The following is a 71740-nucleotide window of genomic DNA, read 5'->3' as shown; positions in this document are numbered from 1 at the left end:
ATGCTGTGACACATTGCCCCAGACCATGACGGACTCTCCACCTCCAAATCGATCTCGCTCCAGAGTACAGGCCTCGGTGTAACACTCATTCCTTCGATGATAAACGCGAATCCGACCATCACCCCTGGTGAGACAAAACCACGACTTGTCAGTGAAGAGCACTTTTTGCCAGTCCTGTCTGGTCCAGCGACGGTGGGTTTGTGCCCATAGGCAACGTTGTTGCCGGTGATGTCTGGTGAGGACCTGCCTTACATACAACAGGCCTACAAGCCATCAGTCCAGCCTCTCTCAGCCTATTGAGGACAGTCTGAGCACTGATGGAGGGATTGTGAGTTCCTGGTGTAACTCGGGCAGTTGTTGTTGCCATCCTGTACTTGTCCCGCAGGTGTGATGTTCGGATGTACTGATCCTGTACTGGTGTTGTTACACGTGGTCTGCCACTGCGAGGACTAACAGCTGTCCGTCCTGTCTCCCTGTAGCGCTGTCTTAGGCGTCTCACAGTACGGACATTGCAATTTATTGCCCTGGCCACATCTGCAGTCCTCATGCCTCCTTGCAGCATGCCTAAGGCACGTTCACACAGATGAACAGGGACCCTGGGCATCTTTCTTTTGGTGTTCTTCAGAGTCAGTAGAAAGGCCTCTTTAGTGTCCTAGGTTTTCATAACTGTGACCTTAATTGCCTACCGTCTGTAAGCTGTTAGTGTCTTAATGACCGTGCATGTTCATTAATTGTTTATGGTTCATTGAACAAGCATGGGAAACAGTGTTTAAAACCTTGACAATGATTTTTACGAATTATATTTGAAAGACAGGGTCCTGAAAAAGGGATGTTTATGATCAGTAACATGTCCTATGTGTAAAATGATAAGTAACATCTATGTGTAACATGATCAGTAACATCTCCTTTATTTAATTTGATCAGTAACATCTCCTATGTGTAAAATGATAAGTAACATCTATGTGTAACATGATCAGTAACATCTCCTTTATTTAATTTGATCAGTAACATCTCCTATGTGTAATATGATCAGTAACATCTCCTTTATTTAAAATGATATGTAACATATTTTATGTGTAATATGAATAGTAACATATCTTAAGTGTAATATGAACAGTAACATATCTTATGTGTAATATGATCAATAACATCTCCTATGTATAATATGATCAGTAGCATCTCCTATGTGTAATATAATCAGTAACATCTCCTATGTGTAATATGATCAGTAACATATCCTATGTGTAATATGATCAGTAACATCTCCTATGTGTAATATGATCAGTAACATCTCCTATGTGTAATATGATCAGTAACATCTCCTATGTGTAATATGATCAGTAACATGTCTCCTCTCCCTGACCTTTGTGAGCCTCCTCCTCCTGGTTTAGGCTGATGAGGAGGTAGCGGGGGCTCTCTGGGCAGAAAGGCAACATGATGCTCTGCACCACAGCAGGGATGGCCGTCAGGGACAGCAGGAGGGGCCACAGGGAGTCTGACCCCAGCAGAAACTCCAGACCAAAGACCTACAGAGCAGAGAGAGGGACAACAGGATGGCCAGGGTTAAAGGTTACGGTAGTAGAAAAAGTAATTCTCAAACTAAAACAGATTTAACTGACTTGATTATACAGAAAAAGGAGATCGGTCAATTACATTCAGTGAAATGAACAGCATTTAAATCAGTTGACCCCAATAACATTAAGTTCAATTAATTACAATAAACTCAGTAGAGTTTGAACCAAAATAACCTAAATGAAAGTGAACCAGTGCCTGGTCCTCTCTGTGGTACCTGTGCCACCAGGATGCCAATGACCACTCCCAGCTGGTGGAGGGTGCCGAAGGCCCCCCTGAGGTGCGTGGGGGCCAGCTCTCCCACATACATGGGCGTCAGTCCCGTACACAGGCCACAGAACACGCCAATGACCAGCCTGCCAATGATGACCATCTCAAAGGACTTACACAGGCTGGACAGACCCATCAGAGTTCCACCCAGAAGGGCCAGCACGTTGGCCAGGAGCATGGACTTCCGCCTGGGGAGAGGGAGAGAGAGAGAGAGAGAGGAGGATAGGAAAAGGGGAAAGAAAAGAAAGAAAGTGGGAGGAAAAAGGTGTGATGTTAGAAAGATGGAGTGAAGCCATTTAGTCCAGTGCCCTGCCAGAGACCATGAATGGCCTGCTAAATAAAGAGTGATGAAGTGAGGTGAGATGAGGCCAGGTTAGGAGTAAAGGTCGACCGATTAATTGGAATGGCCGATTAATTAGGGCTGATTTCAAGTTTTCCTAACAATTGGTAATCGTCATTTTTGGACACCGATTATGGCCGATTACGTTGTACTCAGCGAGGAGACTGCGTGGCAGGCTGACTACCTGTTATGCGAGTGCAGCAAGGAGCCAAGGTAAGGTGCTAGCTAGCATAAAACTTATCTTATAAAAAACAATCAATCTTAACATAATCAGTAGTTAACTACACATGGTTGATGATATTACTAGTTTTTCTAGATTGTCCTGCATTGCATATAATCGATGCGGTGCCTGTTAATTTATCAATGAATCATAGCTTACTTCGCCAAACGGGTGATTTAACAAGCGCATTCACGAAAAAAGCACTGTCGTTGCACCAATGTGTACCTAACCATAAACAGCAATGCCTTTCTTAAAATCAATACACACAAGTATATATTTTAAACCTGCACATTTAGTTAATATTGCTGGCTAACATGAATTTCTTTTAACTAGGGAAATTGTGTCACTTCTCTTGCGTTCTGTGCAAGCAGAGTCAGGGTATTTGCAGCAGTTTGGGCCGCCTGGCTCGTTGCGAACTGTGTGAAGACCATTTCTTCCTAACTAATTAATTTGCCAGAATTGTACATAATTATGACATAATATTGAAAGTTGTGCAATGTAACAGCAATATTTAGACTTAGGGATGCCACCCATTAGATAAAATACGTAACGGTTCCGTATTTCACTGAAAGAATAAACGTCTTGTTTTCAAAATTATAGTTTCCGGATTTGACCATATTAATGATCTAAGGCTCTGGTTTCTGTGTGTTATTATATTATAATTAAGTCATGATTTGATAGAGCAGTCTTACTGAGTGGGGGTAGGCAGCAGCAGGCTCGTAAGCATTCATTCAAACAGCACTTTCCTGCATTTGCCAGCAGCTCTTCGCTGTGCCTCAAGCATTGCGCTGTTTATGACTTCAAGCCTATCAACTCCCGAGATTAGGCTGGCAATACTAAAGTACCTGTTAGAACAAACAATAGTCAAAGATATATGAAATACAAATGGTATAGAGAGAAATAGTCCTATAATAACTACAACCTAAAACTTCTTACCTGGGAATATTGAAGACTCATGTTAAAAGGAACCACCAGCTTTCATATGTTCTGAGCAAGGAACTTAAAAGTTAGCTTTTTTACATGGCACATATTGCACTTTTACTTTCTTCTCCAACACTGGGTTTTTGCATTATTTAAACCATTTATTTGAGACTAAATTGATTTTATTGAATCATTATTTTAAGTTGAAATAAGTGTTTATTCCGTATTGTTGTAATTGTCATTATTACAAATATATATATACAAATCGGACGATTAATCGGTATCGGCTTTTTTTGGTCCTCCAATATTCGGTATCGGTATCGGAGTTGAAAAATCATAATCGGTCGACCTCTAGTTAGGAGGTAAGACCGCAATGAACATTACAGCCTCAATTAACATTACAGCACAGAATCGACTAAAGGCCCTTGGCTCATCTTTGAGAGCAAATATTTACAAGCCGCACATTTCACATCTCATTGTGGTGCTGGGAATAAAATAAATAAAACAGTACAAAGTCATTACAGATACAAAACCACTTCCACACACACATTTACTGTACATCTGCATTTCTTTGTATCATTAGTCCTCAACTCACCTCCCAAACCTGTCCACCATGACCCCCACAGACAAGGACCCAACCATGCCCCCCACACTGAAGATGGCCACAGCGAAGCTCCAAACCATGGTGTTAGTCCCAGAGGAGAAGGGTTCTCCATAACGATCCATAGACACATTCTGGAAGAACCGTCGCAGTTTCTGAGAGTGGAGATGACAGAACCTTAGAACCTTCAGAGGTTAAAGGGTGGGAATATCACTGAGGATTTAGGCAAGTGGTCTAAAATCCTAGTCCTGGAGATGTACAGAGGGTGCAGGCATTTGTTCCAGCCCTGTTCCAGCCCTGACCGTTATAGTCAATACAGATGAGTACTGCCACTGACTGCCCACAAGGGGGAAACAAAGTTGAAAACAACAGCACATCCATTTAACTCTGTGTGTGTGTGTGTGTGTGTGTGTGTGTGTGTGTGTGTGTGTGTGTGTGTGTGCCAACTAGTATGACATAACACTAAGTTGATTATAAAAGGAGGTATCAATCCTTTTTGAACTAATAATACATTAATAATGATGACCATTATGACCACTCCCATATTACACACACACACACACACACACACACACACACACACACACACACACACACACACACACACACACACACACACACACACACACACACACACACACACACACACACACACCTGCTCAGGGGCATTGATGACTCCAGTGTTGTATCCGAACTGCAGGGAGCCAATGACGGCTGTAGTGATGCAGTAGAGGAGGTAACAGGTCACTCCCTTCTTCTTCTGGGGATGGAGGAGGGATAGAGGGAGGAAGAGAGAGGGGGAGGGAAAACCGGGAGAGAGAGGGAGTGATGGGGGGAGAGGGGTGTTAAAATAATAGAGAGAGAGAAACAGATAACAAGAAAGTGACAGAGAAAAGGATAGCGAGAGAGAGAGAGAGAGAGAGAGAGAGAGAGAGAGAGAGAGAGAGAGAGAGAGAGAGAGAGAGAGAGAGAGAGAGAGAGAGAGAGAGAGACAGAACATTTGATATCCACTGGTCTAAAGCATATGGATGGAGATGTAGTGTACAATAATTATGTCATTGTCATCATAGCCAGTGTCTTGGCCCACAAGGCTCTTGTTGTTCCCAGTGACAGTAGAACATACACAATGAACCATTCTGTTTGTGATTGTTCTCCCTCTCTTCTGCTTTCTCTCTGAGCATCCACAAGCTGTCACTGTCTACACTGCCACGCTAGCCTCGGTGTTACAAAACAGTGGAAATGGAACCATGTCTCGCAATCCTGATCGACCCGGAGTCTTGAGGATGAACTGTGAGAAGAATAGAGACTCTATGCTACTATGGATTTATGCTACTTTATTTTACTGTTGAGGCCTATTGTATTGGGTTTGGCTGTTATACCAGTCCAATATGCGTTAATATACTAATCCTAACTACTACTTAAACAAATACCAAGTGAATACATCTGGCATGAAGATGTTTTCTTTTTAGCTGTGGGTTTTTGATGAATGATAGTCAGTTGTGACATTTAAAGCTGGGCAACATAGCAGCACCAAGCTGAGCAACATAGCAGCACCAAGCTGATTGGTTATAATGAAAGTCTGCTATACAAAGCCCTGGGCCAGACCAGGGAAAGAAACCCTGTTTGATGTGGTCTCTTTTAAAGGACCAAAACCTACTCATCTCAAATACCACATCTCTTTTACAGAGAATGTAGGCTGTAGGAAAGTGACATAACAGTGTCAGTTATTATTACACAAAGGTAGGCTACTCTTTATGACACACACTATTACACATACAAGTAGATGGGCCGAAGACGAGTCATTTAAATTTGGTGTTCGAAGACCATTCATTTAACATAAAAAGAGAAATATGTATAAATATAATGTTAAATCACTCAACCCTTATTTTGACCTAGAAATATTTGTGTTGCAAACTATTCAATTAAGGGAGTTATTGAGCTCTAAAGTGTCAAAATGTCCTTCAGTGTAACTGTCCATGTTAAAATTCTAATGACAAAAGTGTTTTTAAAATTTAGAAATTCATCCTAAAAATACAAATGAACACTCATGGCATAATTGTGTGTGTTTGCAACAATATATAGACTAATGGGCAACATACTGAATCTAAAAAATCAATAAAAAACTTGAATAACTTTTGTCTGAACTTTTGCTCTTCATCAATGTAATTCAGTATCACAAAGGTAAAAAGCCATTTTAAAGGTAATCATGTGACAGTGTGTGACATCACAAAGAATACCCATTGAAGACCCTCTATCAATGTGATGAGGTGAGTAAATCTCTGATGATTTCACCTTTTCAACCTCTAGTAACCTTTATACCAAAAACGCATGTCCTTCAGTACAACACAGAAAACATACTTTTAATGTTATTATTTTATAAAAAGCTATATTAAATATGAAAAGTAAGGATATATTTTTAGGTCAAGGTCATTACTTTATATAGGTGGCCAAAGAACTGCCTGTTAAATATGTTTATGTATGAAATCCATCCTTCAGTATCACGCTTTTGTCCTTCAGCACAACAAAAGTTTAATGTTATACCACAATGTCACCCATTATGCTGAATGACATTAGCTTTGTTATCCCATGTTTTCACAAGTTTACAACATTTAATCATTTAATTTAATTCAGATTTAATTGTTGTATGAATACTAAATATTATAATTTAAAACTATTTTATGGCATTTTAAGGTATTTTCAAGGCACGTTATCTTTATACTGTAGATGCCGTTGTCTAATAAGGAGAAGGCTGCACGACACAGACAAAAGATTAACGCAGACCCAGTTACTAGGGAGAAAAGACTAGCCAGAAGAAAAGCAATATATTGATTTAATGATTTCATGCTACTGTCAGCAACAGAATAGGATATGATAGGATATAAAGCTGGGTGGATAACACTTAACATTAAGTTGCACTATTACACTCTAGTTCATGTTTTATTGCACTGCAGTCAATGTATAACTGATGGATTATATTAGTTAATATAATATTACACACACATACAGGTTAGTCGAGGTAATATGTACATAATTGAGGTCAATGCAAATAGTCAGGGTAGCCATTTGATTAGCTAGCTTAGTCTTATGGCTTGGGGGTAGAAGCTGTTAAGAGGCCTTTTGGACCTAGACTTGGCGCTCCGGTATCGCTTTCCTTGCTGTAGCAGAGAGAACAGTCTATGACTAGGGTGGCAGGAGTCTTAGGCCATTTTTAGGGCCTTCCTCTGACACCGCCTGATATAGAGGTCCTGGATGGCAGGAAGCTTGGCCCCAGTGATGTACTGGGCCATACGCACTACCCACTGTAGTGCCATGCAGTCAGAGGCCGAGAAGTTGACATACCAGGTGGTGATGCAACCAGTCAATGTGCTCTCGATGGTGCAGCAGTACAGTCTTGGCCAAAAGTTTTGAGAATGACACATGAATTTTCACAAAGTCTGCTGCCTCAGTTTGTATGATGGCAATTTGCATATACTCCAGAATGTTATGAAGAGTGATCAGAAGAATTTCAATTAATTGCAACGTCCCTCTTTGCCATGCAAATGAACTGAATCTCCAAAAAACATGTCCACTGCATTTCAGCCCTGCCACAAACGGACCAGCTGAAATAATGTCAATGATTTGTTAACACAGGTGTGAGTGTTGACGAGGACAAGGCTGGAGATCTGATTCAGGCTGATTCAGTTTGAATAACTGACTGATATTGCTGCCAGTACGATTGCACCTAAATCAACCATTTATCGGATCATCAAGAACTTCAAGGAGAGCGGTTCAATTGTTGTATTGTTCAATTGTTCAATTGAAGAAGGCTTCAGGGTGCCCAAGAAAGTCCAGCAAGCGCCAGGACCGTCTCCTAAAGTTGATTCAGCTGTGGGATCGTGGCACCACCAGTACAGAGCTTGCTCAGGAATGGCAGCAGGCAGGTGTGAGTGCATCTGCATGCACAGTGAGGCAAAGACTTTTGGAGGATGGCCTGGTGTCAAGAAGGGCAGCAAAGAAGCCACTTCTCTCTAGGAAAAACATCAGGGACAGACTGATATTCTGCAAAAGGTACAGGGATTGGACTGCTGAGGACTGGGGTAAAGTAATTTTCTCGGATTAATCCCCTTTCAGATTGTTTGGGGCATCCGGAAAAAAGCTTGTCCGGAGAAGACAAGGTGAGCGCTACCATCAGTCCTGTGTCATGCCAACAGTAAAGCATCCTGAGACAATTCATGTGTGGGGTTGCTTCTCAGCCAAGGGAGTGAGCTCACTCACAATGTTGCCTAAGAACACAGCCATGAATAAAGAATGGTACCAACACATCCTCCGAGAGCAACTTCTCCCAACCATCCACGAACAGTTTGCACCTTGCCATAAGGCAAAAGTGATAACTAAGTGGCTTGGGGAACAAAACATCAATATTTTGGGTCCATGGCCAGAAAACTCCCCAGAGTTTTGGGTGAACAAACAAAAACCAACAAATTCTGACAAACTTCAAGCATTGATTATGCTTATCAGTCAGGGTGTGGCCCAGAAGTTAATTAACAGCATGCCAGGGCGGATTGCAGAGGTCTTGAAAAAGAAGGGTCAACACGCAAATATTGACTCTTTGCATCAACTTCATGTAATTGTCAATAAAATATTTTGACACTTATGAAATGCTTGTAATTATACTTCAGTATTCCATAGTAACATCTGACAAAAATATCTAAAGACACTGAAGCAGCAAACTTTGTGGAAATTAATATTTGTGTCATTCTCAAAACTTTTGGCCACGACTGTAGAACTTTTTGAGGATCTGAGGACCCGTGCCAAATCTTTTCAGTCTCCTGAGGGGGAATAGGCGTTATTGTTGCTCTCTTCACGATTATCTTGGTGTGTTTGGACCATGATAGTTTGTTGGTGATGTGGACACCAAGCTCTCAACCGGCTCCACTACAGCCCTGTCTATGAGAATGCTCATCCCTCCTTTTTCTGTAGTCCACGATCATCTCCTTTGTCTTAATGTTTTGAGCTATAGGCTACGTGTGTACAGGAATGTAAAGGAAAACTGATCGTTAATTTATCATAACGATCCTAATATACAGTACCAGTCAAAAGTTTGGACACACCTCCTCAATCATGGGTTTTTCTTTATTTTTGCTATTTTCTACATTGCAGAATAATAGTGAAGACATCAAAACTATGAAATAACATATGGAATCATGTAGTAACCAAAAAACAAATCAAAATATATTTTATATTCTTCAAAGTAGCCACCGTTTGCCTTGATGACAGCTTTGCACAATCTTGACATTTTTTCAACCAGCTTCACCTGGAATGCTTTTCCAACAGTCTTGAAGTAGTTCCCACATTTGCAGAGCACTTTTTGGTGGCTTTTCTTTCACTTTGCGGTCCAACTCATCCCAAACCATCTCAATTGGGTTGAGGTCGGGTGATTGTGGAGACCAGGTCATCTGATGCAGCACTCCATCACTTTCCTTCTTGGTCAAGTAGCCCTTACACAGCCTGGAGGTGTGTTGGGTCATTGTCCCACTAAGTGCACACCAGATGGGATGGCGTAACGCTGCAGAAGTCTGTAGTAGCCATCCCAGTTAAGTCTGCCTTGAATTCTGAATAAATCACTGACAGTGTCACCAGCAAAGAACCCCCACACCATCACACCTCCTCCTCCATACTTCACAGTTGGAACCACACATGCGGAGATCATTCATTCACCTACTCTGCGTCTCACAAAGACACAGTGGTTGGAATCAAACATTTCAAATTTGGACTCATCAGACCCAAGGACAGATTTCCATTGGTCTAATGTCCATTGTTTCTTGGCCCAAGCAAGTCTCTTCTTATTATTGGTGTCCTTTAGTAGTGGTTTCTTTACAGGAATTTGACCATGAAGGCCTGATTCACGCAGTCTATTCTGAACAGTTGATGTTGCGATGTGTCTGTTACTTGAACTCTGTGAAGTATTTATTTGGGCTGCAATCCTGAGGTGCAGTTAGCTGTAATGAATTCATCCTCTGCGGCAGAGGTAACTCTGGGTCTTCCTTTCCTGTGGCGGTCATCATGAGAGCCAGTTTCATCAAAGCGCTTGATGGTTTTTGTGACTGCACTTGAAGAAACTTTAAAAGGTCTTGAAATTTTCCAGATTGACTAACCTTCATGTCTTAAAGTAATGATGGACTTCTCTTTGCTTATTTGAGCTGTTCCTACCATAATATTGACTTGATATTTTACCAACTAGGGATATGTTCTGTATACCACCCCTACCTTATCACAACACAACTGATTGGTTCAAATGCATTATTAAGGAAAGAAATTCCACAAATGAACTTTTACCAAGGCACACCTGTTAATAATTGAAATTCATTCCAGGTGACTGACTACCTCATGAAGCTGGTTGAGAGAATGCCAAGAGTGTGCAAAGCTGTCATCAAGGCAGAGGGTGGCTACTTTGAAGAATCTCAAATATAAAATATAATACACTTTTTTGGTTACTACATGATTACGTGTGTTATTTCATAGTTTTGATTATGAAAATAGTACAAAAAAATGTTTTTAACTGAATGAGTAGGTGTGTCCAAACTTTTGACTGGTACTGTATGTGTAGGAGGCATAATTAAGAGGCCTAGTTCTGGAACATAATTAAAATCAAAGACCAACTGACACAGAATGACTACATACTGGGCTAACACTAAAAACACAGACGCCGGTGCCATAAGAATAAAATGCTCTAAGGGTTTCATTACCCAAGTTACACTGATAACCCAACGTGGTACACTGTCGTTCCTGCAATGTCTGAGGAAAAAAATACAGTGTTCGTTGTTTCCAGTAACTTCTTTGTTGTTGTAATAGCCCAAACTGATGTGTCAGTTTGACCATTAAGGATTCCAGCTTTAATGTTGAGTAAGACAGCAAAAAAGAGTGTGTGAGCACATAATTTACTGTACTGAATACCGTCACAGTTCATAACATGACTAAATAAGGGAGTGGCTGAGTGAGTAAGGAGCACAGTGTGACAGTGCAGAATCCTACAGTATGTGTGTGTCTAATCAAATCAAATGTATTTGTCACATGCGCCGAATAGACCTTACCGTGAAACGCTTACTTACATGTCCTTAACCAACAATGGAGTTTTAAGAAAAAAAGAGTTAAGAAAATATTTACTAAATAAACTGAAGTAAAAAATAACAGAGCAACAATAAAATAACAGTAACAAGGCTATATACAGGGGGTACCGGTACCGAGTCAATGTGCGGGGGTATAAGTTAGTCGAGGTAATTGAGGTAATATGTACATGTAGGTAGGGGTAAAGTGACTCATAGATAATAAACAGTGAGGAGCATGGTTGAGTGTGTGTATACCACACATACTGTACTATACTAAAAAGCCTGTAAAGCTTGTTGACTAGCACAACTGTTTTACACAAACCTATATAGACGTGCATTTTTGTCAATGTGTGCCTGTGTGTGTGTGTGTGTGTGTGTGTGTCACATGACCGGAAAAGTGATTTCTGATGTATAATGAAGTCCTTCTGTTTCTCATCCTATTATCTGTCCATCTGATTCTCTGTCTCTCTATTCCTCATTTCATCTTTCTGCAAGTGCTGGATTTTCACCCACAGTGGCCAATCCACCATTCATTCTGATCTCAACTCCAACTCTCCAATGTCCACAGACTAACACTTCTTTCCCAGTATAATACCGTTTTGCTATTTCCTTTTGCAATACATCCCTCCATTTTACTGTGATGCCTTACGAGGGTCTTGAACCTCCCTATTTGTAACATTTCTCATTTCCCATCAGTGCTGTTGGTCAATATACACTAGAAATACAAAAGTATGTGGACACCCCTTCAAATTAGTATATTTGGCTATTTCAGCCACACTTGTTGCTGACAGGTGTATAAAATCGAGCACACCGCCATGCAATCTCCATAGACAAACATTGGCAGTAGAATTGCCTTACTGAAGAGGTCAGTGATATTCAACTTGGCACCGTCATAAGATGCCACCTTTCCAACTAGTCAGTTTGTCAAATTTCTGCCCTGCTAGAGCTGTCAACTGTAAGTGGTGTTATTGTGAAATGGAAACGTCTAGGAGCAACAAGGGCTCACCCGCAAAGTAGTAGGCAACACAAGCTCACAGAACGGGACCGCTGAGTGCTAAAGCTCCTAGAGTGAAAAAATGGTCTGTCCTCGGTTGCAACACTCACTACCAAGTTCCAAACTGCATCTGGAAGCAAAGTCAGCACAATAACTGGTCGTCAGGGGCTTCATGAAAAGGGTTTCCATGGCGGAGCAGTCACACACAAGCAGTCACACACATACAAGATCACCATGCGCAATGCCAAGTGTCAGCTGGAGTGGTGTAAAGCTCATTGCCATTGGACTCTGGAGCAGTGGAAATGATGGAGTGATGAATCACGCTTCACCATCTGCCAGTCCGTCAGATTAATCTGGGTTTGGCGCATGCCAGGAGAACGCTACCTGCCCGTATGCATAGTGCCAACTGTAAAGTTTGGTGGACAACGAATAATGATCTAGGCCTGTTTTCATGGTTCGGCTAGGTCCCTTAGTTCCAGTGAAGGGAAATCTTAACACTACAGCATACAATGACATTCTAGACGATTCTGTGCTTCCAACTTTGTGGCAACAGTTTGGGGAAGGCCCTTTCCTGTTCAGCATGACAATGCCACTGTGCACAAAGCGAAGTCCATACAGAAATGGTTTGTCGAGATTGGTGTGGAAGAACTTGACTGGCCTGCACAGAGGCCTGACCTCAACCCCATCGAACACCTTTGGAATGAATTGGAACACTGACTGCGAGCCAGGCCTAATCAACCCAACATCAGTGCCCGACCTCACTAATGCTCTTGTGGCTGAATGGAAGTCCCCGCAGCAATGTTCCAACATCTAGTGGAGAGCCTTCCCAGAAGAGTGGAGGCTGTTCTAGCAGCAAAGGGGGGGACAAACTCCATATTAATGCCCATGATTTAGGAATGAGATGTTCGACAAGCAGGTGTCCAAATACTTTTGGTCATGTAGTGTAACAACATGGTCAGTGAGTGACATGCTATTGGCAAGAAGCTCAATTTCACATCAACGGTTGGTAGGAAAGTCTCATTGCCTAAAAGCCACAAAGAAGAGAAAGACAACCAACAGTGTGCAACCTGTTTCAAAAGACAAGCCATGTTGTAGTTAGGCAACCATATGAAGAAGCATCTGGTAACAATAAGCATCTATATATCAGACTGGGGGGGGGGGGGGGGGGGGGGTCTGATGGCCAATCTAGGCCTCTACGGCTGACTCTTTCTACTCCTTTCTCTCACCTCAAACATAATTTCCTATACCCACCTCCCTTACTACATATCACTGTCTCTTCCCTCATTCTGTCTGTCTCTCCTAGTCCTACATGCAGGTACAGGCCAGAGAATAAAACAGACAGATCAAGTTCAGACACGCCACCTGTATCTGTAGCATCCGCCAATCCCCTTTCTCCTTCTCTACCCCCCCACTCTCTCTCACTCTCTCTCTTTCCTCTCCCACTTCCCCTCCACCCCAGCCCCTGTTCTTCTACATGCCAGAGAGGAGAAGTAGTGCTTACCCGTCTCCTTGTAAATACCATTCTCTGACTGACTCATTAAAGGTAGGGAGACAAAGACAGGGAGGGAAAAAAAAACATTGCTCTACTCTTCCTCAGGAAACAGTGCTGGTGGATGAGGATTGTTTATGAAATAGTCACCAGAGATAATGAATGTGTACTGTTCAAAGGGGTGGAGGAAAAGAGTAGTAGTATAAATACTGTTGCACAACTGGTGTGATGGTAGAGTAACTAATGTGGTTCAAATGGTGATGTATTTCAATTGCATTGTTGTGTTTTGGAAGGAAACATAAAAAACTGTAATTGCAACAACAACAAAAAAAAGCAACATGAATAAATTAATAAAATCAAATGATGTAATCAGCTCACCAGAGCCGAGTACCAGCACCTCAAAATTACTACTGCTTGAGTTCCTGCAACTTTTATAGAATATTATCGCAAAAGTATTGCGGAGTTCCTGCACCTAAATATAAATAGTACCAGCACCCAAAATGAGTACCAGCACCTATTTCAGTCCAAGTCAAGCACGGGAGAATACTAGATGTGAGAAGATGACAGACCTAATGGGTTGCTTACCTTCCCAGCTTCCATATTCTCCATCTTGAATTATGTTTCACTGTCTGACCTCCTCAGGAAAGATCAAATAACTCCAAGTTAAATAGTTTGTTTTAGTTTCTCCTTCCAAAACTAGGCTCTCATTTGCAAGGTGAACAATGTAGGCAGTCCAAACAGCAGTTTGCAGAGGAACCACCTGCAGAGAAAAATTAAAACAGAAGCATTTTAATACATTAGAAGTGATGAACTAAAACACCTGAAACACATCAAGCCTAGCAGCTGCACAGACAGCAGAGTATATTTTACCTGTGGATGCACAAATTCAACCTCTACTGTACAGTAGACTATCTGGCTTGAGCAACAAAATACACTATGATGTATTTTACGAAAGTGGTGATGATTCAGGTTTCATTTTCATGCATACATTACATTTCATCCTATTATATTCTATACACCACTAATTCTGATAGAGCGTCCTCCTGTTGACTACTATTGACTAAAGTCTATAAATACATCCCTTCTCATTCTAAATCAACAAATACAAACGTTTGCTAACTTCACAATAGTAAAACGATATAGGCTATTTTACCGTAATTCCTGTTTGGTGCCAAATAGGTTATCGTATCTCCCTTTAGTCCGTTATCTAGAACTGTATGCTGAGAAGAATGTCTAGCACTTGCTCCCCTCTCTCTCTCGTCACCGATTTATATACGATAGTGGCACAAGTCTGTCCGCACGTTTCCTAGCTTTGCCGACATCCTACGCATCCTGGTAGTCTGGTCATGCTTGCTCCTACACGTAAAAGCGCACGTTTTTTTATACCAAATAATTGCGCTCGTGGGGCATTTAAGCCCTGAACAGCGCCTGGTAGGCAGTCTGATCCTGTCAGAGAACGTTCGAGGAGAGTGTAGGCTGTTTGGGAGTTGTGCCACTGCTCATTCTCTCAAAATGTCGGGCCCTTTAAAGACACGTTTTCGAGTTGAGAAAGACAATTATGAGATGGAGTTACATCGGGATGCCACTGGGCTGCTAGCGAAGCCAGGAGGAGAAAAATATTGGGACAGGTACACGGAAAGGTGGATTTCGAAGGAGGCATGGAGGAGGAAAAAGAGGATGAAGAGGTCGAAGAGAATGAAGAAAGCAGAGGCTGAATTGGAATTTAATGAAGATGAAGATGGTGTGTAGAAGAAATCTGGGGTCAAGTACAAACAGGGTGCGCTGTCCACCAGACCGAGTTCTGGAAGTGAACTGGAAGGGAATGAGGGAGATTTAAGTGAGGTGGAAGGTGTGGTGAGGATCTCGCAAGCTGAGCCTTGCATTGATGGACATGGTTATGATAAAGATGATTTTTGCCCAGCGGGAGTTCAATTCTTGGAGAAAGTGGATCCAGGCCTTTTGCTGGACAAGTCTTTTTGCTCGAACTCGTTCTGCAGACATCCGCTAATACAGGACTATTAAAGGCCCAGTGCACTAATTTTTTTGTGGAACAAAAAAAAGTTACATTTGTATTTTATATTCTGCAGCACCCTCAGCACCCCTACTTCCAGTGGTATGCCTGTGAGTAGTAGATCTGTACCAGCACAGAGGAATAGGCCAAGGAGTGATATATGCTTCAGTAAGGTGGGCTTCTTAGCATTCATAGCAATGGTCATCAACTCTACCTCAGAAATGGAATGTCAATCACAGAAAATAGATGTTGTGTTGGCAGCTGCAGTACTTGGGTGTACGAGATTTGCCTTCTGAAGAGTTAGAGAGTGTGTTGAGAGGTGGTGTCCTGTCCTCCCAGACCATTGGCATGGTGCAGGAGCAGATAGGGTCAAAGTAGTGGAATTGGGTAGTCAGAAGGGTGTATTATTATAAACAAAATTGGGTATATATCTTTGGGGTATCACAAAGTATAATGGATTTATACTATAGTCCAGTTGGGAGCATTAATGCAACATATTAGATGCCTACAGCCGTTAACCCCCCCCTGAAGAAGATGAAGAAGAAGACATGCAGCACTGTCTCACAGGCTGCATGTCACCTCCAAGACCAGAACCAATCACATGCAGGGAACAATGAGTCATCAAAGCCACATTCAAACAGAGCCAGAAAGCTGAAGCCTAGAGAAAAAAGGTCATATAGCTAGCATCTTTCAAAATAAAGGCAACTTTATACTGATATATCACTTATATATCAGACTGGTTTGTTATAGTTTAGCAATATGTTTGTGTTTGTTAGCTAGCTTGCTAGAAGGGCTGCTTAGCAAGCTCACTTAGCTAAGTAGTCTTGTTAGCTAGCTAGCAAGCTAGCTAGTTATCTGTGCTGGTTGTTAGCTTGTATAACTGATATGTGTATAATTATAAGGGACACATCCTGTTTTGTGGATAATATAAAATGTACAGTGCTCCATTCCTGACAAGCTGATCAGATTAGCTTTCAGCCTCAGAGCTTGATCAGATTCAATAGCAGCCTCAGAGGCTGATAAATCAGGATGCTGCTTTGTAGGCTGTTTCATGAGCAATTCTCCTTGCAGGCATATTAGTGGTCAAGGTGCCTTATGATCTAGTGGGTGAGCTCTACTCCTACCAGGCTGATCAGATTCAATAGCAACCTCAGAGACTCAGGATGTCAGGCAGTAAGTACATCATTGGCTAATAAGACAAGATGGAGGAAATCTTAGGGATTCATCAGCAAGGAACGCTGTGATAAGAGGAATGGTGTCTCTGAAGCATTGCAGTGCAGTAAGTTACGCATATGATATTGTGTAACATAATATTGTTTAAACTTAATGGTGCACTCCATAGTCCTAATGGAAACATAAAAGGTAGCCCTGCCACATAATGCTGAAGAATGACGTAGGAGAAATGTTTACTCTCTCAAATTCATAGTCATAGTACCCTCTCATTACCATGTTGAACTCACGAGCTTCCACTCTGGTTCACTTGTGGATTCAAACTGTAGGCAGAACAGTGGAAGCTCTGGAGATTTCAGGATGGTCTCACAAGCCTATAGTTTTAAAGCAAGTTTGCTGCAGATCTACACATTTTGCCATGGGGCAGAGAGAAAGATTTTGCAATTTTATAACTAATTTCCTGCAATTCTACAAATTTTGCTATGAGGCAGAGAGGAACATTTGCAGTTTAACAGCTAATTTCCTGTAATTCTATACAATTTTTCCATAGGGTGGAGAGAAATGTCTTGTAGTTTTTTAAATTTGAAATCAATGGAGGCCCCCGGCTGGTAATACGACCATGTTAACAAGTTTAGATAACTGCCGCTAAACTAACTTAGCAATCAAAAAAATGTTAGCTGACATGGGCTATTTACTGAATATCAGTGACTGACATAACAAGAAAAACGGCTGATGAACAACCAAATGTCGAAATTGCACCTTGTGTATTCTACGATTCTAACTTGCAACAGTAAGTTGAGATCAGAGGCAGTAGGGATGACCAGGGATGTTCCCTTGATTGGACCATTGGACGATTTTCCTGTTCTGCTAAGTATTCAAAATGTAACGAGTACTTTTAGGTGTCAAGGAAAATGTATGGAGTAAAAAGTCCATTATTTTATTTACGAATGTAGTGAAGTAAAAGTAAACATTTAATTTTCCAAAATATAACTAGTAACGTACATATACCCCCTCTGTATGACTGGAAGGCTCCGCATGAACTGAGTCAGCCCCGCATGAACTGAGTCAGCCCCGCATGAACTGAGTCAGCCCCGCATGAACTGAGTCAGCCCCGCATGAGCTGAGTCAGCCCCGCATGAACTGAGTCAGCCCCGCATGAACTGAGTCAGCCCCGCATGAACTGAGTCAGCCCCGCATGAACTGAGTCAGCCCCGCATGAACTGAGTCAGCCCCGCATGAACTGAGTCAGCCCCGTATGAACTGAGTCAGCCCCGCATGAGCTGAGTCAGCCCCGCATGAACTGAGTCAGCCCCGCATGAACTGAGTCAGCCCCGCATGAACTGAGTCAGCCCCGCATGAACTGAGTCAGCCCCGCATGAGCTGAGTCAGCCCCGCATGAACTGAGTCAGCCCCGCATGAGCTGAGTCAGCCCCGAAGGAGCCTTAATGGTGCACTCTGATAGTGTGTTCTGATAGAAGCACTGTGGAGGCAATATTCAATTAGACCAGTGACAATAAATGCGCTGTTGAAGATGATTGCTTGTCTCGTCTTACTTTGTTCCTTATTAAGGACACGACAGACCAACACTAACATCGACCTTGCACAGCCTCAGACCACAGAATATTGTGATTTTTCTAAATGTTGAATGGCCACCGTTCATCGACACCCAGCAGGTGATCTAGTGCGCACGGCTGACGTTAGTGTTGGTCTGTTTTGTCATTTACACACTTGAGTCTTACCAGTTACAGTTAAGGGTGTTCTACATTACGTCTTTCAGTGGTGACTTCATATGCAGTACACAGAGCGCCAAAAGTATTGGGACAGTGACAGAATTTTTGTTGTTTTGACTCCGTACTCCAGCACTTTTCGATTTGAAATGATACAGCTTTCATTTGAGGGTATTTTCATTCATATCAGGTGAACCGTTTAGAAATGACAGAACTTTTTGCACATATTACCCCCATTTTAGGGGACCAAAAGTATTGGGAGAAATAATGCATTCAGAAAATACTCAGACCCCTAGACTTTTTCCACATTTTGTTAAGTTAAAGCCTTATCCTATAATGGATTTTTTTTTAAATTCCCTCATCATTCTACACACATTCCCCATAATGACTAAGCGAAAACTGTTTTTATTTTTTATATTTATTTTTGCTAATTATAAATCCTAAATATTTTTTTTCCATAAGTATTCAGACCCTTTGCTATGAGACTCAACATTGAGCTCAGGTGCCTCCTGTTTCCTTTGATCACCCTTGAGATGTTTCTACAACTACATTGGAGTCCACCTGTGGACATGGTTTGGAAAGGCACACACCTGTCTATATAAGGTCCTAAGCCATGAGGTCGAAGGAATTGTCCATAGAGCCCCGAGACAGGATTGTGTCAAGGCACAGATCTGGGGAAGGGTACCAAAATCATTGAAGGTCCCCAAGAACACAGTGGCCTCCATCATTCTTAAATGGAAGAAGTTTGGAACCACCAAGACTCTTCCTGGATCTGGCCACCTGGCCAAATTGAGCAATTGGGGGAGAAGAGCACTCTGACAGAGCTCCAGAGTTCCTTTGGGGAGATGGGAGAACCTTCCAGAAGAACAACCATATCTGAAGCACTCTACAAATCAGGCCTTTATGGTAGAGTGGCCAGACAGAAGCCATTCCTCAGTAAAATGCACATGACAGCCCACTTGGAGTTTGCCAAAAGGCACCTAAAGGACTCTCAGACCTTGAGAAAAAGATTATCTGGTCTGATGAAACCAAGATTGAACTCTTTGGCCTGAATGCCAAGCTTCATGTCTGGAGGAAACCTGGCACCGTCCCTACGGTGAAGCATGGTGGCGGCAGCATCACGTTGTTTTTGAGTGGCAGGGACTGGGAGACTAGTTAGTATTGAGGGAAAGATGAACAGAGCAAAGTACAGAGAGATCCTTGATCAAAACCTGCTCTAGAGCTCTCAGGACCACAGACAGGGGCAAAGATTCACCTTCCACCAGGACAATGACCCTAAGCACACAGCCAAGACAACGCAGGAGTGGCTTCGGGAACAAGTGTCTGAATGTCCTTCAGCGGCCCAGACAAAGCCCGGACTTGAGCCAGATCGAACATCTCTGGAAAGACCTGAATGTAGTTGTGTCGCGACGCTCCCCATCCAACCGGACAGAGCTTGAGAGGATCTGCAGAGAAGAATGGGAGAAACTCCCCAAATACAGGTGTGCCAAGCTCATACCCAAGAAGACTCAAGGCTGTAATAGCTGCCAAAGGTGCTTCAACAAAGTACTGAGTAAAGGGTCTGAATACTTATTTAAATGTGACATTTCAGTTTAGTGTTTTTAATAAGTTAGCAAAAATGTCTAAAATCTTGTTTTTGCTTTGTCATTATGGGGTATTGTGTGTAGATTGATGGGGGGGGGGGGGGGGGGGTAAATCCATTTTAGAATAAGACTGTAATGTAAAAAAAATGTGGGAAAGTCAATGGGTCCAAATGCACTGCATGAGTATTAAAGTAGTAAAAGGTTTAGTATTTGGTCCCATATTCCTAGCACGCAATGATTACATCAAGCTTGTGACTCTACAAACTTGTTTGATGCCTTTGCTGTTTGTTTGGTTGTGTTTCTGATTATTTTAAGCCCAAAAGAAATGAATGCTAAATCATGTATTGTGACATTTTGGAGTCACTTTTATTGTAAAGAAGAATATAATGTTTCTAAACCCTTCTACATTAATGTGGATACTATCATGACTATCTAAAGTCCTGAATGAATCGTGAATAATGATGATTGAGCGTTACAGACGCACAAATATCATACCCCCAAGACATGCTAACCCTACATTTTTTGGGGTGGTATAATAATTATTCCTCTGTAACTTTCTCACTCATTATTATTCAGGACTGTCCTTCAAAAAACCCTACAGATATCTGTCATCTAGTAAAGGCCTAGTACTAGTAAAGGCCTAGGACTAGTAAAGGCCCAGAACTAATAAAAGCCAAGGATTAGTAAATGCCAAGGATTAGTAAAGGCCCAGGACTAATAAAGGCCCAGGACGAGTAAAGGCCCAGGACTAGTAAAGGCCCAGGACTAATAAAGGCCCAAGACGAGTAAAAGCCCAGGACGAGTAAAGGCCCAGGACGAGTAAAGGCCCAGGACTAGTAAAGGCCCAGGACTAGTAAAGGCCCAGGACGAGTAAAGTCCCAGGACTAGTAAAGGCCCAGGTCTAGTAAAGACAGGACTAGTAAAGGCCCAGGATTAGTAAAGGCCAAGGATTAGTAAAGGCACAGGACTAGTAAAGGCCCAGGACTAGTAAAGGCCCAGGACTAGTAAAGGCAGGATTAGTAAAGGCAGGACTAGTAAAGGCCAAGGATTAGTAAAGGCACAGGATTAGTAAAGGCCCAGGACGAGTAAAGGCCCAGGACTAGTAAAGGCCCAGGACTAGTAAAGGCCCAGGACGAGTAAAGGCCCAGGACTAGTAAAGGCCCAGGTCTGGTAAAGACAGGACTAGTAAAGGCCCAGGATTAGTAAAGGCCAAGGATTAGTAAAGGCACAGGACTAGTAAAGGCCCAGGACTAGTAAAGGCCCAGGACTAGTAAAGGCAGGATTAGTAAAGGCAGGACTAGAAAAAGGCCCAGGACTAGTAAAGGCAGGACTAGAAAAAGGCCCAGGACTAGTAAAGGCCCAAGACTAGTAAAGGCAGGATTAGTAAAGGCATGTTACAACTTCTACAATGGTGAGTGGAGGAGTCAAGCGCAGAGAGCAGGTAATTCAGTTCGTGGATATTTTATTCCATAGACTGTGTAGCCACGACATGCAAAACACCAGGGCGCATGAAACAACCTGTCCCAAAATACAACGGACCAAACTGTCAGGAACAAATACTCTTTACACTCATACACCAGATAACAGAAAACAAGCCCGCACAAATAGCCAGCGGGCCAAGTGCCCTTAAATAGCCTACAAACAAACACTAACTCAAAACAGGTTTACCCAATTACCCAATAAACAGAAACAAACGGAAAGGGAATCGATGGCAGCTAATAGGCCGACGACGATGACTGCCGAGCGCCGCCCGAACAGGAAGAGGCACCATCTTCGGCGAGATTCGTGACAAGGCAGGACTAGAAAAAGGCTCAGGACTAGTAAAGACAGGACTAGTAAAGGCCCAGGACTAGTAAAGGCTCAGGACTAATAAAGGCTCAGGACTAATAAAGGCCCAGGACTAGTAAAGGCCCAGGACTAGTAAAGGCTCAGGACTAATAAAGGCTCAGGACTAATAAAGGCCCAGGACTAGTAAAGACCCAGGACTAGTAAAGGCCCAGGACTAATAAAGGCCCAGGACTAGTAAAGACCCAGGACTAGTAAAGGCCCAGGACTAATAAAGGCCCAGGACTAGTAAAGGCCCAGGACTAGTAAAGGCCCAGGACTAGTAAAGGCCCAGGACTAATAAAGGCCCAGGACTAGTAAAGGCCCAGGACTAATAAAGGCCCAGGACTAGTAAAGGCCCAGGACTAGTAAAGGCCCAGGATGAGTAAAGGCCCAGGACTAGTAAAGACCCAGGACTAGGAGAGGCCCAGGACTAATAAAGGCCCAGGACGAGTAAAGGCCCAGGACTAATAAAGGCCCAGGACTAGTAAAGGCCCAGGACTAGTAAAGGCCCAGGATGAGTAAAGGCCCAGGACTAGTAAAGACCCAGGACTAGGAGAGGCCCAGGACTAATAAAGGCCCAGGACGAGTAAAGGCCCAGGACTAATAAAGGCCCAGGACGAGTAAAGGCCCAGTGCACTACTCTTGTGGAAAATGTTTTTCTTATTCTGAATTCTCATCGAGTGATGCAGTACCCTCAGCACCCCTACTTCCTGCAGCTGTGCAGTCCATAGATAGTCCATAGATATTTAGTGCATGGTAATCATGAATGAGATGAGGTCCCTTTAGGATCATCTGGTATGTAAGACTGATTACTATCTGACAGTATGGTTTATCTAAACAAGTAGAAAATTATTTACAAAGCACAAATTAATTAGGGAATATTAAGTGAAACACAACATGCAGAATGCCGATAGAAATACTGTAAGAATGTACAACGTGGACTAACCATCTATTATTTAAGAGGGTGGCATCGTATATTATTCTATGCATTACATTTCTATCTGCAACATTCTGAAAGATGCTCTTAAAAGAGCATCCCCCCTAGAGTAGACATCGAGCTTGTTCTAGAGGGCTGACTTGAGATGGGCTTTTCATGGTTTCATCTGCAAAACACCTCAACTCCCAAACAACTGAGCATGACCTGATTTAGACACCTGAGCAGTGCCTATCTCAGAAGGACCTTCATCAACAGGCGGATTGACATGTTAGTCTTCTGGTTCAGGACCAGTCTTGGTTGCCATGGCATCCTTCTACTACATAAACATGCCGGCAATGAGTATGTACATCTGAAATGGCACTCTATTCCCACTACCAATGGCCAGGACTAGCAGTGCACTATGCAGGGAATGTGTTATTTAAAGACACACACACACACTTTCTTTATGTTATACTTTTGTTCCATGATATAAACAGGGAAATATATATATTTTTAAGTGTCTTGTGATAAAAAGGGTTGTCAGAATTCCAAATCTTAATCATCAGATTTCCTCATTAACATTATCCCTAAATCAACAATAGACTGGACCGGTTTCAAATCAAATAAACCCAGTCTTGCGGGAGCTGTAAGTAGACTGGATTCCTGTAGGACTCCTTTAGAATTCCAGAACCCCAGGCTCAGTGAAGTAGAGGAGCTCTAGCTTTTGGTATGGAGTGACTGAAGGGACAAAGTGCATACAGTTACACCCAGGCAGAGAGAGATGGGACATACAGGTCATACGCAGCTAAACCTAAATAATACTACATTGTCTTTTCATTGTAGAACTTTAGTACCAAATATTAATTGAGTTTATGTAAACTTCTAACCCACTGGGGGATTAAGAATGACACAATATGCAAGAGTTTACTACGGCAAAGAGGAAGGATGTGGTTAATTGAGTCAACATGGAACCATAAATGGTAGCATCATGAATTATGAGCCTCTGAGGCTGCTATTGAATCTGATCAGCATGGCAGGAATAGAGCTCACCCACTCATATCATATGTATGTATCAGCCTATAAGGCACTTGGACTGCTAATATGCCTCCATTACTCCATTACTCATGAAACAGCCAAGAAAGCAGCATCCTGATTTATCAGCCTCTGAAGCTGCTATTAAATCTTATCAAGCTCTGAGACTGAAAGCTAATCTGATCAGCCTGTCAAGAATGGATCTCTGTGCATTTCTATTTTATCCACAAAACATGAAGTGTCCTGCAGATCTGGATTTTCACACAAAATGCTGCTAGTTTTGTCACAATGCAATGTGTAGATTTCATGTGTAGACTGTCTTGCTTGTGCTGTAGTAATATCCATAACAGACAGAGAGCCTTAATATATATATATATACAGTTGAAGTCGGAAGTTTACATACATTGAGGTTGGAGTCATTAAAACTCATTTTTCAACTACTTCACACATTTCTTGTTAAATTCTTGTTCTTGTTAACAAACTACCTGTGGATGTATTTCAAGGCCTACCTTCAAACTCAGTGACATCATGGGAAAATCAAAAGAAATCAGCCAAGACCTAAAAAAAAATGTGTAAACCTCCACAAGTCTGGTTCATCCTTGGGAGCAATTTCCAAACGCCTGAAGGTACCACGTTCATCTGTACAAACAATAGTACGCAAGTATAAACACCATGGGACCACGCAGCCATCATACCACTCAGGAAGGCGATGCGCTCTGTCTCTTAGAGATGAACGTACTTGGGTGCGAAAAGTGAAAATCAATCCCAGAACAACAGCAAAGGACCTTGTGAAGATGCTGGGAGAAACAGGTACAAAAGTATCTATATTCACAGTAAAACGAGTCCTATATCGACATAACCTGAAAGGCCGCTCAGCAAGGACGAAGCCACTGCTCCAAAACCGCCATAAAAAAGCCAGGCTACGGTTTGCAACTGCACATGGGGACAAAGATCGTACTTTTGGAGAAATGTCCTCTGGTCTGATGAAACAAAAATAGAACTGTTTGGCCATAATGACCATTGTTATGTTTGGAGGAAAAAGGGGGAGGCTTGCAAGCCGAAGAACACCATCCCAACAGTGAAGCACGGAGGTGGCAGCATCATGTTGTGGGGGTGCTTTGCTGCAGGAGAGACTGGTACACTTCACAAAACAGATGGCATCATGAAGGAGGAAAATTATGTGATATATTGAAGTAACATCTCAAGACATCAGTCAGGAAGTTAAAGCTTGGTCGCAAATGGGTCTTCCAAATGGACAATGACCCCAAGCATACTTCCAAAGTTGTGGCAAAATGGCTTTAAGGACAACAAAGTCAAGGTATTGGAATGGCCATCACAAAGCCCCGACTTCAAACCTTATAGAACATTTGTGGGCAGAACTGAAAAAGGGTGTGCAAGCATGGAGGCCAACAAACCTGACTCAGTTATACCAGCTCTGTCAGGAGGAATGGGCCAAAATTCACCTAACTTATTGTGGGAAGCTTGAGGAAGGCTACCCGAAACGTTTTACCCAAGTTAAACAATTTAAAGGCAATGCTACCAAATACTGACTGAGTGTATGTAACTGAGTGTATTCTGACCCACTGGGAATGTAATGAAAAAAATTACATCTGAAATAAATAATTCTCTCTACTATTATTCTGACATTTCACATTCTTAAAATAAAGTGGTGATCCTAAATGACCTAAGACAGGAATTGTGAAAAACTGAGTTTAAATGTATTAGGCTTCGGTGTATGTAAACTTCCGACTTCAACTGTATATATACATACAGTGCCTTGCGAAAGTATTCGGCCCCCTTGAACTTTGCGACCTTTTGCCACATTTCAGGCTTCAAACATAAAGATATAAAACTGTATTTTTTTGTGAAGAATCAACAACAAGTGGGACACAATCATGAAGTGGAACGACATTTATTGGATATTTCAAACTTTTTTAACAAATCAAAAACTGAAAAATTGGGCGTGCAAAATTATTCAGCCCCTTTACTTTCAGTGCAGCAAACTCTCTCCAGAAGTTCAGTGAGGATCTCTGATTGATCCAATGTTGACCTAAATGACTAATGATGATAAATACAATCCACCTGTGTGTAATCAAGTCTCCGTATAAATGCACCTGCACTGTGATAGTCTCAGAGGTCCGTTAAAAGCGCAGAGAGCATCATGAAGAACAAGGAACACACCAGGCAGGTCCGAGATACTGTTGAGAAGAAGTTTAAAGCCGGATTTGGATACAAAAAGATTACCCAAGCTTTAAACATCCTAAGGAGCACTGTGCAAGCGATAATATTGAAATGGAAGGAGTATCAGACCACTGCAAATCTACCAAGACCTGGCCGTCCCTCTAAACTTTCAGCTCATACAAGGAGAAGACTGATCAGAGATGCAGCCAAGAGGCCCATGATCACTCTGGATGAACTGCAGAGATCTACAGTTGAGGTGGGAGACTCTGTCCATAGGACAACAATCAGTCGTATATTGCACAAATCTGGCCTTTATGGAAGAGTGGCAAGAAGAAAGCCATTTCTTAAAGATATCCATACAAAGTGTTGTTTAAAGTTTGCCACAAGCCACCTGGGAGACACACCAAACATGTGGAAGAAGGTGCTCTGGTCAGATGAAACCAAAATTGAACTTTTTGGCAACAATGCAAAACGTTATGTTTGGCGTAAAAGCAACACAGCTGAACACACCATCCCCACTGTCAAACATGGTGGTGGCAGCATCATGGTTTGGGCCTGCTTTTCTTCAGCAGGGACAGGGAAGATGGTTAAAATTGATGGGAAGATGGATGGAGCCAAATACAGGACCATTCTGGAAGAAAACCTGATGGAGTCTGCAAAAGACCTGAGACTGGGACGGAGATTTGTCTTCCAACAAGACAATGATCCAAAACATAAAGCAAAATCTACAATGGAATGGTTCGAAAATAAACATATCCAGGTGTTAGAATGGCCAAGTCAAAGTCCAGACCTGAATCCAATCGAGAATCTGTGGAAAGAACTGAAAACTGCTGTTCACAAATGCTCTCCATCCAACCTCACTGAGCTCGAGCTGTTTTGCAAGGAGGAATGGGAAAAAATTTCAGTCTCTCGATGTGCAAAACTGATAGAGACATACCCCAAGCGAATTACAGCTGTAATCGCAGCAAAAGGTGGCGCTACAAAGTATTAACTTAAGGGGGCTGAATAATTTTGCACGCCCAAATTTTCAGTTTTTGATTTGTTAAAAAAGTTTGAAATATCCAATAAATGTCGTTCCACTTCATGATTGTGTCTCACTTGTTGTTGATTCTTCACAAAAAAATACAGTTTTATATCTTTATGTTTGAAGCCTGAAATGTGGCAAAAGGTCGCAAAGTTCAAGGGGGCCGAATCCTTTCGCAAGGCACTGTATATACACATAACCAGACAAAATTTTGGACTCACCTACTCATTCAAGGTTTTTCTTGTTTTTTTACTATTTTATACATTGTAGATGGCACGACAACACCTTTTCCCCCTCAGGAGATTGGAAAGTTTTGGCATGGGTCCCCAGATCCTCAAAAAGTTCTACAGCTGCACCATCGAGGGCATCCTGACCGTTTGCATCACCGCCTGGTATGGCAACTGCTCGGCATCTGACAATAAGGTGCTACAGAGTGCAGTGCGTACGGCCAGGTACATCACTGGTGCCATGCTTCCTGCATTCTATATAATAAGAAAGCCCATAAAATTGTCAGAGACTCCATTTACCCAAGTCATAGACTGTTTTCTCTGCTACCGCACGGCAAGCGGTACCGGAGCGCCAAGTCTAGGAGCAAAAGACTCCTTAACTTCTATCCTCAAGCCATAAGACTGTTGAACAATTAATTAAATGGCCACCAGACTATTACTGGACACCTAAATTTATTTTGTACACTGCTGCTACTCGCCGTTTATTTTCTATGCATAGTCACTTCACCCCTACCTACAGTGGCTTGCGAAAGTATTCACCCGGCTTGGCATTTTTCCTATTTTGTTGACTTACAACCTGGAATTAAAATAGATTTTGGGGGGGTTGTATCATTTAATTTACACAACATGCCACTTTTGAAGATGCAAAACATTTTTAATTGTGAAACAAAAAACTTGAGTGTGCATTACTATTCCCCCTCCCCTCCAAAGTCAATACTTTGTAGAGACACTTTTTGCAACAATTACAGTTGCAAGTCTCTTGGGGTATGTCTCTATAAGCTTGGAACATCTAGTCACTGGGATTTTTGCCAATTTTTTTGCCCATTTTTGCCCATTCAAGGCAAAACTGCTCCAGCTCCTTCAAGTTGGATGGGTTCCACTGGTGTACAGCAATATTTAAGTCATACCACAGATTCTCAATTGGATTGAGGTCTGGGATTTGACTAGGTCATTCCAATTTAAATGTTTCCCCTTGAACCACTCGAGTGCTGCTTTAGCAGTATGCTTTGGGTCATTGTCCTGCTGGAAGGCGAACCTCCGTCCCAGTGTCAAATCTCTGAAAGACTGAAACAGGTTTCCCTCAAGAATTTCCCTGTATTTAGCACCATCCATCATTCCTTCAATTCTGACCAGTTTCCCAGTCCCTGCAGATGAAAAACATTCCCACAGCATGATGCTGCCACCACCATGCTGTTCTCGGGGTGATGAGAGGCGTTGGGTTTGCTCCAGACATAGTGTTTTCCTTGATAGCCAAAAAATGACATTTTAGTCTCATCTGATCAGGGTACCTTCATCCATAAGTTTGGAGAGTCTCCCACATGCCTTTTGGTGAACACCAAACATGTTTGCTTATTTATTTCTTTAAGCAATGCCTTTTTTTCTGGCCACTCATCCGGAAAGCCCAGCTTTGTGGAGTGTACAGCTTAAGGTGGCCCTATGGACAGATACTCCAATCTCCGCTGTGGAGCTTTGCAGCTCCTTCAGGCTGATCTTTGGTCTCTTTGTTGCCTCTCTGATGAATGCCCTCCTTGCCTGGTCTGGGAGTTTTGGTGGGCGGCCCTCTCTTGACAGGTTTGTTGTGGTGCCATGTCCTTTCCATTTTTTAATAATGGATTTGGTGCTCCGTGGGATGTTCAAAGTTTCAGATATGTTTTTATAATCCAACCCTGATCTGTACTTCTCCACAACTTTGTCCCTGACCTGTTTCGAGAGCTCCTTGGTATTCATGGTGCCCCTTGCCTAGTGGTGTTGCAGACTCTGGAGCCTTTCAGAACAGGTGTATATATAATGAGATCATGTGACCGAACATGTGACATTTAGATTGCACACAGGTGGACTTTATTTAACTAATTATGTGACTTCTGAAGGTAATTGGTTGCACCAGACATTATTTAGGGGCTTCATAGCAAAGGGAGTGAATACATATGCACGCACCACTTTTCCGTTTTTCTTTGGGCTGAGATCCCGCTAACGTGATTGATATGACAACAAATGCAAATTAATTACTTAAAAATCATACAATGTGATTTTCTGGATTTTTGTTTTAGATTCCGTCTCTCACAGTTGAAGTGTACCCATGATAAAAAATTACAGACCTCTACATGCTTTGTAAGTAGGAAAACTTGCAAAATCGGCAATGTATCAAATACTCCCCACTGTAGTTTTTATTTGAGCTGTTCAGAAATATGAGGCAGAGACAGATGCTAGCTATATTACCTTTTTCCTCTAGGCATCAGCTTTCTGGCGGTGTTTGAATGTGGCTCAATGGTTCTTTGTTCCTTGCATGCGATTGGCTCTGGTGTTGGGCAGACCCATTGCCAGGATAAGGGGGTAGTTGAAATCATCGAGAGTGCAATATTTTTGAGGGTTCTTGCATTGAAATGATATTGAATTGTGCTTATATCACGCTATCCCACAATAAACAAAATTACGACACTTCGAGATCATTGAGTGCTTTTGAAGTGACAGTGAGGTTGACGCAAAATCTGTAGTCGATCTCAGCGAACAGAACAAACCAGAGGTACCAAGTAGTAGGCGTAGTAAACTAAATATCAGATCAATAAAGGCATGACCTAATCTACTGAACACAAATATAAACCCAACATGTAAGGTGTTAGTCCCATGTTTCATGAGCTGAAATAAAAGATTCCAGAAATGTTCTGTATGCACAAAAAGCTTACTTTCCTCAAATTTTGTTCACAAATTTGTTTACATCCCTGTTAGTGAGCATTTCTCCTTTGCCAAGATAATCCATCAATCTGGCAGGTGATTAGTGTTGATTAAACAGCATTATCATTATACAGGTGCACCTTGTGTTGGGGACAATAAAAGGCCCCTCTAAAATGTGTAGTTTTGAGCGTGCAATTGGCATGCTGACAGCAGGAATGTCCACCAGAGCTGTTGCCAGATAATTTCATGTTAATTTCTCTACCATGTTGTTTTCGAGAATTTGGCAGTACGTCCAACTGGCCTCACAACCGCAGACCACGTGTACCCACGTCAGCCCAGGACCTCCACATCCGGCTTCTTCACCTGCGGGATTGTCTGAGACCAGCCACCCGGACAGGTGATGATACTGAGGAGTATTTCTGTTTCTAATAAAGCCCTTTTTTAGGGAAAAACTCATTCTGATTGCCTGGACCTGGCTCCCCAGTGATTAGGCCTGGCTCCAAAGTGGGTGAGCCTAGGCCCTCTCAGGCCTACCCATGGCTGTGCCCCTGCACAGTCATGTGAAATCCATGGATTAGAGCCTAATGAATCGATTTCAATTGACTGATTTCCTTATATGAACTGTAACTCATCTTTTCTGAACACTTGCAGCCTCATTGATGCTCTGTGGAACTTCCTGAGTAATCGATCATTCCATTCTCTCCAAAACTTTTTGTAAGATCCCCCTCAAATGCCAATTGGATTAGTTAAGCTTTCATTCAGTGTAGCATGCTTCTTCTCTGCTGGCTGAACGCGTTTCTCTAAGTGGATAATTAGTTCTCGCACTTAGCTTCCTCAGTGACAATACCACTAATAAGCCCTATGATTTCATTTAGAGTAATGTGTGACGTGTATGTGGTATTGTGGGGTATGGTGCTAAACACCTTGGCGAGTTCCTTGTCATCTCAGAGAGTATGTTCCATCATAGACAGAAAAAGTCCACTGCCGCCCTCCGCTCTTGACTCTATTGCATCCAATGTCCCCCTCAGTGGTTGCTGGTTTGAAACAAGGAGCTCAATAAATGTCCACAATCGCCGACACTTACATGTGATTTCTTGCCAGCCGCCCATCATTAACAAGTGTTGACCGCTGAGTACCCAAACCCAAACTAGTTTTTCTTTCCACAGTACAGTGCATTTAAAATGCTCTTCGCGTTATGCATGCCTAGCGAATCCATTAGTATCAATAGCATGCTTCCAGTTAGAACAGCCAGATTTGGTGAAGGCCTTGTCTGCATTAACATTGGACCCAACACAGAACTTTCGACATGGGATTTTTTTTTTTGCATCTACAGTAACCAAATATTCCAGACACTCTCTTCCTATGAACCAGTTGCTATTAAACAAATGTTTTTGGACAGAAAACCTACAGCTAGGGTAGGATTCTAGGCTAACCGGGGCTGGCTCCTCTGTTCAAATCAAATCAAATCAAATTTATTTATATAGCCCTTCGTACATCAGCTGATATCTCAAAGTGCTGTACAGAAACCCAGCCTAAAACCCCAAACAGCAAGCAATGCAGGTGTAGAAGCACGGTGGCTAGGAAAAACTCCCTAGAAAGGCCAAAACCTAGGAAGAAACCTAGAGAGGAACCAGGCTATGTGGGGTGGCCAGTCCTCTTCTGGCTGTGCCGGGTGGAGATTATAACAAAACATGGTCAAGATGTTCAAATGTTCATAAATGACCAGCATGGTCGAATTATAATAAGGCAGAATAGTTGAAACTGGAGCAGCAGCACAGCAGCTCTGTTCCAAGATCGTCAGGAACAGTCGGAGGTGGAATGGGCTGCGGAGCCATTATCCTGGCAGAGCTTGTGAAAGAGGGGGAAGGCTCTGCACGCGGAGCTAGCTGGAGCTCGGCAGCATCATCACTAATGGGCTTGGTGGCGGCCTCGGTGGTTTCATGCTGCTGCTGCTCATTGCTCTCCTTCGGCTTTGTTTGGATACTTTGGCGGAGCCAATGTTTGATGTCCATCGTGGCAGTGGGAGATTATCTGGTTCAAGTTAGCTAAATAGGCTAAGGCTAATAACACTAACACTTTTTACAGATAGCTAAGAAGCTAACTAAACTATGTATTGGTGTAAGGCGTGAGGCATACAGCCTGGGAGACAATGCTGCCGGTTAGGCGCTGTTCAGGCCTTAAATGCCAGACGCGCCATCAGCTCTGAGTCGACGTGTTTAGTGAATACTGTAATGTGTGGACCAGTGGCGCAACAATATTTTTGGTTTTTGCGCTTGACTGAAACTGGGAGACGGAGTGCTCCGGAATGCGTGCGGATCGCGAGATTGACAACAAACAGCCTCGGTGAATGGAAGCTCTGTGCTGCCCACTGCAAGCCCGAGAACAAAAGACTATGGCCACTGAGTTAGGGCACAAAAGCACGGTCATGCAGAAATCATGAGACCAGCACAGTGGGTGGTAAAACAACAGTAAGAATGGCCTGCTCATTTTAATCTCGATCAACACTTTCTAATCTTCATTACCCACAAATTCCCTGTCTGGAACCTGACAAACTCTCCTGCCTAGACTACTGCATAATAATTAGTCTACTAAATATTTCTGTTCATACAAATTCTGCTTTCATGTACCATATTACTTTTTTATCCCTCACAATTTTATTTATTTATTATGCTTAGCCAACACACTACCTCTCTAAATTCAGAACTCCTCCTGCAGAACAAAAGAGTGAGAAGAACAGAGGGAAACAGAGAAAACTGGCGTGGTAGTGACAGGTGTGCTGACCTGGAAGATGGATGGATGTCTGTAGGTACAGAACAGAGGCAGGCTGCGTACAGAGAGGGCCTGACCAGGGCTTGTTGGAGCTGGCCGGTGGCGCATTGTGTGAGAGGGTAGGGTGAGGGTATGAAGTGAAGAATGTTCTTAATTAGAACAAACGAGGCCTAGACCCTGCCAGAGAGTGGAGGAACACAGTGAACGAAAGGACTAGACTCTGTTCTCTCTACTAGTAATGGATCTGTCAACAGCTACATTGTGTGTGTGTGTGCGTCTGTGTCACTTCTGAAGAACTTAATGCGGGGTGCTGCCATTTCATTTTGTATATGCACTTCTGAAAAACTTCTTACATTGGAGTCATTTAGCAGACGCTAAGCCAGAATGACTCACGGTCAGTGCATTCAAACATATTTAGTAGGGTAAATCAACCACATATCACAATCATTGAGAGTAGACTCTTCTTAAAAATAGCGGTTATCAGCAGAATCAGTGCCAGGAAGAAAAGACAAGTTCAGGTACGAGTGCAAGAAATATAAGGTTGGTGAAGAATTCTGTTTTCAGTTGTTTTTAAAACTTGGGGAGGGATACTGCTGTTCGGTCTTTCTCTGTCTGCAACTGTGAGTCTTGAGTCAACTTCCTTGTCTGAAACAGGAAACTGTGAAATGAGAACAGGAACCAGTCACCAAGTGCAGCAGACAGATTATCAGAAGTGTGATCATACAGTGAGAGCCGACCACTGACTTCCATTTGCATGCTCCATCCTGCACGAAACCCTAGACGTCATGCCTATTAAACCCTGCCCGTTCTCATAGAGGTCATGCCTATGAAACCCTTCCCGTTCTCATAGAGGTCATGCCTATTAAACCCTGCCCGTTCTCATAGAGGCCATGCCTATGAAACCCTGCCCGTTCTCATAGAGGTCATGCCTATTAAACCCTGCCCGTTCTCATAGAGGTCATGCCTATTAAACCCTGCCCGTTCTCATAGAGGCCATGCCTATGAAACCCTGCCCGTTCTCATAGAGGTCATGCCTATTAAACCCTGCCCGTTCTCATAGAGGTCATGCCTATGAAACCCTGCCCGTTCTCATAGAGGTCATGCCTATTAAACCCTGCCCGTTCTCATAGAGGTCATGCCTATGAAACCCTGCCCGTTCTCATAGAGGTCATGCCTATTAAACCCTGCCGTTCTCATAGAGGTCATGCCTATGAAACCCTGCCCGTTCTCATAGAGGTCATGCCTATGAAACCCTGCCCGTTCTCATAGAGGTCATGCCTATGAAACCCTGCCCGTTCTCATAGAGGCCATGCCTATGAAACCCTGCCCGTTCTCATAGAGGTCATGCCTATTAAACCCTGCCGTTCTCATAGAGGTCATGCCTATGAAACCCTGCCCGTTCTCATAGAGGTCATGCCTATGAAACCCTGCCCGTTCTCATAGAGGTCATGCCTATGAAACCCTGCCCGTTCTCATAGAGGTCATGCCTATGAAACCCTGCCCGTTCTCATAGAGGTCATGCCTATGAAACCCTGCCCGTTCTCATAGAGGTCATGCCTATGAAACCCTGCCCGTTCTCATAGAGGTCATGCCTATTAAACCCTGCCCGTTCTCATAGAGGCCATGCCTATGAAACCCTGCCCGTTCTCCAAGATGTCATGCCTATGAAACCCTGCCCGTTCTCATAGAGGTCATGCCTATGAAACCCTGCCCGTTCTCATAGAGGTCATGCCTATTAAACCCTGCCCGTTCTCATAGAGGCCATGCCTATTAAACCCTGCCGATCTCATAGATGTCATGCCTATTAAACCCTGCCCGTTCTCATAGAGGCCATGCCTAGGAAACCCTGCCCGTTCTCATAGAGGTCATGCCTATTAAACCCTGCCCGTTCTCATAGAGGCCATGCCTATTAAACCCTGCCCGTTCTCATAGAGGCCATGCCTAGGAAACCCTGCCCGTTCTCATAGATGTCATGCCTATGAAACCCTGCCCGTTCTCCAAGATGTCATGCCTATGTAAGAATATTTTAAGATAATACACAACGCAGAGGACAAGAAGACTAAAGGTTTTCAGTTCAACATGTTTATAATCTGTGTAGTACTATCAGTCCTGGACTCATAGCTACGTGTGCCACGTTTTCATTGGTCTGAATCGTCTGTACATTGAGTTTAATATAGGACACTTGTTATTTTGCCATAGGCCCAATTTTACTGCAAGGAATTATAATTGGTCAACCATAGGCTAGGGCTGTGGGTTATAAATTACACCCTGTCGCTTTGTTCTGTGGAGAGAATCACACGGGTATCACTGAGGACAGGGGACAGGGGAGAATCACTGAGGACAGGGGAGAATGAACATCTACCTCCCCACAAGATTTGTTCTCTTTCAATAAACCTATTTTCCTCCCCCCTGATTTGCTTTGGGGCCTGTATTGTTGAAGAGTAACATCAACTGCTAACACCTATGAAACCCTGCCTGTTCTCCTCCAAGACATTGCCTATGAAATCCTGCCTGTTCTCCTCCAAGACATTATTGCCTATGAAACATCTATAAAATGAGAAGGATGTAGAGGAGGTACCTTCACGACTGAGAAGGAAAATCTTTCAACACTTTCAACACTTTCAACTATCCACAAAAAATCAGAATGACATGCATTGCTTAAGTCTAGTTTGGAATGTGTTTGCTTTCGGTCCAAAAACAAGTAAATCCTGACAAAAGGAATTTGATCATTTGACAGGGACCCACAAGTTTGATTACATGGGATTGACAGACATGACTTTTGCTTAGTCTATCACTGTCTCCCTCCTCTGTCACATCCTGTCTGTGGTCTCAGAGCTGTTGCCAAGGAAACCAATCGGCCAACATCTCCACTGGTCATGTGGTCTCTCTAAGCCAATAACATTGCATTGCCAAGGAGCTGTGAAAGCCTGCTGTAGTCAACAGAAGGAGGGGGAGAGAGGGGTGTGTGTGGTGTGTTACGTGCACTCACACACTCCATCTCCACCCTACTGATGTGGTCATGATATAAGGCACAAATGATTTTTTATTTTTTTAAATCAGCAGACATTCTCACTGATCAGAAAGCTCTCCAAGACTACCAGTATGCAGAAACTGGTTACATTAGCAGAAATGCATTGAATTGATCCAACACTGCCACCCTGTGTTACAAAGTGGGCATTGCATTGAACAGATTTCCAGTAATGACAACTGCCATCATATGGAGATTAGCTTCTATGGAACACTTACAAGATGCAGAATCAATGTCAGTCTATGCTGTGACTGAGCCCAGTCATAAAATGTATAAGATTGATTGGAATTTCTCAGTCAAATGTGCATTCCTAATGACCAACAACTATTCAATAGACCGACTATCACAGAAACATCATTGGAACTCAAACATGTCAAGCTGAATTAAATGGTATATCAAAGTAAAAAGTACCCTGTCAAAATAGCGAGAATGAATGTTGAAAATACAACCCAATGTCTCTCATTGAGCAAAGTAGATGAGATTGACCACATCACTCTTGTAAGAAACATACTGTTGAAAATTCCAAATTGTTTGTATAATTCACTTACATACAGCTGACACAGTACTTAAGCCACCAGACATAACACCAGGGGTCACTTCACAGTCCCCAAATCTGGAATGCACTCAGGGTAATGCACAGTATCGTATCGAGCGATGGTTGCATGGAACTCACTTACAACTCGGGTCACTCAGGCAAGCGGCAAAAATAGTTTAAAAAAAAACAAAGTGAGGCAACACCTCACGGCCTCTGACCCTGTATGACAGGGATCACCAACTAGATTCAGCCACGGGCCGAATTACAAATCATTTGTAGACTGCAAATGGACCACAAGAAGTCCAAACAGACACTGGACTAAAACATAAAAATGGCAAACCTTGCTTACATTCCTATATGATCAAATATATATCTCTATTATGTGTGGGAATACTTTGGATTACCAAAATTAAAATCACTTTGAGCTGATGTGCTACTGTTTTTTTTTGTTTTTTTACAGTCTTTTATGTCCAACAATAAAAAAATAACTTGGGGGTCCAAATAAAATCACTCGCGGGCCTGAATTGGCTCACCAGTTGGGGAACCCTGCTGCATGACCTAACATCTTGTATGTACAGTTAAAGTCGGAAGATTTTTATTTCACCTTTATTTAACCAGGTAGGCCAGTTGAGAACAAGTTCTCATTTACAACTGCGACCTGGCCAAGATAAAGCAAAGCAGTGTGAACAGACAACACAGAGTTACACATGGAGTAAACAATTAACAAGTCAATAACACAGTAGAAAAAAAAGAGTCTATATACATTGTGTGCAAAAGGCATGAGGAGGTAGGCAGATAATTAAAATTTTGCAGATTAACACTGGAGTGATAAATGATCAGATGGTCATGTACAGGTAGAGATATTGGTGTGCAAAAGAGCAGAAAAGTAAATAAATATAAACAGTATGGGGATGAGGTAGGTAAAATTGGGTGGGCTATTTACCGATAGACTATGTAGCTGCAGCGATCGGTTAGCTGCTCAGATAGCAGATGTTTGAAGTTGGTGAGGGAGATAAAAGTCTCCAACTTCAGCGATTTTTGCAATTCGTTCCAGTCACAGGCAGCAGAGAACTGGAACGAAAGGCGGCCAAATGAGGTGTTGGCTTTAGGGATGATCAGTGAGATACACCTGCTGGAGCGCGTGCTACGGGTGGGTGTTGCCATCGTGACCAGTGAACTGAGATAAGGCGGAGCTTTACCTAGCATGAACTTGTAGATGACCTGGAACCAGTGGGTCTGGCGACGAATATGTAGCGAGGGCCAGCCGACTAGAGCATACAGGTCGCAGTGGTGGGTGGTATAAGGTGCTTTAGTAACAAAACGGATGGCACTGTGATAAACTGCATCCAGTTTGCTGAGTAGAGTATTGGAAGCTATTTTGTAGATGACATCGGCGAAGTCGAGTTTACATAGACTTAGGTTGGAGTCATTAAAACTCATTTTTCAACCACTCCACAAATTTCTTGTTAACAAACTGTAGTTTTGGCAAGTCGGTTAGGACATCTACTTTGTGCATGACACAAGTCATTTTTCCAACAATTGTTTACAGACAGATTATTTAACTTAAAATTGACTGTATCACAATTCCAGTGTGTAAGAAGTTTACATACACTGAGTTGACTGTGCCTTTTAAACAGCTTTGAAAATTCCCCCAAAATATGTCATGGCTTTAGAAGCTTCTGATAGGCTAATTGACATCATTTGAGTCAATTGGAGGTGTACCTGTGGATGTATTTCAAGGCCTACCTTCAAACTCAGTGCCTCTTTGCTTGACATCATGGGAAAATCAAAAGAAATCAGCCAAGACCTCAGAAAAAAATGGTAGACCTCCACAAGTCTGGTTCATCCTTGGGAGCAATTTCCAAACACCTGCAGGTACCATGTTCATCTGTACAAACAATAGTACGCAAGTATAAACACCATGGGACCACGCAGCTGTCATAAGATGCTGGAGGAAACAGGTACAAAAGTATCTATATCCACAGTAAAACAAGTCCAATATCAACATAACCTGAAAGGCCGCTCAGCAAGGAAGAAGCCACTTCTCAAAAACCGCCATAAAAAAGCCAGACTACAGTTTGCAACTGCACATGGGGACAAAGATCATACTTTTTGGAGAAATATCCTCTGGTCTGATTAAACAAAAAATAGAACTGTTTGGCCATAATGACCATCAATATGTTTGGAGGAAAAAGGGGGAGGCTTGCAAGCCAAAGAACACCTTCCCAACCGTGAAGCACGGGAGTGGCAGCATCATGTTGTGGGGGTGCTTTGCTGCAGGAGGGACAGGTGCACTTCACAAAATAGATGGCATCATGAGGATAGGAAAATGATGTTGATATATTGAAGCAACATCTCAAGACATCAGTCAGGAAATTAAAGCTTGGTCGCAAATGGGTCTTCCAAATGGACAATGACCCCAAGCATACTTCCAAAGTTGTGTCAAAATAGCTTAAGGTCAACAAAGTCAAGGTATTGGAATGGCCATCACAAAGCCCTGACATCAATCCTATAGAAAATGTGTGGGCAGAACTGAAAAAGCGTGTGCGAGCAAGGAGTCGTAAAAACCTACCAACTACTAATTAAGTATGTACATTTCTGACCCGACTGGGAATGTGATGAAAGAAATAAAATCTGAAATAAATAATTGTCTCTACTATTATTCTGACATTTCACATTCTTAAAATTGGGTGGTGATCTTAACTGACCTAAGACAGGGAATTTCTACAAGGATTAAATCTCAGGAAATGTGAACAACTGAGTTTAAATGTATTTGGGTATGGTGTATGTAAACTTCCGACTTCAACTGTATATGCTGTGTGTATATATGCAGTACAACAGGACCTTTTAAGTTTTATTGTTCTTATCTGCAACAGCCAATGGGGATCCTAATAAAATACCAAATGAACCACCACCAGACAGGTTCAAAACGGGTGCGCATTTTTATTAAGTGCTTGTAACATAAGTAACACTGTTAATAACATTAAGAATGGTGTGGTACGTGGTCAACACATGTCCTTAGTCACACTACAGGGGTCAAAGTTGAAGGTGTGGCTAACAGATAGTCCTGAGGTCAGCCATTTTAGATCTTTCCGGGAAAGCTTCCGGCCTCTATCTGGTCATCCCACTTGGCGACCTGCAGGAGGAAATGCGCTCATGAGGTTAAACTGCCTATCAGTGTAACATGCAGTTATAACACAGTAGCTACTGTAGCCTTCATTCTGCCTTCACTTTACACCCATCCCATGCTTTCAGATCTATGAAAAGTGTCTAAGGGTAGGGGGTAGGAATCAACTTCAGACTGGGACCATGGTCAGTTATTGGACTCACAACAAACAGAGTGTATGAACACTTGCAACATAACAGAGGTCCACACTGTATACCAACTACCACTTCAGGTAAGGACATTTGAGACACAGAAGAACAGGTACATTCATAACTGTTCCACTCAGTGGACATGTCAGAACAGACTGTTGGCAGAGTTTAGACATGCCGGAACTACTAAAGGCTTCTATGGAATGTGGTGCTCAGACTGTTGGCACATTGTGAATAGTTGAGGCACTGCTAATGTGAGTGAATGTAGGTTCTAACGTGAGCTGATTAAAGTGATTCATCATCTATCTCTAGGGGAGGTCCAATCATTGCTGACAATACTACACAACCATGGGAAGGCAGTTAGGGGGCACTGTGTGTATGCCCACTCCTTTAGGCTTTGTTTGAATAGTTTGCCACTCTATAGCTCTGATTAACCTTATAAAGGAGTGCCCGCACCATACTATGAGCCACAGTAGCAGCATACGTACCCAGCTCATGGGACAGATACTCTTGTAGACCCTCTGGTACCAGTCACAGGGAGCCACATCCTGGCCTTTGTCTGACAAAGCTTTGTTGCACCTGTGGAAGTCTAGAAAAAGAGGGAGGAGAGAGTTAATATTCACAGAATGAAGTGATAAGCATTAAGACAGTTATCACAACTTTTACTGACACTGGTGTTACGTTTCGGAACCTAAAAATCTAACAGCAAACAGCCACCACAAATGGACCCTTATCTGATGTGTTAAATGATGTCAACATTAATCTGACACTAATTAAAACTAACAGAGCAGTGAGAGAACCTGTGGGGTCCCGTGTGGCTCAATTGGTTGAGCATGGGCGCGTGCAACGCCAAGGTTGTGGGTTTGAATCCCACGGGAGACCAGTATGAAGCAAAAAAAATACATGTATGCAATCACTACTGTTAGTCTGCTAAATGACTAAAATGTCAACATAAAAAAAGTACAACGACAGATACATTAGGCTATCCTTACTAAACGAGTGTTGAAGACCGAAAAGATCTGGCATACCCAAGTAGTACCCTTGCCTAACGGACATGTCAGTCAGTACAGACAGTTGGCTTTTGATGGCGTACCTTGGTGAATAGCTGAGGGACAGCCAACATTATATCTGGTCTAATGTGAACTGAGTGATTTAGATCACTCTGAGGAGGTGCTTCTCATGGGGCTCTTATCAACCAAAGAAGTTGGACATGCATCAATGCTACGAGAGCAAATACCACCGTTTACAATGCACATCAATTGCAAATCATCAACCACATGATTCTTAGCCCAGGCAAATTAGGTTAAATTGGGCTTCAGATAAAAATCCTTGTTTAGTTAACCAACCAAGATCTTTATCTTTGTGAACAAAATTGCTGGGAAGGGAATCAAGAGTATTCAGCGTGGCAGAAGAGCCTGATGGCCAGAAGTATCCTATCCTTTCACCATTGTGTGTGTGTCAGTTGGGAGGTAGAAATGAGCAGTAGACTGCCGGCAGGGCTGGAGAAAGAGGGGGAGAGGGAGATGTGTGTGGCGGGTCAGAAAAGAGAAGTAGTTGATCAGCTAGCTAACTTACCCAGATAGTTCTGAAAGCAGTTGCGGGTCTGGTTGGTGTTGGGGAAGCGGGCGTCGAAGGGAGCCGTCCTGTAGTTCTTTATCTTCTCCTCAATAACGTCAGACATGCTGGCTAGCTGGCGGTCTCACTATGTCAACACTGACACACATCGATAGGGAGATGTCATATAATGTCACGAAACTAAACATGAGCTGTACAGTAGTCTCACGAGGCCATCCTTCCAAACTTGGCTTCTGAAGATAACTGTACACTTGCACATAGAGTAGGACATTATCTTGTTGTCATGATAATAGAATATGGAATCGACTAGTTCAGATAGGCCTATTAGCTTGCAAAATACTTATCCATGAGAGCCTGTACAGGTGTCTATTTGACTAGGTCATAGCTACGGCAATAACAACTCACAACTAGGACAGACAGACTGACAAAAAGCTGGTAACCTTAGCTAGCTAGAATTCAGTCATAGAAGGTGACTTATCAATCCTTATTTCCAGGTAACTAACAGTAATTAACAAATAAGTAAAAGACTTGAATGGAGATTTCTGACTAGCTAGAAAGTTAGACATTACAGCTCGCTAACCACATCGAATGAACTAATGTAGCATAGCTTGCTAGCATTGTTGGCACAGCTTCAAATGTATTTGTTGGCTTGCTTGCTGGATAGCTAGCTACACTAGCTTGAACCCAGCTAGCTAACCGGCTGTATCAAAACCGTGCCACGGCACACGTTATTTCCAATTAAAATACTTTTACACAAACAAAAAATACGACCCTCAGTATATTAATTGAAAGAGCCTAATTATTATGATTTTCCAGCAGTTTTCCACGACCTACCTTGGACTGTTTCTTGTGTCCTCTCTGGTATGATTGATGTCCTCTCTCACCGGAAGACCGTAACGCAGTGTATGCTGGGATGTTGGAGGTTGTGAGTGGACGAGCAAGCGTAATCACCATGGCATGGGAATGAGAAAAGTTGGCATGGGAATGAGAAAAGGAATGAGTCAGTTTCCCATGTTTTTATGCATAATTCCTTCTCTATTGCCTATAAACAATGATTAGAAACACAAATAAATTATGGGAATCACTTTGAGATTTTTAAGCCATATGAAGTGTAATCACTGAATTTTGCATCAATTATTTACACGAAGAACATAATGTCAAACATGTCAGTGATAGCCTAGTACAGTGTTTCCCAACGCCAGTCTCCCATTACCCCCAATAGCACATTTTCTGCTGTAGCCCCAGACTAAAACACCTGATCCTGTCCCAAATCAAAAGCCTGATCTCCTGCCTCAAATCAACAAGATGAAATTCCGTCCCAAATCAACAGGATGGCCAATGCTGAGAGTCATTTATTTTTACCCCTGCCTCTCAACATCTAGAAACCTCTGCAAATCTCTGTCCTCCAGCAGCATTGTCTTGCTCATAAAAGTTGCTCACACATTTGTAAGCAATGTAGGCTGTGAGAAGAACTTGTTTGTTTTGTTTCGAAAATACAGGGCCCACAGTAGCAGGCCAAAATGGACATTGTGATAAAGCTTTGCCCAGGCTAAAAAAGATCCCCCGCAACTGTGTCAGTATGTCTAACAATAGTAAAGATAAATAGCTTCTAACTCTTCACTGTTCCCAAAGAAAAGAGATAGAGAACAAGGAAGAGAATACCTTGCAGGCCCACACCTGAACTGTGCCAAGTTTAAAGTGTCATTCTTTTATTTGACAGTTATTCCAACGAAAACCCACAGAGGGTTGCCTACCTGGAAAAGGGGATAAGATGTCAACCGCACGCCAAAAGCAAACAAAACAAAGAAACTCCATGACGCAAAGGAGTGTTCACAGGCTGCTGTCACCCGGCCATCCCTGTCTGTGAGCACCTCTCCAAACCAAAGACCTCCGGGTGTCTGGACAGCTCACTACCTACTCAGTGGAAGTACGCTGTGTGGTCTGGCACACTGTCTCATTTCGAAGGAAGCGTCTAGTTTTTGTGTGTTTTGGTAGTACCTGTAATAGCCTATAATTTCAGTTTCATAGTTTCAAGCTTTATTGTACAGTTATTAACACATTTTAAGAATGGATAGTGTGAACTATATATTTTGTTATAGTGGAAGGGATGTATGTAGCCTTAGCCTATTGGTTCAGATATTATGATGAATCCAATGTAACTTTCTCTCTTTTTCCTTTTCTTGCTGCCCCTCTCTCCCTGCCTGTCCTTTCTTTTCCTGTCACCATCTTCCTGTTGTAGACAAGGTCAGAGGTCACAGGTGTCCCTCTTTCTCTGACTTCCTCTCGCTGTTTCCTCTGCTGCTCAAATTATGTCCTTTTCTAGAAAACATTATAGGCCTGTTTCTTGATGTACTACAATGCAAGTTCTTGGACTATCAAAGAGCTGAACTCTGGACTACACTTCAAAAGTAACATTCCTGTGGACAACTAGACAAAAGGTATAGGTTCTGACTGACTGCTATCATTTTTAAGCTGGGAGCATAAACCTATTTTCTCTGAGTGGCTTTGTTAAAGTAATTAGTTGTCCAAATTAAACACAGATTCTCACTGCCCCCCAGCCCCCGCCCCCTCCTCCATCCAATCTTCTTCGTACTCAACCCCAGCGCTCCAAAGCACCCTAATGCCAAAGGCAGTGGTCTAACGGAATCCGACCAGTGTCCACGAGTGTGCATGTGTGCTTGGGGGAGACAGGGGAATGCTGGATTAACCCCTCTCCCCAATCTCTAGTTCTAGTCTTATCTCTTTATCGTGTGTATGTACAGTATATACAGTATGTCCAGGGAGGGTACAAGGGGCCAGCAAGTATCTCTCTCTCTCTCTCTCTCTCTCTCTCTCTCTCTCTCTCTCTCTCTCTCTCTCTCTCTCTCTCTTTCTCTCTCTCTCTCTCTCTCTCTCTCTCTCTCTCTCTCTCTCTCTCTCTCTCTCTCTCTCTCTCTCTCTCTCTCTCTCTCTCTCTCAGGATATAGGTGTTGTCCAGCGCGAAGGAAGGAAATTCTGTCACTTAGAACAATGGGCCTGTTTCTCTATCTATAGACCCACAGAGGCAGAGAAAGAGAGAGAAGGAGCCCGTACCAACATTACTTAGAAAACAGACAGAAAACGAGAGAAAGTGGAGAAAAATATGTTCTGATTTAAAAAGAGAATATATTGATGAAGAGAACGTGTTCGAGAGAAAGAGAGATACCTGTGGCGCAGATAGACGTTTTGAAAATGGAGTTTTTGTCTTGGGGAAAAAGGAAAATACGAAGTTGTTTTTAACCATTTTCTTTTTTTCTATTGAGAAGGACTAATAAAACACTTATAGGAAGAGGGAACTGCAGTCGTTCTCGGTAAGTACTTTCAAGTACGCTTTTATTTTAGAGGGCCTATTGTGTTGCATTGGTTCATTACTTTTCCATTAGATTTTTTAACATTTGAGCTATCATCCATGATAAGCTGTTAGAGGTCACAATATTGATCATTTTCCACAGTAAAATGTTGCTGATAAGTTTTTGCTGTTTCTTTTGCAACATTTCATTATAGAAAGTTGAGTAAAAAAAATAACAATGAAAAACTATTATTTGGGTTCAAATTTGAACCGTTCTACATTAATTTTTTTGTTGACACATCCAATTTTGTAGAGTAGAAGCTGTAACTAAGCACAATTTTCCCTCCCCAAACTCTACATTCCACCATTACGAGTAATTTCATTCTACTCCTAGTTGTAGGCTGAGGCGACAGACATGTAGTGAGTGACCTTAAGAGTGGGGATTTCCCTTTCAACACGACAGCGGGATCTGAGGCCTGTAGAACACACTTCCTGTTTGGATAAGGAGGAATGACACACATTCAGCTTAGAGTACCTTTGTGACAAAGATGTAATTTACCGTGCTGTAGAATTTGAGATGATTTGAGCCAAGTGTAACCTATCTACCGTTTTCAAAAAATATATATCTTTTTTTTTACCAATGGGGGGCAACAATCACTTCCACAGCCAAATTCCTTTGGTGTGTAACAATGAACAATTCCACAAGGATCCGGAGGATCTCAAACTATTCATGATGATGATGTCATTATTTGACAAGTTTAGGATTACATAAACTTGGGTTGTTTGGAGGAAAAGGTCAGTCTTCCTCCCCCTGATGATTTAACCTTTGATTTTTGTTCAAATATATCAAGGGCCTGTTTCAGGCCCACATGAATAGAATGTAAAGCAGTATAGTCCACACACATCTTAATTAATTAACTCAAAGATTATGAACATTTGATCTGTGTTCTTTGAGTTTCTCTCTATCGCTCGTTGGTTCTCAGATGGATCAGATGGAGGGGACTGACAGTCCTCGCTTCAGGAAGCTCCATTTCCCTGTGGGTCTGTGGATCAACTCTCCCAGGAAACACTTTGCCAAGCTGGGGGGCCGCTGGCCCAGCGCCGTCTCTGTCAAGTCAGTCTCTCTGCTACCTATGTACAGTACCTCAATGTCACTTAGTCCAATGTTGATTCTCAACGATTTTGTTCTAGTCCAGCAGTAACACATCTGACTCAACTGTGACCGTTTTCTAGCAGTTAATATTGTCTATGTTCAGCTCTGTCAGCCATAACTCACAGCTGACATGCCCTACTCCCCCTCTCTCTCTTTCTTTCCCCCTCCTCTCCTTCTCCCTCACTAGGTCCACCACCAGCTCTGACGCAGCGTCCCTCCACGAGGCCCCCTCTGCCCCTTCCTCTTCCCTCTCCATCTCCACCCCCTCCCTCGCGCCCCCATCCCCCTCTCCCTCTCCGGCCTTCCTCCGGCCCCGTCCCGCTGGGCCCCAGTCCCGCACCAAGCGTCTTTCCCACCTCTTCCTGAGGGGGCGCTCCAACAGTGACCGAGACAAGGCCATAGGGGAGAAGGAGAGGGAGGTGTGGGCCCACTCTGCTTCCCCTTCCTCCCACCACTACCTGCCCCCTGCCTCCTCCACAGCCCCAGGCCTCATCAAGATCTATGGGGATGCTCTGTCTAGCGGGGCTAACTACCGCTCTTTGCTGGCCACCACCCACTCTACAGCCAAACAGCTCATCGCCCAGGTCATCACCCGCTATACTGAGAGAGAGAGGGAGGAGACGGACGATGCAGGTAAGAGGCAGAAAGAGAGAGAGAGGGAGGAGACGGACGATGCAGGTAAGAGGCAGAAAGAGAGAGAGAGTACAGACCGAGTACAGTACAGGGATTCATGGGTAGAGATACTCTTAATGATTGGCTATGAAAAGCCAACTGATATTTACTCCTGAGGTGCTGACTTGCTGCACCCTCGACAACTACTATGATTATTATTATTATTTGACCATGCTGGTCATTTATGAACATCTGAATATCTTGGCCATGTTCTGTTATAATCTCCGCCTGGCACAGCCAGAAGAGGACTGGCCACCCCTCATAGCCTGGTTCCTCTCTAGGTTTCTTCCTGGGTTTTGGCCTTTCTAGGGAGTTTTTCCTAGCCACCGGGCTTCTACACCTGCATTGCTTGCTGTTTGGGGTTTTAGGCTGGGTTTCTGTACAGCACTTTGAGATATCAGCTGGCTATATAAAATACATTTGACATTTGATTTGACCTCAATTGAGCAACAATGTCATATTCATTGGAAAAATAATTAGCCTGGTCGCCCTGCCTCCCTCTCCTAGCCCTGCAGAAACACAGCCCGGAAGACTTCCTGTTGTGTGATGTCATTGGAAAGCCCATCCAGCAACCAGATGGAGCCGTCCAATGGGAGACAGAGTGTCGTAGGGGTGTGGCCGAATGGGAATGCCCGCTGCTATTGTTGGACATGTGGCGGCCCAAGGAGGGGTTTGAACGCCGCTTCGAGATCCAGAGGCGGGACGACTACGAAAGAGAGGAGAGGGAGAAAGAGAAGGAGCGAGAGAGGGAAGGGGAGAACCACACAGGTAAAAGGACAATATAGAGTCTCTAGATGATCAGCTCTTACATCTGGGGTTTCCAACAGTCATCCAGTGAAAAGTATAGTTTCTTTGTTTTTAATGATATGTCTGGTTGTCGTGGTAACAGGTGCACGTTGGAGGCGGAGCCGCATACAGTCGGGGGACGGGGGTGAGGAGGGCGAGCGAGGTCATCGAGGACGGAACTCGGAACTCAGGAGGAGCATCAGCGACATGAACCTCAGCCTGAGGCGTCGCCAAGGAAACCACGTTGGCAATGACCCCAGTCACTCCGGAAACCACCCTAACAACAGTGCAGGACTCCAGGACAGGAAAAACATTGTGAGCATGATAGCTCCATTGGAGCACGGAGAGGTGAGGATGAGAGGATGTGTTTCAACACATGTTGCAACATGATAGCAACAGGGCAACCCCACCTAATCTCAGCAGTGCAGCAGTCTGACCATAAAGACTCCTCCCTCTGTCTTAGATGATGAGGTCAAAGGTCAGAGATGAGGTGGAGCGGAGGAACAAAGCAGACAAGGCAGTAGAGGAAGAGAAAGACTACTCAGCCTGCGACCTGGAAGGGATGTCACAGAGCCTGATCCTCCCGCCCACGGACCGACCCTACTTCCTGTTGCTGCAGGGCTACGACCAGAGCAAGGTTAGACCTGCGCCTCCCAGATGATCACACACACACACCCTGAACATGACATCATACCTGTATTCCCCTAATCGCCACATACCATCACTGTTTCCAACCCTTCCCCAGCCTTTCCTATTCAACCCTGAGCACAAAACAGACTCACAGCAACACAATACCTTTGTAGACACACACAACCCCACTGTGTACATCACTCCATCTCTCACAGTGACCTCACACAGGTCTTCATTGTGGCAAACTGTGACACACTTCATACCTTATCTCCTGACCGCCGCACAACTTAAGATCTCCAAGATGTCCCCTTATCATAACCATGTCCTTCAGATGATAACAAACTCTCTTCTCTCTTTCTTTCTTTATTTCCTTCTTCCGTTCTCCTCTGTGTGTGTTTTCTGTGTTTTCTACAGGATTTTGTTTTGTACATCATGGCAGGGCACACACACGTTTTTGGGCGGAAGCCAACGATGAGGGAGAGAGAGAAGGACAGAGAAAGGGAGAGGAAGGGGAAGAGGCCTCTGAAGGTGGAAACGTTTCTCTCTGCTCCAGACATGCTGGCCAGGCACCTGTTGATCAGGAGAGACTCAGCCGTACCCGACGCTCCCCCTGGGCAAGGTAGGCCTGGTCCACAAACAACCCTAGTCCTAAATCCTGGCCCTACCCCTGTGATGTTTGCAGACCTCAACAAACAGAAATGTGCCTGCAAAATAGGGAGCCTTTTCCATATGTGCTTACATCTATCCAAAGAAGTAACAATTCATATGTGCTGACATCTCTCCAAAGAAGTAACAATTCATATGTGCTTACATCTATCCAAAGAAGTAACAATTCATATGTGCTGACATCTCTCCAAAGAAGTAACAATTCATATGTGCTTACATCTATCCAAAGAAGTAACAATTCATATGTGCTGACATCTATCCAAAAGAAGTAACAATTCCTTACTACACGTTGACACCTGATTTTACAGTATTTCCCTGTCCACAATCAACCTCTAGAGATCCTCCCACTAGACACTTCTTGATACCCCTTTAAATATGGTTAGAAAACTGTCATACCTTTTTTATAAGCAGTTTATGAGCAGAACTTCAATTATAGTGTTACTAGTTAATCAACTATTTTCTCTCTCCCCCCAGCTCTGATGCGTCCCTTCAGAGGAGGATCTGTCACACACAACGGAGAAGCCCTCTACCGGGAGGCGGTGCTTAAACCTGGGGACGTGATTGGCATAGGAGCTCACTTCCTCTTCCTGTATCGTGACCCCCGCGTGACCCCGGCCCCTCCGCTGGCATTGGCGCTGCCTTGGCAAGCTGACGTTCCCTCCACCTGCTGCCTCTCGGGATTGGTGGACAGACAGGAAGCGTTGAGGCAGTACCTGGGTTCTACTGAGGCTCTGCTGCGGTTCCAGCCCCGCCACGCTGACGCTCTGCTACAGGTGAGAGAAGAAAGACCCCTGTGTCTGTTAGTTACACCACTGTGTCTGCTACCTGTCTGCTACAGATTAGAGTAGAGAACGGTGTTATATAAGTGGTGGGGAGGTACTTAAAGTATCTATTGTTACCACATATATTACTTTCTTGGTTGATAACAGGAGCTGAAACAAGACCATAAATTAAACCCACTGTTTCTCCATCAGGAGATAATCTCTAAGAACTCCTCTCCAGACTCAGAGGGCGGGCCTTTAGCCCCAGCCTTTCTCCTGTCAATCATGATTGACCACGCCTCCAAACACCTGGATCCCGCCCTCACGCCTCAGTTGCTGCTGAAAGCAGCCAATCAGATCAAAGGGATCGTTTGGGTGAGTTCATTTGAAAGACTGTCTAGGATCATCTCAGTTGTAATAACGCTAACTAGCCATAGCTCAGTCAAGACTGACAGAGAAAGTTACACAGCAGATTAAATAGGATTGTAAAGGGTTATAAAGCCAGCCCCAGACTGACATGTCTTTCTCTGAAACACTGTAGGCTGTGGAACAGGGATTCATTTAGACAGACAGACAGATGCCTGTAACTGTAGATGAACAGAACAGGGGATGAGCTGATGTCACTTCCTTCTGGAAACTGTGTTGTAATTGTCCTGGTGGCCTGTCCAGACTTTGTAACCCAACTCACCCCCCCCCCTGCCACTAAGCCGAGACGTGTCTCTTCTCTCATGTCCTCTCTTCCCTCTCCAACTCTTTTTACAGGATAACATTAAGGAATTCGGGGATAAGCATCCCACGCAAAAGTAAGATAATTTCTGCTCAACGTCATATTTCAGCTGTTTCCTGTGTTTGGAACTTCCCTTAGGGCTGTATTAGGGGGAATCAAGAGAAGCTTGTGTCTCTGTAAATCATGTGATGAACATGCTGATACTATTTAGCATTATGCAAATATGATTAAAATATGTGACGTTTACACAAAGTATAAACTGTATATGATACTGATACTGTACACAAATATCTATTAATATTAATGTTTATTTAGCAGATGTTATCCCAAGTGAATAGCAGTTAACAGATGAAATCAGATGTAGTGGGACCCTGGGTCACACTTTATTTGGATGGTCTGGATTGTCCATCTGTAGATGCTCTACATATGGTCATATTATCAACAAACTATCTGTTGATAAGTAACTGCATGCTAAGTTTACGGTTAAGTTTAGAACAAGGGCTAGGATCTGGTTTAAGGGTTAGTAGACAGTTAGTTGAAATGTTACTGATCGTCTGTAGAGCATCTGCAGATGGATTAACCTTTATTTAACAAGGCAAGCCAGTTAAGAACAAATTCTTATTTTCAATGACAGCCTAGGAACAGTGGGTTAACTGCCTTGTCCAGGGGCAGGACGACAGATTTTTACCTTGTCAGCTCAGGGATTCGATCTTGCAACCTTTCGGTTACTAGTCCAACGCTCTAACCACTAGGCTACCTGCAGCCCCCCAAAAAGTGTTACTGAACCCTGTCGCTGCATGCTCATTAAAATAGATCAAGGACTTGCTGTAACTCCTTGAGAGAGATGAATAGATAGTAACAACAACTTCTATAACGCTGTGTGTGTCCTGTTCTGGTCTGTCCAGTTCCACAGAGCAGGAGGTTGAACTGAGTGCGCCCAGTGCACAGAAGCTGTCCTCTGACCTTCGACCTCTGATGTTCTGGATGTCCAATGCCACAGAGCTCCTCAACTTCTTCCAGGTCAAAGTTGAGGCCATGGAGAGAGACTGGGAGTTTGAGGGTGAGACACCCGTGTCATAAGAGTCCATTTCCTCTTGATCAATGCAGATCACCATCGATCATCTGCCAAAAAGCTTCTTTCTCCAATAAAGGCATTTTGTCATATTAACCTTGTCTCTCTGTTTTACGTCACACGGCCGTTGTATCTTTGTGTCTCCCTGTCTTCCTCTTCCTGTGTGACATTCCTGCTATCATCATTTAGCCCCACAGTAGTCAAAACAAGTTTGTTGCGTCATTGAGAAAGTTAAATATATTTTGGATTGTTCTGCAATAACAGTAGTTATATGACCTTAGTCAGAAGTTAATGCATATATATTTACCCTCAGTTCCTGGTGACCCTGTGTTGTCAGCTGACCTGGACACCTGCTCCGAGGCCCTGGCGCAGCTTGATGACGTGATAATGCACACCTTCCAGCAGTGCGTGTACCACCTCACAAAGGTGAGGGAGGTTGAGTTACCTCACACTCAAGACACAATCAAGTTACCGTACATAATTATATCCCGACCTATACATTAATTAATCTCTCTCTCTGTCACTCGGTCTCTGTCAGACGCTGTACTCCCTCCTGCCAGCTCTCCTGGACAACAACCCTTTCTCCAGCATGGAGAAAGAGAAGGAGAGAGATGAGGGTAGGGAGATGGATGGGTGTGAGGGTGGTGGGGGGGCGGGAGAGGGGGAAGACGTGTCCTCCCTCCCCCCTACGGTGGCTGGGCTGGTGGAGGTGTACCGCTGCTCCCTGATGCTGTCCCGGGAGGCCTGCCTCTCCCCCCCACTCACCTCCCAAACGTTCGGCTACCTCTTCTTCTTCACCAACACCTCCCTGCTCAACACACTGCTGGAGAGAGGTGAGAGGGCAGGGGTAATACTGGGGTCCAAGGTCAGGGGTTGGTCTGAGGAAGCTGCAGTCATGAGCTAAGTGGGTTCCACATTACACATGCAGAAATTGCTTTCCACTACACAAGCCATTGTTTGTGCACGAACCATTAAGTGTAGAGGTCGTAAGGGGATGAGCGCTACCAAGCACAGCGAGACAGAGAATCTGGGTGCGGCTCTGAAATAACTTGAACTTTCCAACCCTGGTTCAGATGTGCACTAACACACACACACACACACACACACACACACACACACACACACACACACACACACACACACACACACACACACACACACACACACACACACACACACACACACACACACACACACACTCCCTCTCTTTCTGTCTCTTCTTGCTCTTCTCTCGCTCTGTCCCTCACTCCCTCCTTCTCTCAGATGGTCTGTTCTCCTGGTCTAGAGCGGTCCAGATCCGTACAAACCTGGACCTGGTTCTGGACTGGCTGCAGGGCGCGGGACTTGGAGATATCGCCTCTGAGTTCCTGAAAAAGCTGTCCGTCACAGTCAATTTCCTGTGCGTCCCTAAGACCCGCCTCATCCAGGTAAAAATAATGCTGGTTTAGCCAGTTAACAATCAGTCGATTTAGCAAGATAATGACCCAAAACAAAACATTCTGGATAAAGAATCATGTTTTGGTCTCGTTGTTGTGTTGTTCTTCCTCTAAACCTATTTGACTTATCACACATCCACCCCTAGCCCCTACCTCTAGACACTTCCTGATGCCTTCTCCTAAAGCTGATTGGATCAGATCGGTATAAACTGTATGATAACCGCTCTAGGAAGCTAGATAGACAAGCTTTTCCATTAACTTGTTCACACCCATTTAGTTATTTTCAGATATAAGGGGTCATCTAGAGAGACAAGGGACTAGGGGTAGATTTCAGATTTGGCATCCCATCTCAGTTGTGGACATTGCTGATATTGTCCACTTTTCCTCCTTCTCTGTTTTGTTGCTCATTGGTTGTTCTCTTGTCTCTCCCCCGCCAGTCATCTTGGGACAGCCTACAGGAGGACCACGCCTTGCTAAGCCCCACCCAGCTGCACCATCTGCTGACCAATTACAAGCTGGGACCGGCCAGAGCCCCACCGGCCTCCTGGGCTCCTCCCCCTGGGATGGAGCTCAGTGGAGGTGAGACACGAGAGGGGAGGGGTTGGGAGTCCTGGAGGGTCATTATGTAGGAGCTAATGCTGCATTCATAACCAAGTGGGAAGGTAGTATTTACCATATACGACAGGGAAAATATCAGTGTGAACTGTCCTCCAACTAGTAATTACTAGTGGGAAACTCTATCATCCCTAAGCTCTGACTTCTCCTACATGCTGACCTCTGACATCACCTACTAAGAAATATACTTCGATAACAGCATTTTCATTAGTTAAATGTAACAACAAAACATAAATTATAAATATCAATCTATTAATATGGTTTTTGAACACTATAATTTGTTTACAAGCATGATAGCTCTACTTTTAGATTATGGTTGATGAAGCTTTTTGGACATTAGCCAATCGGCGTTTCTCTGAGTTTAAAGCATGTGAATGCATCTAACTGGTAGTTACAACTTCACAACTTCCAACTTGGTTATGAACACAACATTAGATACAACTGCAAACTTGGGATAAGTTGAATATTCCCGTAAATTATGCATTTATGTCAATTAGAAAATATTTGTGATCTCAAGTCAGGATTTAGCCCTTAGACATTCCGAACATTGTAAGTACACATATATAGAAGGGGTATGATTTCTTCCTAAGAATCTCAGACCACTACATTTCTATTCATGCTTTTCTGTCCAAGACATCTTCGAAAGTTTCCTGGACCACCCCCCTCTCATCCTGCCAAATGAGACGCCTCAGCTGGACCTCTCCCAGCCAATCCCCAGCCCCGAGCTACAAAAGGAAGTGACACGCTTGCGCAACTTCCTGTGGGGACTCGACCAGGATGAGCTGCCAGCCAATCAGAGGACCAGGCTGTGAGCACTGGACAGTTGAGCTCCGGGTAGAAGCTACCCTTAGGCACAGTTCTAGGATCAATTCACCATCCGCCTCAACCATGAAGGGAGAAAGACACAAAACTGACCCTTGATCAGCATCTAGGGGCAACCTCATCCATCTCGGGCAACTTTGAAATTAACCCTATATTGAACCCTCTGTCGTAAGACAGATGCAATGGATAGGAATGGCAACTGGTGTGAGGAATGGCAACTGGTGTGAGGAATGGCAACTGGTGTGAGGAATGGCAACTGGTGTGAGGAATGGCAACTGGTGTGAGGAATGGCAACTGGTGTGAGGAATGGCAACTGTCAAAAGAAAGTCATAACACAATGTAATAGTTATCTAACTGTAAGACTATACAACTCTTCTTTTACTGTTCTCTAAACACTCTTTATTTTGTAACTCATTGCCTGAAATGCAGTGGTTGCCTGAAAAAGAAAAGTCCTACAAAATGAAGCATAAATTATGGTATGACTATGTTATTATGTAAAAGATATCCCTGTAGGTCAGCTTTATACTGGATGGATGGACGCTCACAGATATTCTCATATAAAGAATATAGTAAATGTGTATTGTCACAGAACATTAGATTGTATACCAAAGTAAACACTAACACTATGAAGGAAACTGTTTTATCATGTGTATTTTATTTCTAACTGACTGTCCTCATATTCTAAATAAAATGTTGGTACCCTATGATCTGTCCATAGTGTTTCCTTTGTTATGGCTGTTTTGTCCTTATTTGTTTATTTACTTTGATTGTACCACACAACTCAACAGCTAGACAGGTTCTGGAACCGACTCATTTTGTACCCGGGGTGCCAGAATGAAAGGACCACAAGGTGGCGACGCAGCACTCAGTCAACCCCTGGAATGATGACTCAACAGTTACTAGACTAGGGAATTAGCAAGGGTCCCTGTCAATCAACCCGATTTCCGAAATATCATATTTCCTGTGTGATTAATAGGTTATTCCAACATAGACATAACATACGCACGATGGTGCTTCCATGGCTTAGGAAGCAGATGACGACCACACACTGCCTGGCTGTGCCAAAGTGAACTGTCTGAGGGGTCAGAGAGAATGACTCCAATGCATTGGGTAAGATTTTTCATTTCCTCTAGGTGCGGTGATGACACACGCTGAAAAGTCTAATCACTTTGTTCCTTTATTTCATTAATGCGCCATATCCGATAGTTGGTCTCATAAAATGGCCAGTAGCTCGTTTAAGTGAAATTAGTGCGCGGTTTTCGTGGACGGGCAGCAGACGAGTGATGTCAGAGCGTGTGGTGTGAGTAACATCTGTTTGTGTGACGGCTTGCGAGCGTCTCATAAACCACGTTACTGTAAGTAACCTAACAGTTTGTTGTCACTCAGTAGACTCATGCCGAATTTCTAAATAAGCAAAGTAGCCTACTTCCCCATAATAGCCTAGTGAGAGTGGAAAAAGTAGTCTGTCAATTTATCTTTGTTCTTCAGTTTTGGAGCATCCTCAAAATCCCACGACTTCATGAAGTGGTATTTATCTATTATCTCAAGACGTTGTGCATGTTTTTTCCTCTAATGCGTTGGCTGGTCGCCAAACTTCTTCCTTTCGCCGGTCAACAACTTTGGCTCAACGATTTTATGGTAAAAAGCCCGAAAACAGTCCCGAAAGAGAGAGGACCTAACAGTTGAAGTCGGAAGTTTACATACACTTAGGTTGGAGTCATTAAAACTTGTTTTTCAACCACTTCAACAAACTATAGTTTTGGCAAGTCGGTTAGGACATCTACTTTGTGCATGACACAGGTAATTTTTCCAACAATTGTTTACAGACAGATTATTTCACTTATAATTAACTGTATCACAATTCCAGTGGGTCAGAAGTTTACATACACTAAGTTGACTGTGACTTTAAACAGCTTGGAAAATTCCATAAAATGATGTCATGGCTTTAGAAGCTTCTGATAGGCTAATTGACATTATTTGAGTCAATTGGAGGTGTACCTGTGGATGTATTTCAAGGCCTACTTTCAAATTTAGTGCCTCTTTGCTGGACATCATGGGAAAATCAAAAGAAATCAGCCAAGACCTCAGAAAAAAAAATTGTAGACCTCCACAAGTCTGGTTCATCCTTGGGAGCAATTTCCAAACGCCTGAAGGTACTACGTTCATCTGTACAAACGATAGTACACAAGTATAAACACCATGGGACCATGCAGCCGTCATACCGCTCAGGAAGGAGACGCGTTCTGTCCCCTAGAGATGAATGTACTTTGGTGCGAAAAGTGTCAATCAATCCCAGAACAACAGCAAAGGACCTTGTGAAGATGGAAACAGGTACAAAAGTATCTATATCCACAGTAAAACGTATCCTATATCGACATAACCTGAAATGCCGCTCAGCAAGGAAGAAGCCACTGCTCCAAAACCACCATAAAAAAGCCAGACTATGGTTTGCAACTGCACATGGGGACAAAGATCATACTTTTGGAGAAATGTCCTCTGGTCTGATGAAACAAAAATAGAACTGTTTGGCCATAATGACCATCAATATGTTTGGAGGAAAAAGGGGGAGGCTTGCAAGCCGAAGAACACCATCCCACTCGTGAAGCATGGGGATGGCAGCATCATGTTGTGGGGGTGCTTTGCTGCAGGAGAGATTGGTGCACTTCACAAAATAGATGGCATCATGAGGATAGGAAAATTATGTGGATATATTGAAGCAACATCTCAAGACATCAGGCAGGAAGTTAAAGCTTGGTCGCAAATGGGTCTTCCAAATAGACAATGACCCCAAGCATACTTCCAAAGTTGTGGCAAAATGGCTTAAGGACAACAAAGTCAAGGTATTGGAGTGGCCATCACAAAGCCCTGACCTCAATCCTATAGAACATTTCTGGACAGAACTGAAAAAGCGTGTGTGAGCAAGGAGGCCAACAAACCTGACTCAGTTACACCAGCTCTGTCAGGAGGAATGGGCCAAAATTCACCCAACTTATTGTGGGAAGCTTGTGGAAGGCTACCCTAAATGTTTGACCCAAGTTAAACAATTTAAATGCAACCCTAACAAATACTAATTGAGTCAATGTAAACTTCTGACTCACTGGGAATGTGAGTAAAGAAACAAAGGATGAAATAAATCATTCTCTCTAGTATTATTCTGACATTTCACATTCTTAAAATAAAATGGTGATCCTAACTGACCTAAAACAGGGATTTTGTACTAGGATTAAATTTCAGGAACTGTGAAAAACTGAGATTAAATGTATTTGGCTAAAATGTATGTAAACTTCCGACTTCAACTGTACATCATTGTCACCATCTCCAATTCTAACTGGGGTCCTGTTTCTGTCTTACAGTTATCAAAAAACATGCACTCGATGTTATTGCTTCGAGTCAGTTATAGATTGTGAATCATCTCTAAGAGGCCCCTGTGGTTACATTTATCAATAAATTACTTTGTAATCTCTCTAATTTGAAAGTCAATGCAGTGTATGAGTGAGAGTGAGTGAGAATGTGTGTCTGTATGTGCAAATTTGTACTTTCCAGTAATTTAACCCAGATGTATGGAAAATAGATCTGGAGGGGAGAGTAACCTCACTGTGCTGATTGTGTAATATTGTGTCCAGTTTATATGCTCTACGGTTAACCTCTCTGATCCCCGTCTGAGTTTGAATGTGCGTCATGCCATTAGTCTGTGTGTGACACACTCACACATTCATATATGCACACCAACACACACACACATACATCACACCAGTAGCTACACATTCAGCCGCATTGATATGTGCATACATTCTGTCTTATGGATGTAAATAAACACACAGGGAGAACTATCTTCTCTTTCTCCTTTTCTCTCTCTCTTACTCTTTCTCTCTCATACTCTCTCACACACACATACACACACCTCTGTCCCCAGGTGCAGAGTTCCACACCTGTTGGAGCGTTTCTCTGTAATTAGCTCAGGACAATTATCATTGGTGGGAGAAGGGGGGCAAGGGAAGGGGGGCGAAGACAATGGAGCAGTTATTCTCTCCCTATCATCTCCCTCCTTCCTTCTCTCTCTCTTCTGTCGAGTAATGAAAGATTCTTCCCCTCTTCAAAGGGACAGGGTTTCCTACATAACAGCTGAGTCAGAAGAGAACAGAATGGATAGAGAGACAGAGAGCTAGAGAGAGGGAGATAGAGCGATAGAGAGAGGGAAGGGAGAGAAGACTAGGCAGGCTAATGTAGCAGTAGTAGTGTTGGTACTAGGCCCACAGGGCCACACTGATTTTCCTTATTGTCAAATGCATCAGAGTCAGCCTCAAGAAGCAGAGAAAGTGTCTGTGTCAACCCTCTGTCATCACTTCTAAGTGACATATAGAGAATGGACTGTTCTGTATTAGGAGTCCAGGGAAATCCCAGTTGCTATACATTTGGTGATAGAGGCTGAGGTGAATTGGGTAAGAGGGAGGATTGGTGTTCATGTACTTTCTCAGTAGCTTGGTACAGGAGTTATAGTTCTACCTCTTCTTTCTCAGTAGCTTGGTACAGGAGTTATAGTTCTACCTCTTCTTTCTCAGTAGCTTGGTACAGGAGTTATAGTTCTACCTCTTCTTTCTCAGTAGCTTGGTACAGGAGTTATAGTTCTACCTCTTCTTTCTCAGTAGCTTGGTACAGGAGTTATAGTTCTACCTCTTCTTTCTCAGTAGCTTGGTACAGGAGTTATAGTTCTACCTCTTCTATCTCAGTAGCTTGGTACAGGAGCTATAGTTCTACCTCTTCTTTCTCAGTAGCTTGGTACAGGAGCTATAGTTCTACCTTTTCTTTCTCAGTAGCTTGGTACAGGAGTTATAGTTCTACCTCTTCTATCTCAGTAGCTTGGTACAGGAGTTATAGTTCTACCTCTTCCATCTCAGTAGCTTGGTACAGGAGTTATAGTTCTGCCTCTTCTATCTCAGTAGCTTGGTACAGGAGTTATAGTTCTTCCTTACTGATTGTTTGCGCCACACACAAACTTAACAACTCTGCTCAGGGGTTTCTGGCGCTTTGTTTGACAGGCGTTATGTAAACCAGCTGACGCGGTTTAGATAGGTGGGTGTGTGAGTTTTAATAGGGCGGGCTTGTTAAAGTGCTGGAGGAGTGGGCGGTGTTGCTGCTGTGCCACTCCTGAACTTTACTTTTTAAACTCCATGAATTAACCCCCGTGAAGCTTTGACAAGACAACTGAGGGGCGGCCAGGGGCATGGGGGAAGGGGATACCTAGTCAGTTGCACAACTGAATGCATTCAACCGAAATGTGTCTTCCACATTTGGCCCAGCCTCTCTGATCGACGTCCATGTCATCAGCACCCGGGGAGAAGTTGTTGTTGGGGGTTAACTGCCTTGCTCAAGGGCAGAACGGCAGATTTTGTCTCCTTGCCAATTTGGGAATTTGAACAAGCGACCTATCGGTTACTGGTCGAACGATCTTAACCTCTAGGCTACCTGAGAGTGTGTGTATATGTAGGAGTGTGTGTGTGCGGCTTTATGTGGCCGTGAAGGCCTTCTCAGGGCCTCTCCATGGGATGTGACAGCCAGGGGTTCAGTCAGGGGTGCAGGGATAGCCCCCGGGGTTGACCTGAACAACACCCTCTCCTCTTGGATTGAGATGCTATCGCAGTGCGGTCGACTCACCCCCTCTCTACCCCTCACCTCCAATGTGCCGAATCAGTAGAAGAGAAACTCAACAAATATCCCTGACACCACACACGTACACGCACACACACACACTAATATGGAAAAAAGCCTGTTTGGAGCGAATATGAGGGCAAATATTATTCTTCCTGAGCGTAACCACGGTGAGCACCTCTGACCTGGCAGTGAAAGCGCTGAAACAAAAAGCCCAAAGACTTTTTCTGCTCCTTCAAACGAGTGCTACATAAAATAAACACGGCCATCAGATCACCAGTCTGTGAACATGGGGCAGCGTCACCCTGCGCCGCCTGCCTGCCCGCCCAGCCTACTGCTCTATGGGAGTTAAGTGTGGGGTCCGCTCAGTCAACACCATGACGCAAAATGGAACAAGCCTCCAACAGAAGCCCCGGGGCTGACGGAATAAGGCCCCTGCCCACAGCCCCCCAAGCCCCTGAGAAAGGGAGAAAAAGAGAGGAAAGGGTAGAGGGGGAAGACGAGAGGAGGGGTGCCGACATTTTAGGAAAAGACCACCAGGCCACAGTCTGCAGCACTGACCCCCTCCCAAATACACACACAACCTTCCAGAGAGCCAACGGCAGGACAGACAGCCGACAGAGAGAGAGAGAGAGCACGAGAGAGAGAGAGCAGAAGAGAGAGAGAGAGAGAGAGCGAGAGATCAGGAGAAAGAGCAGGAGGAAGAGAGACAGAGCAGGAGAAAGAGAGAGCGAGAGCAGGGCAGCAGGGTGGTTGGTGGCTGGAGCCGCCTGGGAGACTGTGGGGCTTAGCTGGCTAGCCAGGCTAACAGTGGGCAGCCTCAGCCTGTAGGAGCTGACCTCACAGGGGTTCTTTATAAGCTGTGTGTGTGTGTGTGTGTGTGCGTGCGTGTGCATGCGTACGGAGGAGCTGACGTAACCTGCTGCGTACAGGAGAAAACACATTTGTCCCCTGGGGAAACCTGGGCTTCTCTTCTGCCCCAACCATAACCTCAGAGAGATTCCAAACACACTCACACATATAATTCCACACACACAGATTTATACACAAACTAACCCTCCTAGTCCATCTCTAACCTCATACACAGATTCCACCCTCCAAGTACCTCATAGAGGGATTCTGATTCCACACCCTCCGTCCTGTTCTATTCCAATAAACTCTCTCTCTCATAATACATGGTGTAACGCTCGTCTGATGAAGAAGGAGTGGACCAAAGCGCAACACAAAGAAATAGAAAACATAGAAATAAAGAAACTAGAATGCCCACCCTAGTCACACCCTGGCCTAACCAAAATAGAGAATAAAACCCTCTCTATGGCCAGGGCGTGACAGTACCCCCCACAAAGGTGTGGACTCCGACCGCAAAACCTGACTCTAAAGGGGAGGGTCCGGGTGGGCCTCCTTTACGGCGGCGGCTCTGGTGCGGGACGCAGACCCCCTCCGCCTCTGGTTCCCCCCACTTTGGTGGCGCCTCAGGTGCGGGAACCCTTGCCGCCTATTCCGGACTGGGGACCCTCGTAGCAGGCCCCGGACTGGGCACCCTCGTTGCTGGAGGCTCAGGACTTGGCAACCTCGTTGCTGGAGGCTCCGGACTTGGCAACCTCGTTGCTGGAGGCTCCGGACTTGGCAACCTCGTTGCTGGAGGCTCCGGACTTGGCAACCTCGTTGCTGGAGGCTCCGGACTTGGCAACCTTGTTGCTGGAGGCTCCGGACTTGGCAACCTCGTTGCTGGAGGCTCCGGACTGGGCACCCCTGTTGCTGGAGGCTCCGGACTGGGCACCCTCGTTGCTGGAGGCTCCGGACTGGGCACCCTCGTTGCTGGAGGCTCCGGACTGGGCACCGTCGTTGCTGGAGGCTCTGGACTGGAGATCGTCTCTGGAGGCTCCGGACTGGAGACCGCCGCTGGAGGCTTCGTGCCATGACTCCTCACTGGAGGCTTCCTGCCTTGACTACTCACTGGAGGCTTCCTGCCATGACTACTCACTGGAGGCTTCGTGCCATGACTACTCACTGGAGGCTTCGTGCCATGGATCATCACTGGAGGCTTCTTGCCATGGATCATCACTGGAGGGAGGAGACGTATGGGCAGTCTGGTACATGGAGCTGCCACAGGGCTCACCAGGCTGGGGAGACATACAGGAGGCCCTGTCCTTGACAGAGGCACCGGATACACTGGGCCGTGGAGGCGCACTGGAGGTCTCGAGCTAAGAGCCTGCACAACCCGTCCTGGCTCTATGGTGACTTTGGCCCGGCACGTGCGTGGTGCAGGCACAGGACGCACTGGGCTGTGCAGACGCGCTGGAGACACAGTGTGCAGAGCCGACGCAGGATATCCTGGGCCGTAGAGACGTACTGGAGGTCTGGAGAGCAGGACTGGCACAATCCTTTCTGGCTGGATGCTCACGCTAGCCCGGCAGATGCGGGGAGCTGGGATGTAGCGCACCAGGCTAAGAACACGTACTAGAGACACCGTGCGCTCCACCGCATAACACGGTGCCTGACCAGTACGACACCCGCCACGGTAAGCACGGGGAGTTGGCTCAGGTCTCCAACCTGACTCTACCATGCCCCCCTTCCAAAAAAAGGTTGGGGCTGCCTCTCGGGCTTCCTTGCCAGCCGTGTACCCTCATAACGCTGCCTCTCAGCTTTAGCTGCTTCCAGTTCCTCCCGTGGACGGCGATACTCCCCAGCCTGCCTCCAGGGTCCTTTCTCGTCCAGGATTTCCTCCCATGTCCAGGAGTCCATTACACGCTGCTCCTCCTTACCACGCTGCATGATCCGTTGGTGGTGGGTAGTTCTGTAACACTCGTCTGATGAAGAAGGAGTGGACCAAAGCGCAGCGTGGTACATGTTCATGATATTTATTTTCAAACTGAACACTGAAACAAAATAACAAAGAGCAAAACGACAACAAACAGTTCTGTCAGGTGCAGAAACACAAAACAGAAAATAACTACCCACAAAACACAGGTGGGAAGAAGCTGCCTAAGTATGATTCTCAATCAGAGACAATGATAGACAGCTGCCTCTGATTGACAACTACACCCGGCCAAACACAAATAAATAGAAAACATAGAAATAAAGAAACTAGAATGCCCACCCTAGTCACACCCTGGCCTAACCAAAATAGAGAATAAAACCCTCTCTATGACCAGGGCGTGACACATGGCTTCCGCTTACTGATACAGTATTAGAGGAATCATTGATTGTTGTACCAGATACAACACATTAGGGGATTGTATATGGCAGTAGGGCAGACTGCTTTACTGCCACATGACATGATGAACTCAGTGATATCTGGGCTGAGGCCAGATCTGAGTTTTACTAACACACATACACATATTGCAAACATACACACAGCGACACACCCAACGTCAGTTCCATACAATAAGGCAGCAGATCACCTTCTATTGCTTCTAGGGTAAATAGTGTATGAAACTCCTCCCAACACCATTTCTCATCCCTATCATCAAATATAGACTACTGTACAATACATACCATATATAGACTACTGTACAGTACATACCATATATAGAGATCATAGACCACAGTCCCCCCACCCACCCTACAGTGTAGTATCAGGCCTCACCTCGCCGTGCGGTATGTGCTTGCTCACGGATGAAGGCTCCTGGGAGGTGATGTAATCCAAGGGAAACGGGGGGAACTACCCTGGTGGTAAAGTAATTTGATCCCTCCCCGGGCTATTTAGCTTCTGCCTAAAACCATTACTTTCTGCTCCCAGATCAGCCCCAACATGCACAGAGAGGAGATTAAAGCCTCCTAGCTGCTCCGAGTGCAGCTCAGGACCCAGCGACTCCCAGCGATTAGCCTAATCACTTCATGTGGATTTGGATGAAGTTGTTCATAGGAAGTGATCCAATGTCAGTTTTGAGTCCCTTCCCTGCTAGGGGGTACACTGATGTCAGTGCAGACAGAGGGGACAGTGGAGTGAGACAGCACAGGAACTGGGCCTACTGACTCACACTGCCCACATGAAAAAATACTACTGTACTACACACAATAGTATCCCTCGATCATGTGTAGTATTTTCTATAGAATGTTGTAGTATACTGTAGAACACTATAGTAAATATTACCGTATTATCCAAACAAAAAACACTGTAATAAATACTACATAACAGTCCTCAAAAACACTACAGTTTTTTTTTTATATTTAATTTGCCCATTCCCCTCTGTCCATAAGTGAACCTAAATGCCAAGTATAGACTATATATTGTGTTCCCTACAGGTTATAGAAAAGAGCAGAAGCTCTGAACTATCCATTCAGAACCCAGTCTAAACTACCTACCTACAGGTTATAGAAAAGAGCAGAAGCTCTGAACTATCCATTCAGAACCCAGTCCAAACTACCTACCTACAGGTTTTGGAAAATGTCCTCTCTTAGTATTTCTCCAGTGTAGTTTTCCTCTAGGAGAAAGCCTCCACTTCTATGTCAAAGATAATGAAGCTAAAACACTTTAGTAAATACTATAGTAATGTTCCCAAAAACACTACAGTAAATACTACAGTATACTACAGTCCGCAAAATGGCGCCGGAGGAGATGGCCGCCGTTTTACGGTCTCCTAACCAATTGTGCTATTATGTGTTTTTTTTGTATGTGTTTTTTTCACAATATTTGTAGATTATTTTGTACATAATGTTTCTGCAACCGTGTTTTACGGAAGAAAAGAGCTTCTGGATATCAGGACAGAGATCACTCACCTCGGATTAGACAAAGGTTTCTTCAACAACAACAACAGCAGCAAGCAGGACTCACACGATATTCTCCAAACACCCCACAGGGCAGACATCCCAATTATTCGCAAAAGGAAGCGACCCAGAGGACGAAGAGCCGGATGCCTCGTCCTGACCCCCAGAAGACAACTAGGAAAGCTGCCATTACCATCAATATTACTCCCCAACGTGCAATCATTGGACAATAAACTTGACGAGGTAAGATTTCACGAATTTCCTACCAACGGGACATCAAAAACTGTAATATCCTATGCTACACTGAATCGTGGCTGAATGACGACATGGATATTCAGCTAGCAGGATACACGTTGAGGGGGGGGGGGGGGGGGGGGGGGGGGGGGGGTGTCTGTGCATATTTGTAAACAACAGCTGGTGCACGAAATCTAAGGAAGTCTCTAGATTTTGCTCGCTTGAAGTTGAGTATATTGTGATAAACTGCAGGCCACACTACTTGCCTAGAGAGTTCTCAGCTATACTTTTCGTGGCTGTTTATTTACCACCACAGACAGATGCTGGCACTAATACCGCACTCAGTCAGCTGTATAAGGAAATAAGCAAACAGGAAACCACTCACCCAGAGGCGGCGCTCCTAGTGGCCGGAGACTTTAATGCAGGGAAACTTAAATCAGTTCTACCAAATCTCTATCAACATGTTAAATGTGCAACCAGAGGGAAAAAAATCTAGATCACCTGTACTCCACATACAGAGACGTGTACAAAGCTCTCCCTCGCCCTCCATTTGGTAAATCCGACCATAACTCTATCCTCCTGATTCCTGCTTACAAGCAAAAATTAAAGCAGGAAGCACCAGTGACTCGGTCTATAAAAAAATGGTCAGATGAAGCAGATGCTAAACTACAGGACTGCTTTGCTATCACAGACTGGAACATGTTCCGGGATTCTTCCGATGACATTGAGGAGTACAACACATCAGTCACTGGCTTTATCAATAAGTGCATTGAGGACGTCAAACATACGTCGAACTGTACGAACATACCCCAACCAGAAGCCATGGATTACAGGCATCATTCGCACTGAGCTAAAGGGTAGAGCTGCCGCTTTCAAGGTGCGGGACTCTAACCCGGAAGCTTACAAGAAATCCCGCTATGCCCTGCGACGAACCATCAAACAGGCAAAGCGTCAATACAGGGCTGAGATTGAATCATACTACCCCGGCTCCGAAGCTCGTCGGATGTGGCAGGGCTTGCAAACTATTACAGACTACAAAGGGAAGCACAGCCGTGAGCTGCCCAGTGACACGAGCCTACCAGACGAGCTAAATCACTTCTATGCTCGCTTCGAGGCAAGCAACACTGAGGCATGCATGAGAGCATCAGCTGTTCCGGACGATTGTTTGATCCGTAGCCGACGTGAGTAAGACCTTTAAACAGGTCAACATACACAAGGCTGCAGGGCCAGACGGATTACCAGGACGTGTGCTCCGGGCATGTGCTGACCAACTGGCAGGTGTCTTCACTGACATTTTCAACATGTCCCTGATTGAGTCTGTAATACCAACATGCTTTAAGGAGACCACCATAGTCCCTGTGACCAAGAACACAAACGCAACCTGCCTAACTGACTACAGACCCGTAGCACTCACGTCCGTAGCCATGAAGTGCTTTGAAAGGCTGGTAATGGCTCACATCAACACCATTATCCCAGAAACCCTAGACCCACTCCAATTTGCATACCGCCCAAACAGATCCACAGATGATGCAATCTCTATTGCACTCCACACTGCCCTTTTCCACCTGGACAAAAGGAACACCTATGTGAGAATGCTGTTCATTGACTACAGCTCAGCGTTCAACACCATAGTACACTCAAAGCTCATCACCAAGCTAAGGATCCTGGGACTAAACACCACCCCCTGCAACTGGATCCTGGACTTCCTGACAGGCCGCCCCCAGGTGGTGAGGGTAGGTAGCAACACATCTGCCACGCTGATTCTCAACACTGGAGTTCCCCAGGGGTGCGTGCTCAGTCCTCTCCTGTACTCCCTGTTCACCCACGACTGCATGGCCAGGCACGACTCCAAAACCAGTTTGCTGACGACACAACAGTGGTAAGCCTGATCACCGACAACGACGAGACAGCCTATAGGGAGGAGGTCAGAGACCTGGCCGGGTGGTGCCAGAATAACAACCTATCCCTCAACGTAACCAAGACTAAGGAGATGATTGTGGACTACAGGAAAAGGAGGACCGAGCACGTCCCCATTCTCATCGACGGGGCTGTAGTGGAGCAGGTTGAGAGCTTTAAATTCCTTGGTGTCCACATCAACAACAAACTAGATTGGTCCAAACACACCAAGACAGTCGTGAAGAGGGCACGACAAAGCCTATTCCCCCTCAGGAAACTAAAAAGATTTGGCATGGGTCCTGAGATCCTCAAAAGGTTCTACAGCTGCAACATTGAGAGCATCCTGACCGGTTGCATCACTGCCTGGTATAGCAATTGCTCGGCCTCCGACCGCAAGGCACTTCAGAGAGTAGTGCATACGGCCCAGTACATCACTGGGGCAAAGCTGCCTGCCATCCAGGACCTCTACACCAGGCGGTGTCAGAGGAAGGCCCTAAAAATTGTCAAAGACCCCAGCCACCCCAGTCATAGACCGTTCTCTCTACTATTGCATGGCAAGCGGTACCAGAGTGCCAAGTCTAGAACAAAAAGGCTTCTCAACAGTTTTTACACCCCAAGCCATGAGACTCCTGAACAGGTAACCAAATGGTTACCCGGACTATTTGCATTGTGTATTCCCCCCCCCCCCCAAACCCTCTTTGTGCAAGTTCTCCCACTTAAAAATATGAGAGAGGCCTGTAATTTTCATCATAGGTACACTTCAACTTTGACAGACAAAATGAGAAAAAAATTCCAGAAAATCACATTGTAGGATTTTTAATGAATTTATTTGCAAATTATGGTGGAAAATAAGTATTTGGTCAATAACAAAAGTTTATCTCAATACTTTGTTATATACCTTTTTTTGGCAATGGTAGAGGTCAAACGTTTTCTGTAAGTCTTCACAAGGTTTTAACACACTGTTGCTGGTATTTTGGCCCATTCCTCCATGCAGATCTCCTCTAGGGCAGTGATGTTTTGGGGCTGTTGCTGGGCAACACGGACTTTCAACTCCCTCCAAAGATTTTCTATGGGGTTGAGATCTGGAGACTGGCTAGGCCACTCCAGGACCTTGAAATGCTTCTTACGAAGCCACTCCTTCGTTGCCCGGGCGGTGTGTTTGGGATCATTGTCATGCTGAAAGACCCAGCCACGTTTCATCTTCAATGCCCTTGCTGATGGAAGGAGGTTTTCACTCAAAATCTCACGATACATGGCCCCATTCATTCTTTCCTTTACATGGATCAGTCGTCCTGGTCCCTTTGCAGAAAAACGGCCCCAAAGCATGATGTTTCCACCCCCATGCTTCACAGTAGGTATGGTGTTCTTTGGATGTAACTCAGCATTCTTTGTCCTCCAAACACGACGAGTTTAGTTTTTACCAAAAAGTTATATTTTGGTTTCATCTGACCATATGACATTCTCCCAATCTTCTTCTGGATCATCCAAATGCTCTCTAGCAAACTTCAGACGGGCCTGGACATGTACTGGCTTAAGCAGGGGGACACGTCTGGCACTGCAGGATTTGAGTCCCTGGCGGCGTAGCGTGTTACTGATGGTAGGCTTTGTTACTTTGATTTGATTTGATTTGATAAATACTACAGTATACTACAGTCCGCAAAAACACTGCAGTAATTACTATAGTATATGCTACAGTTTTACTACAGTATTTATACTATACTAAACTGTAAATACCAAGGTTTGGAACATAAATTATATTCCAGTTGTTCAGTTCCAACAGTAACCCTTTTTTCTGGTGTTCTTGACAGGAAATAAAGTTCTAATCTCGTTCAAACAAAAAAGTTAATGGTTCATATAGTACATTTTTGTTAATTTTTTTTACCTGGAAAATCAACAGTGTTTTTACATTTGAGGTCATTAATTTACTCCACCAATTAGCACTGATAGAGGAGCTTGCTATGGAATGGGTTAGAAAGTTGTGTTTGATTGGTCAGATAGGCCTAAATGCAGGTGTGAGATGCGACTGAAATGTTTTACTAAAATTGAATTATAAGTGAAATAAATGAAATGAAATGAAATTTTATTGGTCACATACACATGGTTAGCAGATTCCCAGATGGCGTAGCAGTCTTTTGTCCTCGTCTTGTCTTGTATATATATATATATATATATATATATATATATATATATATATATATATATATTTTTTTTTATATATATATTTTTCTTTGCATATCTTTTTTATATATTTTTCTAAAACTCAATTTCAAAACACTCTCCTGCAACCCGCCTCACCCAATGTGGAGCGGATCAGTTTTTTTTCTAAAGTATTATTCACCTCGAATCCAAAATCCCCCGACAGAAGCTAGCCAGCTCACTAGCTACTAGCTAGTAGTCAGCAGCTAACCTTTAGCTCGGAAAGCTCTCGCCAGTCTGTACAACGCAACTCAAACCAGAGCATACCGGACCTATTTTCTCTCCATATCCCCGGATTCCTACCGCAAGCTCTGGACATTTTCACCTGGATCTTCGCAGCTAGCTAGATGCTATCTGAGTACTGGCTAACGTCGGTCCCAGAGCAAGCACCAATTAGCCTGAAGCTAACCCATGCTAGGCCCTTTCTCCCGTTTAGCTAAAGAGGCCCATCAGCCACTCCTGGGCGACAATACCCGGACCCCTTCTACTGCCGGTACGGGACACGGAACCCCGCCTCAAGGGGTCTACATCGCGACCACCCCTGAATCTAGAGCATATTGGACTGTTAGCTGTATAGATCCATCGGCCAATTTCTTGGGCCACTATACCTGTTTTGCCAAGTGTACTTGGACCCCTCTGCTACTCGGAACCCTACTAATCCATCACGACCGACGTCTACCGACGTCACTGCATGCGAAGGCCAAAACAGACTTTCCTCCATTGAGACGTCCCTCTAAGACCCTTCTACTAGCTTGCTAGCCCCAGTCTGCTAACTGTCTGAATCGCCGTGTCTCCAGCCAGCCCAACCACTCACTGGACCCCTATTGATCACCCGGCTACGCATGCCTCTCCCTAATATCAATATGCCTTGCCCATTACTGTCCTGGTTAGTGATTATTGTCTTATTTCACCGTAGAGCCTCTAGCCCTGCTCAATATGCCTTAACCTAACATTTCGTTCCACCTCCCACATATGCGGTGAAATCACCTGGTTTAAACATCTCTAAAGACAATATCTCTCTCATCATTACTCAATGCCTAGGTTTACCTCCAATGTACTCACATCCTACCATACCTCTGTCTGTACATTATGCCTTGGATCTATTCTCTTACGCCCAGAAACCTGCTCCTTTTACTCTCTGCTCTGAACGCACTAAACGACCACTCCTGATAGCCTTTAGCCGTACCCTTATCCTACTCCTCTGTTCCTCTGGGGATGTAGAGGTTAATCCAGGCCCTGCAGTGCCTAGCTCCACTCCTACTCCCCATGTGCTCTCATTTGTTCACTTCTGTAACTGTAAAAGCCTTGGTTTCATGCATGTTAACATTAGAAGCCTCCTCCCTAAGTTTGTTTTATTCACTGCTTTAGCACACTCTGCCAACCCTGATGTCCTAGTCGTGCTTGAATCCTGGCTTAGGAAGTCCACCAAAAACCCTGAAATTTCCATCCCTAACTATAAATTTTTTAGACAAGATAGAACTCCCAAAGGGTGCGGTGTTGCAATCTACTGCAGAGATAGCCTGCAGAGTTATGTCTTACTATCCAGGTCTATACCCAAACAATTTGAACTTCTACTTTAAAAAATCCATCTTTCCAGAAACAAGTCTCTCACTGTTGCCGCTTGCTATAGACCACCCTCTGTCCCCAGCTGTGCCCTGGACACCATATGTGAATTGATTGCCCCCCATTTATCTTCAGAGCTCATGCTGCTAGGTGACTTAAACTGTGACATGCTTAACACCCCGGCCATCCTACAATCTAAGCTTGATGCCCTCAATCTTACACAAATTATCAATGAACCCACCAGGTACAACCCCAAATCCGTAAACACGGGCACCCTCATAGATATCATCCTAACCAACTTGCCCTCCAAATACACCTCTGCTATTTTCAACCAAGATCTCAGTAATCACTGCCTCATTGCCTGCATCCGTAATGGGTCTGCGGTCAAACGACCACCCCTCATCACTGTCAAACGCTCCCTAAAACACTTCAGCGAGCAGGCCGTCCTAAAAAACCGGGCCCAGGTATCCTGGAAGGATATTGACCTCATCCTGCCAGTAGAGGATGCCTGGTTATTCTTTAAAAGTGCCTTCCTCGCCATCTTAAATAAGCACGCCCCGTTCAAAAAATTTAGAACCAGGAACAGATATAGCCCTTGGTTCTCTCCAGACCTGACTGCCCTTGACCAGCACAAAAACATCCTGTGGCGTTCTGCATTAACATCGAACAGCCCCCGTGATAGTGATATGCAACTTTTCAGGGAAGTTAGGAACAAATATACACAGGCAGTTAGGAAAGCTAAGGCTAGCTTTTTCAAGCAGAAATGTGCATCTTTTAGCACAAACTCAAAAAAGTTCTCCTCCCACCTGCCCACTGCACTGAGGCTAGGAAACACTGTTACCACCGATAAATCCACTATAGTTGAGAATTTCAATAAGCATTTCTCTACGGCTGGCCATGCTTTCCACCTGGCTACTCCTACCCCATGTCAACAGCCCTGCACTCCCCACAGCAACTCGCCCAAACCTCCCCCACTTCTCACCCAAATCCAGATAGATGATGTTCTGAAAGAGCTGCAAAATCTGGACCCCTACAAATCAGCCGGGCTAGACAATCTGGACCCTCTCTTTCTAAAATGATCTGCCGAAATTGTTGCAATCCCTATTACTAGCCTGTTCAACCTCTCTTTCGTATCATCTGAGATTGCCAAAGATTGGAAAGCTGCCGCGGTCATCCCCCTCTTCAAAGGGAACTGGATGACCTCTTCAAAGGTCATCCCCCTCTAGACCCAAACTGCTACAGACCTATATATATTCTATTCTATTCTTGCCTTTCTAAGGTCTTCAAAAGCCAAGTTAACAAACAGATTACCGACCATTTCGAATCCCACCCTACCTTCCCAGCTATGGAATCTGGTTTCAGAGCTGGTCATGGGGTGCACCTCAGCCACGCTCAAGGACCTAAACAATATCATAACCGCCATCGATAAGAGACATTACTGTGCAGCCGTATTCATCGACCTGGCTAAGGCTTTCGACTCTGTCAATTACCACATTGGCAGACTCAACAGCCTTGGTTTCTCAAATGATTGCCTCACCTAGTTCACCAACTACTTCTCTGATAGAGTTCAGTATGTCAAATCGGAGGGCCTGTTGTCCCGGACCTGGCAGTCTCTATGGGGGTGCCACAGGGTTCAATTCTCGGGCCGACTCTCTTCTCTGTATACATCAATGATGTCGCTGCTTGCTGCTGGTGATTTGTTGTTCCACCTCTATGCAGACGACACCATTCTGTATACCTCTGGTCCTTCTTGGACACTGTGTTAA

General features: G+C 44.1%; 3 protein-coding genes across 7 annotated transcripts in view; 1 reads left to right on the top strand and 2 right to left on the bottom strand.

The window, feature by feature from the left end:
- The window catches only part of LOC139421944 (solute carrier family 2, facilitated glucose transporter member 3-like), a 23900-nt gene extending 9044 nt beyond the window's left edge, over nucleotides 1-14856 (bottom strand). Inside the window, exons 1-6 of one of the 2 annotated variants that reach the window (XR_011635689.1) lie at nucleotides 14646-14856; nucleotides 14078-14252; nucleotides 4580-4684; nucleotides 3919-4079; nucleotides 1790-2030; nucleotides 1364-1526 (exon numbers count right to left, since the gene is read on the bottom strand). Coding sequence is in view for 1 of the 2 variants with exons in the window: in XM_071173088.1 (XP_071029189.1) it covers nucleotides 1364-1526; nucleotides 1790-2030; nucleotides 3919-4079; nucleotides 4580-4684; nucleotides 14078-14101 (694 nt within the window). In the remaining variant the exon portion in view is untranslated. The remainder of the gene's footprint in view (nucleotides 1-1363; nucleotides 1527-1789; nucleotides 2031-3918; nucleotides 4080-4579; nucleotides 4685-14077; nucleotides 14253-14645) is intronic. The other variant, XM_071173088.1, reaches the window with a different exon arrangement.
- A 24259-nt stretch (nucleotides 14857-39115) lies between these two features.
- Nucleotides 39116-41990, bottom strand: LOC139379589 (cytochrome c oxidase subunit 6B1-like). The gene is made up of 4 exons (XM_071122393.1): nucleotides 41917-41990; nucleotides 41083-41220; nucleotides 39996-40096; nucleotides 39116-39328 (listed from the first exon to the last, which is right to left on the bottom strand). The coding sequence occupies exons 2-4, from the start codon at nucleotides 41186-41188 to the stop codon at nucleotides 39275-39277; spliced, it is 261 nt and encodes an 86-aa protein (XP_070978494.1). The 5' UTR covers nucleotides 41189-41220; nucleotides 41917-41990; the 3' UTR covers nucleotides 39116-39274.
- Nucleotides 41991-44081: 2091 nt separating this feature from the next.
- Nucleotides 44082-54436, top strand: LOC139421905 (ras-interacting protein 1-like). 4 transcript variants are annotated; one of them, XM_071173049.1, is made up of 16 exons: nucleotides 44082-44411; nucleotides 45373-45503; nucleotides 45730-46175; nucleotides 46722-46982; nucleotides 47104-47348; nucleotides 47464-47637; nucleotides 48045-48249; nucleotides 48771-49069; nucleotides 49271-49432; nucleotides 49820-49860; nucleotides 50690-50844; nucleotides 51170-51282; nucleotides 51395-51689; nucleotides 52120-52283; nucleotides 52730-52871; nucleotides 53541-54434. In XM_071173049.1, the coding sequence occupies exons 2-16, from the start codon at nucleotides 45373-45375 to the stop codon at nucleotides 53717-53719; spliced, it is 3012 nt and encodes a 1003-aa protein (XP_071029150.1). In that variant the 5' UTR covers nucleotides 44082-44411; the 3' UTR covers nucleotides 53720-54434. The 4 variants fall into 4 exon arrangements, 2 of the variants coding, with proteins under 2 accessions (XP_071029150.1, XP_071029143.1); XR_011635687.1 differs by having other exon boundaries at nucleotides 44120-44411; nucleotides 52142-52283; nucleotides 53541-54436; XR_011635686.1 differs by having other exon boundaries at nucleotides 44120-44411; nucleotides 45730-46220; nucleotides 52142-52283; nucleotides 53541-54433.
- Nucleotides 54437-71740: the final 17304 nt, after the last annotated feature.

Source organism: Oncorhynchus clarkii, chromosome 2, assembly GCF_045791955.1.
Source record: "Oncorhynchus clarkii lewisi isolate Uvic-CL-2024 chromosome 2, UVic_Ocla_1.0, whole genome shotgun sequence".
Taxonomy (NCBI): domain Eukaryota; kingdom Metazoa; phylum Chordata; class Actinopteri; order Salmoniformes; family Salmonidae; genus Oncorhynchus; species Oncorhynchus clarkii.
The sequence above is the reverse complement of the archived record's forward strand: the minus strand, read 5'-3'. Positions and strand labels throughout refer to the sequence as shown.

Excerpts from the sequence above, each read along its gene's own strand:
- LOC139421905 (XM_071173042.1), top strand. The coding sequence starts at position 45,373 with ATGGATCAGATGGAGGGGACTGACAGTCCTCGCTTCAGGAAGCTCCAT. Across the intron at positions 45,504-45,729 it reads CCCAGCGCCGTCTCTGTCAA|GTCCACCACCAGCTCTGACG; the intron begins GTCAGTCTCTCT and ends CTCCCTCACTAG. Across the intron at positions 51,283-51,394 it reads GCGTGTACCACCTCACAAAG|ACGCTGTACTCCCTCCTGCC; the intron begins GTGAGGGAGGTT and ends GGTCTCTGTCAG.
- LOC139379589 (XM_071122393.1), bottom strand. The coding sequence starts at position 41,188 with ATGTCTGACGTTATTGAGGAGAAGATAAAGAACTACAGGACGGCTCCC. Across the intron at positions 40,097-41,082 it reads CTGCTTTCAGAACTATCTGG|ACTTCCACAGGTGCAACAAA; the intron begins GTAAGTTAGCTA and ends CTCTTTTTCTAG. Across the intron at positions 39,329-39,995 it reads GTATCTGTCCCATGAGCTGG|GTCGCCAAGTGGGATGACCA; the intron begins GTACGTATGCTG and ends TTCCTCCTGCAG.